At 33.2% G+C, this 71,481-nt stretch overlaps 6 protein-coding genes and 1 pseudogene across 8 annotated transcripts; 1 reads left to right on the top strand and 6 right to left on the bottom strand.

The window, feature by feature from the left end:
• Positions 1-13,497: 13,497 nt before the first annotated feature.
• LOC108472114 (disease resistance protein RFL1-like) lies at positions 13,498-29,129 on the bottom strand (annotated as a pseudogene).
• A 7,279-nt stretch (positions 29,130-36,408) lies between these two features.
• On the bottom strand, positions 36,409-37,142 carry LOC108472115 (disease resistance protein SUMM2-like). Its single transcript, XM_017773631.1, has 2 exons — positions 36,729-37,142; positions 36,409-36,636 (listed from the first exon to the last, which is right to left on the bottom strand). The coding sequence occupies exons 1-2, from the start codon at positions 37,140-37,142 to the stop codon at positions 36,409-36,411; spliced, it is 642 nt and encodes a 213-aa protein (XP_017629120.1).
• Positions 37,143-37,372: 230 nt separating this feature from the next.
• LOC108472543 (uncharacterized) lies at positions 37,373-40,508 on the bottom strand. The gene is made up of 5 exons (XM_017774082.2): positions 40,325-40,508; positions 39,735-39,895; positions 38,910-38,960; positions 38,153-38,204; positions 37,373-37,793 (listed from the first exon to the last, which is right to left on the bottom strand). Exons 2-5 carry the CDS (start codon positions 39,852-39,854, stop codon positions 37,594-37,596), a joined length of 423 nt encoding a protein of 140 aa, XP_017629571.1. The 5' UTR covers positions 39,855-39,895; positions 40,325-40,508; the 3' UTR covers positions 37,373-37,593.
• A 1,555-nt stretch (positions 40,509-42,063) lies between these two features.
• LOC108470777 (ribosome biogenesis protein BRX1 homolog 1-like) lies at positions 42,064-45,326 on the bottom strand. The gene is made up of 8 exons (XM_017772227.2): positions 44,992-45,326; positions 44,735-44,876; positions 44,407-44,485; positions 44,141-44,265; positions 43,642-43,743; positions 42,801-42,869; positions 42,594-42,692; positions 42,064-42,474 (listed from the first exon to the last, which is right to left on the bottom strand). Exons 1-8 carry the CDS (start codon positions 45,198-45,200, stop codon positions 42,343-42,345), a joined length of 957 nt encoding a protein of 318 aa, XP_017627716.1. The 5' UTR covers positions 45,201-45,326; the 3' UTR covers positions 42,064-42,342.
• A 1,191-nt stretch (positions 45,327-46,517) lies between these two features.
• Positions 46,518-49,128, bottom strand: LOC108473506 (F-box/kelch-repeat protein At3g23880-like). Of its 3 annotated transcripts, XR_008274608.1 has the most exons (3): positions 47,726-49,128; positions 47,499-47,555; positions 46,518-46,950 (listed from the first exon to the last, which is right to left on the bottom strand). XR_008274608.1 is itself a non-coding variant. In XM_017775105.2 (2 exons), exon 1 carries the CDS (start codon positions 48,928-48,930, stop codon positions 47,731-47,733), a length of 1,200 nt encoding a protein of 399 aa, XP_017630594.1. In that variant the 5' UTR covers positions 48,931-49,127; the 3' UTR covers positions 46,518-46,950; positions 47,726-47,730. The 3 variants fall into 3 exon arrangements, 2 of the variants coding, with proteins under 2 accessions (XP_017630594.1, XP_017630595.1); XM_017775105.2 differs by lacking the exon at positions 47,499-47,555 and having other exon boundaries at positions 47,726-49,127; XM_017775106.2 differs by lacking the exon at positions 46,518-46,950 and having other exon boundaries at positions 47,080-47,555.
• A 1,519-nt stretch (positions 49,129-50,647) lies between these two features.
• Positions 50,648-55,221, bottom strand: LOC108473507 (peptidyl-prolyl cis-trans isomerase CYP37, chloroplastic). The gene is made up of 12 exons (XM_017775107.2): positions 54,970-55,221; positions 54,375-54,635; positions 54,204-54,293; positions 53,918-54,013; positions 53,349-53,456; positions 53,082-53,131; positions 52,594-52,696; positions 52,239-52,292; positions 51,654-51,809; positions 51,432-51,554; positions 51,084-51,133; positions 50,648-50,992 (listed from the first exon to the last, which is right to left on the bottom strand). Exons 1-12 carry the CDS (start codon positions 55,141-55,143, stop codon positions 50,851-50,853), a joined length of 1,407 nt encoding a protein of 468 aa, XP_017630596.1. The 5' UTR covers positions 55,144-55,221; the 3' UTR covers positions 50,648-50,850.
• Positions 55,222-55,311: 90 nt separating this feature from the next.
• On the top strand, positions 55,312-65,257 carry LOC108473508 (trafficking protein particle complex II-specific subunit 130 homolog). The gene is made up of 21 exons (XM_017775110.2): positions 55,312-55,740; positions 56,214-56,443; positions 56,629-56,810; positions 57,043-57,226; positions 57,524-57,614; positions 58,194-58,354; positions 58,664-58,753; positions 58,840-59,001; positions 59,093-59,154; positions 59,322-59,412; positions 59,926-60,089; positions 60,277-60,490; positions 60,896-61,441; positions 61,529-61,738; positions 61,961-62,375; positions 62,481-62,571; positions 62,777-62,861; positions 63,545-63,734; positions 63,894-64,192; positions 64,530-64,620; positions 64,733-65,257. Exons 1-21 carry the CDS (start codon positions 55,677-55,679, stop codon positions 64,906-64,908), a joined length of 3,798 nt encoding a protein of 1,265 aa, XP_017630599.1. The 5' UTR covers positions 55,312-55,676; the 3' UTR covers positions 64,909-65,257.
• The last annotated feature ends 6,224 nt before the right edge of the window (positions 65,258-71,481 follow it).

Raw genomic sequence — 71,481 nt, 5'->3', positions numbered from 1 at the left:
TCTCACCCATTGAATGAAAGTACTCAAGTCCGTTGTTCCATTTAATTTGTACTTTTATTCAAATATCATTTTACAATTATCACGGTTTAATGACATTTTATATGCAATAATATATTATATCATTCATGAAATTTTCATTTCAAAACATTAAATTACACATTGCATTATTAAAATCATATGAACTTACCTCGATATAAAATATTAGCAATCGAGCCTATTCCTCGTAAATTTTATTTTTTTCCTCGATCACGACTTGAATCTCGTTTCTCTTGATCTATAATATAAATTATTTCTACTCATTAGCATTTATTTGATTTCTATTTCACTTCACAATTTATGCTGTTCAAATTTCGAAATTACACTTTTACCCTAAAATTTACAGCTTTTACAATTTAGTCCTCGCTCAATTCACCCATCAATTGAACTAATTTTTTTCTCAATTAACACTTTATTTTATCATTATAAATTATTTCACAACCTTTTATATTCTCAATTTCAACACCAACATCTAATTCACAATTTTTTTCACAATTAGGTCCTAAATACCATTTTCTATCAAAATGACTTAAGAAAACAACCTTAATATGAAATTAGACCTTCAATTTCATAATAATTCATCATATACTGCCCTTACTCAGCTAGGTTAACTTCCAATTTCACCCACCAAATCAAAAACTAATGAATTAGATGATTGGACCTAATTGTAAAAGTCACAAAAACATAAAAATTACTAAGAAATAGTAAAAATTGAACTTACATGGTGCAAAAATATGAAAAAACAGCATAGGAGACCTGCTACGACGTTTTTTGGCTGAGAAAGATGAAGAAATGTCTAGATTTTCAATTACATCATTTTTTTAATTATTAACTTTTATGCTAATTCCAATTTTGTTCCTTGTTCACATTGTTTTCTTGCTTATTTCATACCCAAACCGTCCAGCCATTAACCTTTGGGTCTAATTGCTCTTTAAATCCATCTTTTTAAATACTTAAGCTATTTAATCACATCTCACAATTTTGAACTTAGTTCAATTTAGTCCTTTTCACCTAATTAACTACCGAAATCTTAAAATTTCTTGACGAAACTTTAATACTAACTTATTTACACTCCATAAATATTTCTAAAAATATTTATGGCTCGGTTTATGAATTTGAGGTCTCGATACCTCGTTTTTATTCCGTTTTATCTGCAACTTCCTATACTACATAATTTCATTTAATATCCAAATGACCAAAATGCCCTTACTACTAAACTTTCCAAAAATTTCATCCATGTTCAATTTTTTTCCATAGACTTAGAAATTGGTCAAATTGCTATTTAAGACCTCCTCATTAATATTCTAAAGCAATTTCATACTAAAAACTTCTAAAATGCAAGTTTTGCAAATTATTCGATTTAGTCCCTAATCTCAACTTAAGCACTTTATGCATAGAATTTCATCACGAAATTTTCACACAATTATTCAATCATATCATAAACCTCAAAATAATTATAAAATAATTATTTCTATCTCGAATTTATAGTCACGAAATCACTATTCCGATTAGGCCCTAATTCGGGATATTACAGTATTAATCATGATAATATTAGCGTTAAACACGAAATAAAATCATGAATATATATAAACATATAGTAATAATAAATGAAGTGACGTAAACCTAATATTAAAAATACTAATAGTGCTATATATACATATATATATATTAAAGTATATGTAATGATAAGAGTGAAAAGTGTATACATAGTAATACTAAAATACATACATAATGTATACCTACATAATATATAAAATGAACATATACAAGATACATTATAAATGCTAATAACATAAAAATTATATACATTAATAATACTACATAAATATATACATATATTTTAAAATAAATACATAATAATATTAGAATAAAATAATAAGTATAATAATAAATATAAGGATATATGAAAATAATACTATATATAAAAAGTATATATATATACACGTATAATAAAATATACTAATATTAATAATAAATATAATAGGTAAAATAGATATAATAACAACACGTAGATAATACAATAAAAATATATATACATGATATCTATTAAAAGAATGTACACATAATATATATAAGAATGTACACATAATATATATGCATGGATTAAGTATAATAACGATATTTAAAAAAATAATTATTAACAATGTTACATAAATGTATATATATATGAATGTTTAAGATATTAATTGAAACTAAAACTAATGCTAATAGTAGTAAAACCAATAATATAATATAATATAAAAACAAAACACAATAGTAATAATACGAGGATTAGTAACAGGAATAATTATAATGAAAATAAAAGTAATACTAAATATAACAATAGTGATAATAATAATAGTAATAATAATAATCAGTAAATTAAGTTAATTATTAATAGAATAATAGATAAATTAACATGAAAAGGAAAATGTATAATATAATAATATTAAAATGAGGTAATTAAAAATGCTACTATATGAATACGTATACATATGCATATATAAAATACATACCAATAATAATAATAATAATAATGATACTAGAAATAATAACGAAACACACATAAGTAAATAAAAATAATAATAATACTAAAATAAAGTAATAATGAAAAATACTATATACATATATATACATAATAATATAAAAATGTGATATTAGAAACATATATACATAATAATATGAAAAAATATGTATGTAATATAACATTAGAATATTTACATAATATATACATATTACAAATAATAATAATATTAAAAGAACTATTAATAATAATTCATAAATATATATATATATATACTAAAATATACATAATAATAATATATATAATAGTAAGACGTGATATGTATAAAGCTAAACATAATATAAAACTACATAAAATAATAGTGATAGTAATAAAACATGGAAGTTAATAATATATATATATTTTAAAATATTAAAATAATAATTTAATACTATATCAAAACGTATATATATGTATATATATATATATATATAGTATTAATTAAAATAAATACTAAGACCAATAATAGTAATAATATGAATAATAGATACGGTAAAAATAATAATACTAAAATAATTAATTTAAATAGTAAAATAACTAAAAAAGGATTAAATTGAGCTAAAAAATAAAATATTTGGGGTGAAATTGAAATAAAAATAAAAGGAAAGGACTATCTTGAACACGCGCGGAAACAGTGGGGGGCCAAAAGGGCAATTTGCCCAAGCCTCTAAAATGCACAACATTGAACGGGATTAAATTGTAAAGCGGGTCAAATTTCAGGGCCAAATTATTAAATAAATATAAACTTGATTTAAAAACGCCGAAAATGCGGAAGGACCGCGCGCGCAAATAACCCATTCAAACAAAAACACGCGGATCCTCTAGCGGGTCGGGTCGGATGGACCGGGTATGGCCAAAACGACGTCGTTTTCGGGTTAAAGGGCAGCCCCCAAAACGACGTCGTTTTGGGAGGCTATATAAAGGCCAAAATCTTCAAAAAAATTCATTTGCAATCAGCAGAGGAAAAAAAAAGAGAGGAGAGGGGGGAGGGGGATTTCCGGCCATAGGCCGGTCACCGGTCCGACCGTCGGACCGCAGATTTGTTCATGGCCACCACCGCAGACAAAGTAGGAAAAGGTAAAATTTTATTTTATTTTATTTTTTTATAATTTTTTTTATATGTTTTATATATATATATGTGAGAAAATAGGCCCAAAAACGAAACTAAAATGGGAAAAAAAATCACCTTAGGTTTTATGCTTTCTGTTCTTCGATCTCTGATATTGGGTTGGATTTTGTGCTATTCTTTTACTTGGATATCGATTGGATAGCTGCTTTTGCTCAAAAATAGAATTTTTTTTTATTGTTGTTTGAACTGCTGACATTTTTACAACATTTTGTTTGACTTTTTATAGCCATCTTTTACATGATTTTTTATTATTTTCTGTCTTGTCTCTTTAATTCCTTGCAGGTGCAGAAGGATGGCGGAGCAGGTGGCTGACAGAGGAGTGGCGGTGGGTGGTGGCAGGTGGTTGACAAGGCTAGGGTTTTCTGATTTGTTTTGTGTATTAAGATTTTGGGCTGGCTTAGTGGGCTTAGGGTTTTTAATTATTTGGGTTTTTTAATTTGGGTTAGCGTAGGTTAGTTGTAATGTATTTGGGCTGGGCAAATTTTGGGCTTCTACAGCCATTCTTCAGCCAATTCACACGAGCACGTTGCTCCCAAAAAAATTCTTCCTTATCAGCCTCCAAATTAAGATCTAGTTTAACATCCGTGATTTCAGCCAATGTTTCATCAGACGGCTCATGACTATAGAGACAATTCAATCGTTCTTCTAGAGCTATGCGAACTTCTTTATCTTTTTGAATTTTAGATCTGCTTCATTGCTGCAATTGATGACTTAACACCTCAAGTTTCCACAGCACACTTCCGGAAGAGTCGACCCACCATCTTCTAATCGCCTTCTCGAATGAACTTTCCAAACACCACTTGGCTACAAAACGAAATGGTTTTTCAGCTTTACCATAATTATTCCATCTCAATCGCATAGTGTCCAAAAGAATGGGACAATGATCAGAAAAGGAATGACTTAAATGTTCTATCTGATAACTTGGGAATAGATTCACCCAATTCAACGTCGCTACTCCACGATCTAGTCGCTCCCTTATATTAGTGGCTAAAACCCTTCCTCTTTCCCATGTGAACCACCGCTCGACAAAACCCAAATCGTTAAGTCTGCAATCCTCTAACGTCATTCGAAAATCATTCATTTGATGCGCTGATCTAAGTCGGCCACCTTTTTTTTGAAAGAAATTTGTGATTTCATTGAAATCACCCAGCACCACCCAAAAGATGCTACAGTCTTGACTTAGTTGTCGAAGCAAGGTCCAAGATTCATTTCTACTCCTACTGTCCGGATTCCCATAGAAACCCGTCAACCACCAAACTTCACCACATTCATTATCATTGACCTCGACATCTATATAAAAGGATGAGAAGCTCTTAAGCCGCACCAACGAATTACCTTTCCACCCCAACGATAACCCTCCTTTAGTTCCTATAGCCCCAACATCAATTCCATTCTCAAAACCACACTGCAACCTTACCATCTCCATTTTTTTTTCACTTAATTTTGTTTCCATGAGAAACAAAATTCGGGGACTAATGGCTCTCAACTTATTCTTGAGCCTTTTAACAGTTCGTGGCCTTTCCAAACCATGAATGTTCCAACTTAAAATTTTCATATTGCTTGCCTGCTCTGTTCACCAGAGCTAGCCGTTAAATCAAAAGAACCTCCTTCAATATTACCTCCCTTCACGATTTGCTGCCGTTTTTTTCCTTCCAACGTAGCTATTGGATTATTTTCCTCCACCAAGACCAGATCCATAGGCCCATTGACCAGCCTATCCATATCCGAATCATTTTTGCCCCAATTACGCCAGTTACTCTGCCCATTAAAGGAAAGTTTTTGATTTGATCCCAAATGAGTTAAATTGGGATTTGATACTTGATTCCTAAAATCTCCCCCAAAATTTCGCCCAGAATCATTCGCATTATTCAAATTACTGTCTTGATTGAAACTTTCCATATTGTCATCACAACACTGTGACCCATCAGCTTTACGCAACCACATACTTACCACTAGGCTCCGACATCTCGGCACTACACGTAGTGACAAATTCCAGCCAAAAACAATTTTTGATGGTTCAATTTTAAGACGAAAAGGACAATAACTCTCACTATGCCCCAGTTTTCCACAAATGAAACAAAACAGACTTAACTTTTCGTACTTAAATTGAGCATAAACAATCACAACTTTTCCAACCTGAATCTTCTTCTTCCGTTTCAAAGGTGCAGTGACATTCAATCGAACACGAATGCGCATATATTTTTGAATCTCCAAAGAAGTGTCATAATCAAGGAATTTTCCCAAAAAATCCCCAAACTGTTTAGCCATAGATTCTGACAACAAACCTGAAGGCAAATCATGAACTTGAACCCAAAATTCAGTAAAATGTAATGCCAACGTTGATGGATTTTCACCATTTTGGATTTTTTGCAGGATAAGCAAATGTTTATTAAATAACCATTGTGTACCAGTAACTACCATTTGTCTCTTAAATTCGTGATACAAATCCCTCCAATTGGATGCCAAAGATCTGCAATAGTATTATGTAAAGAGGGAAAATGAACAACACTATCTGTTAGACAGCACCCCACCAGACAAAACTGATAATTTCGATCCACCACCACTAGATCTTCTTGAAATGCATCCTCTTCTTCGTCCAATAAAGACAAATTGGCTAACTCCTCCTCCATGATAAAACTTCAAGTCAATCCTTACAACCGATGAAAGAAAAAAAACAAACTGGGGTAAAAAATAAATGACAAATCAGAAGCAGGGAAGACAAGAAAGCAAAAAGAAAAGGTTCGTGCCAATATGCAGACAAAGAGAAAATGTGTCAAAAGGCAGACGAGAAAATGTATTACGTATTATAAATATATATTTTTTAATACACAAGAATGTCACTTTAAGTTTTCCAATTAGAATAAGTGCCATATAGCACATTTTAAGACTAAATTGATTACCAAGAATATAACTTTAAGTACCAATTTAGGTTAAAGAAAAGTATAAGTACTATAATGAAAAAAATTAATTAAGTTTTTTTAAGGGTTTCATCCAGATCTCTCCTATTATCGAAGTGTTCGTCATTTTCATTCTAAAAAAAAAACCATGAGTATAAGTTTGGAGTGCATTTAAAGGTTTATATCATGATATTATTATCTTCTAATTATACCATTTGGGACAAAATATAGTGTATAAATTGATGAATCAAATTTTGGATAATGGATTCCATCCTCTGTTATTCTTTTTAATGTTTATTTTATTCATAATATCACCTGAGGTTCCTTTTCTTATCCTTCTCAAAGTCGATTATAGTATGTATGGGTATGTTGATATTCACTATTCTCAACCAAAAACTAGAGAATAGAAAAGCAAAACTTTATGAATACATAACAAATTTTAAGTTTGTTTGGTTGGATTACAAATACAAATATTCATAAAAATCTAAGTTCCCGAATCAATTTAAACTTGAAATCAGGATCAGCCTATTCTATTGATTCGAACAACTCCATTGGCTCTAGACGAAGAACTGGTTTTAGTGGTGAAGATGGTTCAACTTGGAGAAGTTTAAAAGGCATCCTTTTTAGTCTCAGACAATACATTACCGAAAGCCGTTCAAGAGATTCACAAATCATTACTGCATCAACACTGCAAATGCTCTTCAATTCAGGTAAAGAACATAATGTCATTTTCTTTAATCATGGAAGACAAAATTCCATGGTAACCCTTCCTCTTTCCTCTGATGCTATTATTTCCTCCAGTTGGTTACATTTCGAAACCTCAAGCTGTTCTAAATTTGGCGGCACACAGTTTGGAGAGAACAACCTTTTCATATTTTTTAAATTCCTTATTTCAAGATATTTAAGAGAGGAAAAGGTGCCAAGTGAAGTTAGGAAAAACCTAGAGAAAATCAATTATTCTTCTTTATAAGACTCGAAAGTGTAAAAAAAGACACCCAATCCCTCAATGTGACGTGAAAGCGTAATCTGATTGGGGTGGACACTGCTAACCCGTAATCGAATCGTTTCTGATATAGATTCTTGCACTTTTCATACTCTTCCACCTACAACGATGAGGTATTGATGAAGCTCCTCGAACATGAAAAGTTGGGACATACATACTCAAGCTGTCAAAGTCGTAAAACTGCCCTTCAAAGGTTTCCAATTTCTTCAACTCACTAAACTCTTTTTCACTTATGAGCGAGTTACCAATATTCAATTCTTGAAGGCAAGAAGGTTTGGGGAATATTCCATTTGGGATCTCATCTACGTTTGTACAATTTAGATTTAGGCACTTGAGGCTCGACAAGTTTTTCATTCCATGAGGGACTTCCTTGATGTCTGTTCCTTCAAGATCTAACTCCTTTAAAGCTCGAAAATTTGACAATGATGGCACATACTTTAAACAAGAACAATCAGCAAGCAACAAATCAGTGAGATTATTCAAATTTGTTATGGAATTTGGGAGACTCTCAATAAAATTTTCAGAAAGATCAAGAACCTTAATTCCATCCATATGGCTGAAGGAACCTTCTGGAATTATCTGTATATTACAACCAGACAGCAACAATATTGTGAGTATCAGACACCTTGGTGGTGACATTTCCAAGGGATACAAAAATTTTAACTCTTCATTCCACATCAATGAAACTTCCTTCAAATCCTCAATCTATTCTTGCACATTTGGTGACTCCCTTAATCCCATGTCTGCTTTTACAAAAAATTGAGGTGTTGCACTTGTGATATGTAATGCCATCTCCCTTACAGGATCGTGCATCTTTACAATCTTTCTGTTGAAGAACTGGTCAGTATGCAGCACCAAAAAGCTGGTCATGCACACCAAACCATCGAGGAGCAGTAAGACTAAGTGTAGCCACTACTATCTAGTTCTATTTTGATTCTTTTTGTCACTTTAGTTGATGTAATGTTCTTTTGGTTCATTTAAAACTATGTTAGATTCATGATTGACGTATTTTGTTGACATTTTGAGCTGATAAATCAGCTTTACCAAGAGTGCAAGTTAAATTAACAAGTTTCTATGTAATTTAGTGGTGTTAGGTAGTTGATTAGGTGAAAACCTTGTTTGTATTAACAAGTTTGTCTGGTATATTTAATGGCTATATGCCAATGTTATCTTTTAATGAAAATTATTGAATTTTATTCACTTTTTATGTTTCATTTTCTGTTCTTTCATTTTCTGTTCTTGTTTTTCTTAGTGAATTTGCTTTTTTTTCTTCACCAAGTCACGAGGCTTACTGCACAAGCTTTCGACTCTACTTGTTCTGCTTTGTTTCAAACACCAACAATTGGTATCAAAGCTTTTATCTTAGAGGACCTGTTGTAGTTGAATCTTAAACTGAATGGCTTCTTCAGGATTTTCTCCAGCAGCACCACCAGTCTTTAATGGTGAAGGGTTTCATATATGGCGAGTTAAGATGAGGACTTACCTGCAGGCCTTTGATCTGTGGGAAGTTATCAACACAGATATTGAGCCTGCTCCACTTCGAGCTAATCCCACAGTGGCTCAAATTAGGCAACACACAGATGAGAGGACCAAAAGGCACAAGGCCATGTCATGCATTCAGAACTGTGTTTCTGATGTTATCTTCACCAGAATTATGGCTTGTGAGACTCCCAAGCAAGCCTAGGACAAGCTCAGGGAGACGTTTCAAGGCACTGAAAGAACAAGGTAGCAGCAGTTGTTGAATTTGATAAGAGATTTTGAAAATTTGAAGATGAAGGAAGAAAAGACAGTGAAGCAATACTCAAACAGGATAATGGCTATGGTCAACAGCATAAGGTTGCTAGGAGAACAGTTCAGTGAGGCAAGGATTGTGGAGAACGTGCTCTCAACATTGCCTGAAAGATATGAGGCAAAAATCTCATCCTTAGAGGATTCGAGAAACCTGGCAAGCATCTCCTTAACTGAGCTTATCAATGCTTTTTATGCTCAGGAGCAAATGAGAGCCACCAGAATGGAGGAGCACCAGGAGGGTACTTTTCAGGCCAAGGCCAAAGTAGCCTTGAGCACCTCAGCCTATAAAGGTAAGAAAAACTGGAAAAGTAGGCCTAAGCTTGATGCTGCAAGAGGAGAAGATCAACTTTGTAGATTTTGTAAAAGACCTAATCATCCAGAGGCCAGATGCTGGTTCAGACTAGATGCCTTATGTCAACATTGCAAGAAGAAAGGCCATGTTGAAAGGGTCTACAAAGAAAAAGGCATACCTAGGCAGAATCAAGCATAAAACAAGAATGAAGAAGCTAGAGTGGTTGAAGACAGTAGTGACCATTAATAGCAAGTCTTTGCTGTGTCATGTCTAGCTGGTCAAAGCAAAGGCTCAAAAGGGTGGTTGCTTGACAGTGGTTGCACCAACCACATGTCACCAGATGCAGCCATTTTCAAAACCTTGGACAGATCCTGCAAAACCAAGGTGAAAATTGGAAATGGTCAGTTCATCAAGGCTGAAGGAAAGGGAAATGTGCTAATATGCACTTCCACAGGAGACAAGATCATCTCAAATGTGTTACTGGTGCCTGAGATTGACATGAACCTTCTCAGCATTGCTCAGCTACCTGAAAAAGGCTACTCAGTTGTGTTCAAGGGCCAGGAGTGCCAAATCACTGATCCAAGTGGATCAAGTCTCATGAAAGTCACTATGACTGATAAGCGTTTTAAAGTCAACTGGCCAAGTGACTCACACTCAGCATGTGTTGCCTCAACAGAAGAAACCAAGCTGTGGCATCAAAGGCTAGGCCATGCCAACTTCAGGGCAATGAGTCAAATGGTTAATGAAGAACTAGTTGAAAACTTCACCAACTCGGTTGAACATAATGAGGTTTATAAGGTTTGTCAACTTGAAAAATAAGCTAGACTTCCATTTCCAACCAATAAAGCTTGGAGAGCCACAAAGAGACTGCAGCTGGTACACTCAGATGTGTGAGGCCCCATGAGGACTGAATCAGTTAGTGGCAATAGGTACTTCATTCTCTTCATTGATGATTGTACCAGATATTGCTGGATTTATCTTTTGAAGCACAAGTCTGAGGTAGCTCAAGTGTTTATAAAGTTCAAAGCTGCAGTTGAAATAGAAATAGGCTGCAAATTGAAGACCATCAGATCATACAGTGGAGCTGAGTACATCTCAGCTCAGTTCCAAGCTCTATGCAATGATGCTGGTGTCAAACATCAGCTAACTAATGTCTATACACCTCAGTAGACTGGGGTCAGTGAAAGGAAAAATAGAAGTCTTCTAGATATGGCCAGGTGCCTTCTATTTCAGAAGAATTTGCCCAAGACCGTGTGGGCTGAAGCAGTTACCACTGCTGTGTACCTTCAGAATAGGCTACCAACTAAAGCATTGGCTCATAAAACTCCATTTGAGGCATGGTTTGGGCTTAAGCCATCACTGGCTCATTTGAAGGTCTTTGGTTGCCTATATTACAGCCATGTACCAGCTGTGAAGAGGGACAAGTTGTCAAAAAGAGCCAAACCTGGTATTCTGATAGGCTACAGCTCAGTCAAAAAGGGCTATAGGATCTTGGATCCTTCAACAAACAAAGTCCAAGTGAGTAGGGATGTGGTGTTTGATGAGAAGGCATGCTGGAATTGGGAAAGAAATGAACCTGAAGCTATTTCTAAAGAGCTCATAACATATTAGCTTGAATCTGCTCAATATGGTCCTGATATGGATATTGATGATGAACCTGTCATGGGTACAAGAACTCTGGCTGAGATTTATGAGAAGGCTCATGTTGCACAATAAGAACCTAGCTGTTTTGAGAAAGTTGAAGCATATCAAGATTGGAAGCAAGCCGTGATTGATGAAATCAAGATGATTCAAAAGAATCAAACATGGGAGCTAGTAGAGAAGCCTGCCAACAGAAAGACCATTGGTGTCAAATGGGTCTATCAAGCCAAACAAAATACTGATGGCAGTTTGAATAAGCTGAAAACCAGGCTTGTTGTTAAGGGGTTCAGTCAGAGATATGGCCTGGACTACATGGAGACTTTTTCACTAGTAGCCAGGCTAGACACGAGAAGGTTACTAGTTGCTTTGGCTGCACAAAGGCAGTGGATCATTCATCAAATGGATGTTAAGTCTGTATTTCTCAATGGCTTCCTTGAAGAAGAAATCTATGTTGATCAGCCTCAGGGTTTCATTGTCGCTGGTAAAGAACATATGGTGTACAGGCTCAAAAAGGCCTTATATGGCCTGAAACAAGCCCCTAGAGCCTGGTATGCAAGAATTGAAAACTACCTTGTCAGTTTGGGATTTGAGAGAAGCATTAGTGAGCCAACTCTGTATGTCAAAAAGAAACAAGTTAAAACACAACTTATTGTTTCCCTTTATGTTGATGACCTTTTGGTGACAGGAGGAAACCAAATCATATTGGTTGATTTCAAGGCCAAAATGAAGTACATGTGTGAAATGTCTGACCTGGGGCAAATGACCTACTTTTTTGGAATGAAAGTACAACAAACTCAAAATGGAATCTTCTTGGGGCAGAAGACATTTGCAGCAAAAATTCTAAGCAAGTTCTCCATGGAGAATTGTAAGCCAACAAGCACACATATGTTTGTTGGAATGAAGCTATCGAGTCAAGAAGACTATGAGTAGGTCAGTGAATCTGATTATAAAAGTCTTGTTGGTTACTTATTGTATTTGACAGCAACTAGACCAGATATCATGTTTGCTATGAGTATGCTATCAAGGTTTATGCATTGCTACAACAAGCAACACCTTCAAGCAGCAAAGAGGGTGCTCAGGTATATCAAAGGCAACTTCAGCTATGGATTGAAATTTAGTAGGAGTAAAGATCTAAAGCTGATAGGCTACACTGACAGTGATTGGGCTGGTTCAAAAGATGATATGAAAAGTAGTTCTGGTTATGCATTCACCCTTAGCTCAGCAATATTTTGTTAGAGTTCAAAGAAGCAATCGACAATGGCTCAATCCACAGCAGAAGCTGAGTATGTGGCTGTTGCTGGAGCAGTCAATCAAGCCATCTGGCTTAGAAAAATTGTTACTGATCTAAACCTACATCAAGAGGAAGTAACAGAGATTTACTGTGATAACCTGTCTGCTGTTGCAATTGCAAAGAATCCTGTCTTTCATGGTAGAACCAAACATTTCAGCATTAAGTTGCATGTGGTAAGGGAGATGAAACAAGCTCATGAATTAGAGCTGATTCATTGCAATTCAGAAGATCAAATTGCTGATATTTTTACAAAGGCCCTTAACGAGTCTAGGTTCATCAAGCTTAGAAAAGAACTTGGAGTCAGCAGCATGCCAACCAAGGAGGAGTGTTGAAGAACTGGTCAGCATGTAGCACCAAGAAGTTGGCCATGCACACCAAACCATCGAGGAGGAGTAAGATTAAGTGCAGCCACTGCTATCTAGTTCCATTTTGATTCATTTTGTCACTTTAGTTGATGTAATGTTCTTTTGGTTCATTTAGAACTATGTTAGATTCATGATTAATGTATTTTGTTGACATTTTGAGCTGATAAATCAGCTTTACCAAGAGTGCAAGTTAAATTAGCTAGTTTCTATGTAATTTAGTGGTGTTAGGTAGTTGATTAGGTAAAAATCTTGTTTGTATTGACAAGTTTGTCTTGTATATGTAATGGCTATATGCCAATGCTATCTTTTAATGAAAATTATTGAATTTCATTCACTTTTTATGCTCCATTTTCTTTGCTTTCGTTTTCTGTTCTTGTTTTTCTTAGTGAATTTGCTCTTGTTTCTTCACCAAGTCACGAGGCTTGATGCACAAGCTTTCGACTCTGCTTGTTCTGCTTTGGTTCAAACACCAACACTTTCATCTTCAATTTCAAGAAAAACTTCTAACAATCAATTGTTTAAGAATCTATTCATTATTGCACGACCCTTGTCAAACTCTGCCAGCCTGCTATCCATTTCTTCCACAAGCCCTTCTGCAATCCAAAGTCGAACAAGCTTTCTCTCCTTAATTTCCCAATCTTCAGAATATAATGCACAACTGAGGAAACAATGTTGAAGTTTTAGATTCTTCAAACCATCATAACTAAATTGCAGCTACTGGAACACCTCATCTTCTAGTCCATTAATACTTTCTTTGTGTTCAATTAATTCCTTTAGTGCGTTCCTCCATTCAGAAATGTCATCAATGCCCTTCATGCAAGAAGCTATAGTAATTACTCCCAAGGGTAAACCCACACAACTTTCAGCAATTTCTTTTGCAATTGGTTCCACCCCTGGAACATTTAGAATATCCCGACCCACCTTCTCCGAGAACAACTTCCATGACTCTTATTCCACCAAAGGCATCACTTTAATTGCTCTACAACTCATTTTTCGACATACATCAAAAGATCTCATTGTCAAGACTAATTTACTCCTAGTAGATGGCTCAGGAATTCCAATCTTCTCAAAGAAAACCTCTTCCCATATATCGTCCAAGATCACCACAAATTTACTCTTCCGAGACAATGTTTCAAACAGCATCCCTGCCCTTCTTGTTTCACATTCGTCACCACGAAAAGTTACTTTAATTTGACTTGCAATATCCTTCTGTAGCTTAGAAATACTCATCTCCTTGGATGCAGTGATCCAAATCACAATATCGAACTTCTCCCTCTCTTTTAAGAGTTGATTCACTACAGCAAAACAGACTTTTAGCGGCGCTTTTTTTAATCTTTAGCGGCGCTTCTAAGCGCTACTAAAACTTTTTGTGGCGCTTTTGAAAACGCCGCAAAAAAAGCCGCTATAGGCGGCGCCGCAAAAATTGGTGGCGTTTATTAAAAAAAAGCGCAGCTAAAGGCCATGGCCTTTAGCGGCATTTGGAAAAAAAAGCGCCGCTAAAAGTCACGGTCTTTAGCGGCGTTTTTCCCACAAATGCCGCTAATTTTGGCAGATTTGCAATACATTTTTTCCACCAATATTCAGCCTTTCCTGCATTAAAATCCAACCAAATACAACAAATATAGCATAAAATGCAGCCAAAATAGCAAATTTAGCATAAAAAAATACAACTAAAAATATTAATTCTAAATAATACTTTAAATTTAACGAAAGATATATGATGTAATTAATAAAGTATGATTTAAAATATTCTTAGAATAATGTTAAATGTGACAAAGTTAAAAATATTCTTACAACGAGAAAACTAATGTCTAAGATGGCGGCTTTTATGCATTGTTGAAACATCTGCATCATCTCTTTGAAGTCAGTAGTTTGGAGGTCATCGTACTTTTTCCTATGCTCTGCCTCCCTCGCTGCTGCCGCTGCCTCCCTCTCTGCTGCCTCCGCTCTAATTGTTGCTGGAGTTCTTCATATTTTCGTTGAACCTTGGCAATTTGCTCAACTGTGTTCGCTTGCATCTGAGCTATCTGATCTCTTAACCTCTGAACTTGACTTTAGCTTGACTTTTGGAATGCATGTATTCTTTGGGAGCGGATCCAAAATATTGGGTCGGGGTAACACGGATCCTTGAAATCGAACCCGACCGTACCTTTCGGGACCCAAAACTTCAGTGATAATTACATTATCAATGTTCTCAAGATTAACAGAACTATCAGTCGAAGTAGCCGCTTCATATTCCACCTTCTTATCCTTTAGTTTCTCCTAAAAAATCAATTAAAAAGTTAGAAACGAAATATATAATAAAAAGGAATGCAACATAACATTATTTAAAACTACTAATGATGAATTGAATTAAACAATTATAATTAAACATTATAAATATTTAGAATAAATTAAATATTATTAAGTAAATATACCATAATTTCTCCAGCTTCGGATGTCATAGGAGATCCATCTTTTTTCCTATGCGTAATCTCAAAAAGCTGAAGGCGCCTAACTTTTTGTCCAGATTTGACTTCCTACAATATAGTAGTAAAAATATTATTTAATATTAGAAAGTTATTAATATTTGAAAGAATTAATAAAATTTTAATACCTCGGCCTCAGCTTCTGAAGCAAAACTTCTACCTGCCGGGTAATGCGTGAATTTTTGTTTTTGCCTGCTGCTTATTCCAACTCGCTCACGGTCCTACATAATGAAATTATTATTACGTATATAGTAAACACTATATATAAGAGTTTGGAAATACATAATACCTCTCCTTTCTTTGAATTCCAGAATCTAACCGCATCTTCCCATTGGTACCTCAGCATTCCCGGCGGGACATTTCTCAATTTTTCCTCGAGGCTTATGTCTTTCTTAAAATATTGTTTTTTTAAAATGCTTTTATTGTCTCTCCATTTTTTACCCAATGTCTTCTTGATATAATCATCGGAGACCTCTAAAGAAAATCTATCCTAAAAAAACACAAGTTTAGAATGTAAATATGAATGAAACTTAAACCAAAATATTATAAATTACATTCACATTTTGTTACCTTAATATTAGCGAGAGCCTGATTTTTGTTGCTATCAGGCATGTGATGCCATGATTCGTAGTTGATGGGCAACATATTGGCATTTCGTGCTAAAATGCCAATATAGCCTGCTAAAGTCGAGCTTCAGATCCAACAGGCTGGCCATAAGTATTTCTACTTACTTTGACACGGTCGGTAGGATCTAAGTCGTATAAATCACTAAGCAGTGTATGTCCTCGAGCTCTGCGCGTCCCACCATTTTCAGCTGAAAAATGATATACTATTATTATATTAAAATTTACAAATAAATTAATAATAAAAGTCAACACATGTAAAATAAACGTAACATTACTTTGAAATTCTTCAGGCTCGTCAAGTGTCTCTGGCACATTCGAAGATCCAACAACTGTCTGCTGTTCACTATTTCCTTCTTCCGAATTTGGAGTATTCTGGATAATACTTAAACCACGTAATCTTCTTCTACGCATTTTTCCTGCAATACACATAAAATAGTTAAAGTTTTAGTAACAAATTACAACAATAATAGTACATATAAAATAGTCAAATTATATAACATGACCAAGATTAAAATTATAATATTACATATAATTAAAAAAACGTAAAATCTTACTACATCATTATTCGTAAATATCTTCATTCACATCATCTCGAACCCATTGATATTGTGTACTAGTACTAGGGATATTTTCATCTAAGTTTTGTTCTGGAAAAGGTAATGTTTCTGATCTTTCGACAATGTCATCTCTACTTCCATTACCCATGTCAAACAAGTCTCTAGGGGTGTTCCGGAGTACAACATACCAACCCTCATCAGTTGGATCTTTCAAATAAAAACTTGTTTCACTTGAGAGGAAAATACATATGGCTCGTCCATCAATTGTTGTCCAGGTGTGAATCAAGCTAGAAAATTCACCATTGTAAAACCAAATTGATCTTTTTAATTCCTCGAAAGATTAACATCAGCCCAATCACACGAAATAAGATAACTTTCCATCCGCCATAGTAATCCAACTCAATAATGTCGGTAAGAAGTCTGTAATACTCCATATTACCCTCAACCGGATTACTATCCCTAGCTCTAGCATAACTTGTAATTGAAGAATGAACAACAACTCCAGAATTTTGAGTTCTCCTCATTCTCTCGCGATACTTTGTATGAAATCTGTATCCATTGATGAGAAAGGCACTATATCTTTTTATTACTCTGTTCGGACCTTGGGAAAGCCATTTAATTTCGTCATTGACGTCCTTCCCACTCCAAACCTACTGAATCGAAAGTAAATTAAATAATTATAAATGTATTATGTAAAAACATTCTTATTTGATTAACTAAATTTCGCGATTATATGTAACTTATTAACTTTAGTTACATACCGTTTGACTTAACCATTCATGAAAAGATTCTGTGAATAACTTATTAATCTCTCGATGTTGTAATCTTCGAGAGCGTGCACGAGATCCCAAAATTTGTTTGTACTCACTATATTAAAAATAAGTCTAATTGGTTAGAAGATAAACAAATCAAAACGACGAATATGTAAGACAATTTTATAACTTACTTGCGCAACGGTTCAATTGAATCGTGGTGAAAAAGTACATATCAATGTGCTTGTATCCACGATATATCATCTAATTCTACAATTTCAACTTTGCCGATTGGTTCTCCATAACTTTGAAATAAATAAGTTTCGGCCAAGTCATGATCATTAAGCCCAGCATTTCTACTTGGTCTATTCAATCGTGTTTCAGCATCTTCTAAATATCTAGAACAGAAGGTCATGCACTCTTCTGCCAAGTAGCCTTCAGCAACTGATCCTTCTGGATAACGCTTATTGCGACAATATGACTTCAATTTGCTTAGGAACCTAAACACGATATACAATATTTATCAAAAGCTGTAACTAAATGTATAGAGGTGAATGAATGAATACTTGAGAAATAAATTAGCACCTTTCTATAGGATACATCCATCGATAAAAAACCGGTCCACCAAGGATTGCTTCGTGAGGGAGATGGATTACCAAGTGCACCATAATAGTGAAGAAGGAAGGTGGAAAGATCTTCTCTAAATTGCATAAAGTCAAAGCCGCTCGATCCTGTACTTTCTCAAGTTCTTCGACATTCAAAACTTTGCCACAAATAGCTTTCATTATATTGGATAGTTCAATTATACAGGATGTTACATTTTTTGACATACAGCACCGTAAAGCAATTGGGAGTAAATCTTGTATCAAGATGTGGTAATCATGTGATTTAATGAATATAATCTTCGGTCTTTGAAACTCACACATCGAGATATATTTGACGCATACGCATCTGGGACCTTTATATCCTTCAACACCATGCAGAAAACTTCTTTCTCTTTCTTTGACATTGAAAAAATAGAAAGCGACAACCGATATTTCCCATTCGACAATGATTGAGGATGAAGATCACGCGGATTCTCATGTCAACTAAATCAAGTCGGCTCTGAAGATTGTCTTTTGATTTCCCATCGACATTTAAAATTGTCCCAATTATGTTCTCACAGACATTCTTCACAATATGCATGACATCAAGATTGTGGCGTAAATTGTTGTGCTCCTAATAAGGCAACTCAAAAAAAAAACTCATTTTCTTCCACAACTCCGCCTCATTAGGATCATTCTCTTCATCAGATTCATCATCAAATTCATCCCTCGATCTTCTCTTTGTTTGCGTGATAGGTGGTTGATTCATCTTCCCGTAACTAAAGTTGATATCTTTTAACATAAACAAGATTTCAGATCCAGCAGTCTGCTCAGAGCTCCTCTCGTACTCTTCAAGATGCAATCAAATAGAGTCCTCTGAAATCTAAATTTATGATTTTCATCTAACCACCGACGATGGCCCATGTAAGAGAACTTCTTCCTATTATACAACCACTTCGAACAAGTTTGCGCAGCACAACAAGGACAGGCATAACTTCCTTTAGTACTCCAACCCGATAAATTAGCATAAGCCGGGAAATCATTAATTGTCCACAATAAAGCTGCACGTAAATTAAAGTTCTCCTTTCTCAATACATCATGTCTCAACACCCGACCATAATTGTTTTAACTCTTCAATAAGTGGCTGCAAATAGATGTCAATATCATTTCCGGGACCTTTCTCTCCAGGGATAATCATTGATAAAATAAATGAAGATTGCTTCATGCAAATCCATGGAGACAAATTGTAAGGAACAAGCACTACAGGCCAAAATCGTGTCTAAGTACTCATGATTTTAAATGGATTAAAGCCATCAGCTGCTAGCCCAAGCCTTACATTCTGAGGATCGCTTGCAAAGCTTGGAAATTTACTGTCAAATGATTTCCAAGCTAAAGAATCCGCAGGATGTCTTAATAATCCATCATCGGTCCGTTGATCATTATGCCATCTCATAGATTCGGATGTCTTTGAGGACATGAAAAGCCTTTGAAGTCTTGGTATCAGGGGAAAATATCGCAAGACCTTGACTGGCTTCTTTTTTAACTGTGCCCCACCTTCATCCGTATTCACATATTCTGTATTACTATTCATCCAACGAGACTTATCGCAAACATGACAAGATTGTTGGTTTTTCTGATCACCCCAGTACAACATGCAGTCATTTGGGCAACTATGAATTTTATCGTACCCAAGGCCCAAATCTTTTATTAGTCTCTTCATATCTTGACAAGACTGGGGAATTTTTGCAAACGGAAACATCTCTCTTAGAAACTCTAGCAGCATTGTAAAAGAGTTTCCGGTCCACCCTCCCAAACATTTTAAGTGAAATAGACGAATGCAGAAGGACAATTTCGAATATTTTGATCCCTCGTAAAGTTCTTCATTCATTTCATTAAGTAAATTGTAGAACTTAGCCGCTTCTTCATTTGGCTCCTCATTAGGTGCACTTGTTCCCGTTTCGCAAAAAAAATTTCCAGTAAAATTAAAGTCAGGTGGAAACGATTGCTTACCATGACTACGCATATTAAATGCATCCCGCAACATATCTTCCATGTCATCTTGTCTAACATACTGATGGTAATCAGTATCAGAATAAGTCGGATTAATCGTTGAAGAAGTTCCACTAAATGTACACTCTCCATGGAAAATCCATTTGTTATACCCCCGAATAAAGCCATCAACAATTAGATGTTCGTAGACAACTTCACAAAAATGCCAGTAGATGTTGCCACACTTCTTACACGGGAAAAGAATCATATTCTCTTGGCTTGCATTTTGAAATGCAAAATTTAGAAAAGTTTGTACTCCATTTTGATAGGCATTGCTTACCCTTGACAATTTCATCCAACTCCTATCCATTTTGTAGTTCTTGAAATCTAAAGTTCACAACATATTACAGTTACTTAAATGTTCTCAATTGATTTAAATCATATCATTATACTAAATATGAAGTCTCTAATGGGTATAAACTAATTCAGGGCAAGTTAAGAGATTTTCAACTATAGATTTATGTATGATGTAAGTTAAGTAAATTTCGTAAACTTGTTATGTATGATATGATATATATTTAAGTATTATGTAAGTTATGTAAGTTATGATATGATATATATTTATGTAAATTATATATTTATCTAAGTTATATAAGTTATGTAAGTTATGTAAATTATGATATAAAATATATTTAAGTATTATGTAAGTTATGTAAGTTATATATTTATCTAAGTCATATAAGTTATGTACGTTTTGTAAGTTATATAAATTATGATATCAAATATATTTATGTATTATGTAAGTTTTTATTTCACGATGTGGAAAATCACATGGATAATACATATCAAGTATCAAGTATCTACAGGTAAGTAGCGAGATTAAATAATATTTAATTAAATAATATTTATAAAATTATTTTAATTAAGTAATATACATGTCGTTCATTTTTATTTGACAAATCACATGTGCAGTTAAAATAGTCCACACTTAATTTAATTTATGTTTTACAAGTCATCTTTTCTTAAGTACATATTAAAGCACTGTGTGGATATCCGTATTTAGCTTAAAAGCTATGATTTAGTTTGAATAAAAAGTTTAACTTAAATGGTAAAACGGACGATAATATTTGTGATAAAACGGAGAATTTTTTAAGATTCATCATACGCGGCGTTGTTACACCTAGGGAGGATCCAATATATCTTGCAGCTCGATATAAGGCAACCCATCAGGTTTCCAGCCTATATACTTTGAATCTTTAAAATATTTAAATATTAAAATAAAACATTATTAATATAAAAAAATAGTAATTTGAATATAATAATATAAAAAAAGAATCGTAGTTTAATTTTTATAAGTACATTGGAAATAAATATTCAATAGTAAATGAGCTCGATAGAACTTCTTTCAAGTCTGTTTGAATTTTTTAAGATTCATCATACGTGGCGTTGTTACACCTAAGGAGGATCCATTATATCTTGCAGCTCGATATAAGGCAACCCGTCAGGTTTCCAGCCTATATACTTTGAATCTTTAAAATATTTAAATATTAAAATCAAACATTATTAATATAAAAAAATAGTAATTTGAATATAATAATATAAAAAAGAATCGTAGTTTAATTTTATAAGTACATTGGAAATAAATATTCAATAGTAAATGAGCTCGATAGAACTTTTTCAAGTCTTTTGAATTTTTAAGATTCATCATACGTGGCGTTGTTACACCTAGGAGGATCCATTATATCTTGCATTTCGATATAAGGCAACCCGTCGGGTTTCCACCTATATACTTTGAATCTTTAAAATATTTAAATATTAAAATCAAACATTATTAATATAAAAAAATAGTAATTTGAATATAATAATATAAAAAAAGAATCGTAGTTTAATTTTTATAAGTACATTGGAAATAAATATTCAATAGTAAATGAGCTCGATAGAACTTTTTTCATGTCTTTTTGAATTTTTTAAGATTCATCATACGTGGCGTTGTTACACCTAGGGAGGATCCATTATATCTTGCAGCTCGATATAAGGCAACCCGTCAGGTTTCCAGCCTATATACTTTGAATCTTTAAAATATTTAAATATTAAAATCAAACATTATTAACATAAAAAAATAGTAATTTGAATATAATAATATAAAAAAAGAATCGTAGTTTAATTTTTATAAGTAAATTGGAAATACATATTCAATAGTAAATGAGCTCGATAGAACTTTTTTCATGTCTTTTTGAATTTTTTAAGATTCATCATACGTGGCATTGTTACACCTAGGGAGGATCCATTATATCTTCATTTCGATATAAGGCAACCCGTCAGGTTTCCAGCCTATATACTTTGAATCTTTAAAATATTTAAAATAAGGTTGGAGAGAAGGTCATCCATTGTTGTAATTTTAATGGACAAGCAAGCTACACGGTAATAAAATTAATTCATACTTATTCATACTTAAGCTGAATCAAATAATAATTAAGTTGAACCAAATATTTAAAATTAATTTGGTAACAAAATAGTTCTGCTCCAAACAGAACCAGCAATTAAATCTTTACAAAATCGCAACCCCAAAATATTAATTTTTCTAAAATCATCATGATAAAACTATTATTGATTAGAATTTTGAAATAAAACGTACCTTAATAAAACGTACCTGGTCTACTCCACTCTCACCAGCAAACAGAGGCTGGAGTCAAAAAAGTAATATTTGTTAAGTAATTTAAAGTGAAAATGCATAGAAATAAGGAAAAAAACTTAGCAACGAAACCTATACGTACCTAGAACAAATGTCAATGGCTGTGGTGTATTTAGTTGCACCAAATATTAATTCAGGTGCTCGATAGTACCTAGAACAGATGTAAGATTATAAGAGTAGCACCAAATATATTTCAGTTTAAGCAAATATAAAACTTTATCTATATCAGTACCAAATATTAATTGAAGATTAAATGGCAGCTTTAGTTGAACCAATAGTGCAGGAGGAGCGAAGAAGAATCGAAATACATACAACATTAATTCACTAATACGAGACACATGTAAGATTATAAGAGTAGCACCAAATATATTTCAGTTTAAGCAAATATGAAAACTTTATCTATATCAGTACCAAATATTAATTCGAAGATTAAATGGCAGCTTCAGTTGAACCAATAGTTGCAGGGAGCAGCGAGAAGCGATGGCGAAACATATACAACATTAATTCACTAATATAGACACATGGAACTATATCCTAAAAGTCAAAACACAAGGAATTAAAGTATATGTACCATATTTAGTATACAATATAATTTTACTTCATATATGTTACTTCATATAATTATTATAGTAATAATTAAATTTATTAACAATCGTCATTGTACAAAAATAGGGAAGAAAAAATTAGGTGTTGGTTTAAAGCAGTCAAAAAAATATTTTGTACAAAATTAATTCAAATACTAAGTAAATCTTGACAGAATAACCCAAACAAGAAGGAATTATATAACCAACTGCGATGTACAAGAAGTATGAGATAGGCATTTGATACTTGATAAGGATGCTAACAAACTGATACAAAAATTATCAATCTGAATGGCTGATCATTTTTTCATTTGCTCCCTGGAATGCATTAATTTATCAAATTAGATTCAATACACAGAACATAAATGTAAAATTAATTAATAATAAAACTTACTTGCGTCTCAGAAACAGATACAGAAGAATGACCCTGAAAAAGTTTAAAAATTAAATGTCAACAAAATCCAACTGATTTGTATCAAAATAGATCATCTTTAAACTACAACCATCTAAATTGGAAATTGATATAAGGCATAATGTGAGTAATCCTTAGTAAAACTTCATGTCAGTTTTGCGATATAATTCAGTCAAAATAAACTTCTCAACCCAAAAATATGCAGCAGTTGTTGCAAATGTTTTTACATTACATATATTTATAATCCAGTCAAAATAAACTTCATGTCAGTTTTCCTAGATATAGGAAAAGGGATAGAAATGACATCCATATTTAAACATAAGTAAAAGTTTACAAGCTGCAGTGTTTGCAAAAGCTAATCATGAAAATATTGGTCAACAGATTGTTGCAGCACATCAAAATCTTATTGTAAAAGATTGTTGATATTAGCAAGAAGTAAACTTTGGCCTCTAGCCTTAACAAGTAATGTGATAAGAGAAGTTTCCAACATAAGTTAAGTGTTAAAAAAAATCATATGAAAGGAAAAAGAAAATGGGGGAAGCAAATGTTTTAGTCGTTCACATCTGAGCTAAGAATCAAAAGAAGTTTATAAGAAGAAACCCATTGACAGACATTACAGACAATAGGCTAAAAACAAACAGATCTGATAATATGGGTCAAACCATCTAGCCAATGGAACTGATTGGCCAAGAAATTTTCATTAGACGTTTCTAACTTTATGAACTTTGAACAATGGATGAGGACCAGCATTTGCAACCCCATGACACCATGATATTTTACCTAGAAATAAAGATTTAGCAAATTAAATATACATACCTCTTAGAAAGTATAAATTGGATGGAAGAGTCAATTCTAGCAAATTAAATTACACCTGCAAACAATGAACAGCCATGAAATAAAAAAATAATCTAAGGATAAACAAGAATTAAATAAGAATTAAAAACATGATCCATTAACGAATTTCCAAAGCAAAAAGCTATAAATTATTTAAATTAACGATAAAAACCAAATTTATATTATTTTTTATGTATTATGAAATACATAAATAAATTAATAAATCCTTTGGATAATTTCCAAACCCCAAGAAGACCAAACATTTTTTATATTATCTATCGGCATCAATCCTAAGCTTCAAAAAATTTGTGGAGAAATTGACTACCCCATCGAATGTTTAACATCAATTATTCCATTCCTAAATGAAAATGTTGCCATGATCTCTATGTCTATTCTCAAAGTTGAGATTGATGCAATTCATAACAAGACCAAGAAAGCGTTAGACAAGACTTACGAGCTTTCAATGAATCCCCCTACCTCAAGACTCCTCCCTTTATGTCTTAAAAGTTGTATTAATAACTACAATGCCATTCTAGAAAGCAAACAAAGAATCCTTAATGCAATCTCTATGGGTGATGCTAACGAGCTGAGCATGGAGCTAAGCCACAACATGGAGGATGTATTTGCATGCGAGGAGGAGTTCAACAAAGCCAAAATTGAGTTGCCAATAACAGAATTAAATTCATTACTTGTTAAGATAATTACCAACAGTTTGACAATTGATGTTAACATGACCAACGTTTAGAGGAACAACTCATGATAAACAAATTACATTAAACCTAAAAAGTTATAGCATTTTTTATTTGTAACACGCAGGGCTGGAGATAAGAGTTTCAGTTCATAACAAAATAACTGAATACCCCTGCAATGTTGCACCCTTCTTACCTCAACAGTTTCAGTTCATAACAGAGTTGCTTAAACCTAATACATAGATAAGAGTACCTTTAGAACCACAGCTCCACCAGTTAAGGGCCAAAAAGGCAAGTAATTACTATCCATTATGCATTATCAGAGAGGAGCGATTTTTGTTGGGATCTAAAGTCGTGGTGTTCATTATGCATTTCTAATTCTACAAATGAGCCTTTGGGTATAGCTGAATAATTACTATCCATTCTAGATCAAAGAAATGCTTAACAAGCTTGAAACTTTGTGAAGATCTCTCAGAAAAAAATCGAATGTAACTATTAAAAAACTTACAAAGAATTGGGAGGAATTGAATTGAATGGAATGGATTTTGAAAGGGTCAAGAAAAAGCAGCAGATCCGTGGTGGGTCAACGTTTTTGGATGCTTTATTGGAAGGGGAGAGATAAAGAGCAATTTGTTTGGAAATAAAGGAAAAGTTTTCCAGGGCTGCCATTGGAGGATATAATTTTATAGAAATGTAGATTTAATCTTTCGATGTTGCTACGTTAGATGAATGACATAGATCTGAACCACCATATTTAGAGGGTCATACCTCCATGTCCATGTCTTATTAATATGTTTCATACATGGTACTTCAAGGAAAATTAAAAGCCAAAGCAACATGGCCTCAGCATAATCACTCCCAGACTACTATAGCAACTGGACAAATCAGAGCAAAGCTAATGTGCTAAAAACGAGTTGCAAGTTCTCCATGAATAACATTTAATTACACGAATGACAGAGAAGTCAAGAGAAGAAGACGTAAGAAAATTCCAGCACAGACTACATATCAAGAAAAGAAGTGGTTGTTCAAAATAGCAAGTTCAGTCAATTAAGCTTTATTCCCAAACAAAAAAAAAGGCAAGTAATACAGTAACTACACATTAATTTGAAGGGGACTCAAAAACTAACCTTTTCAAACCCACGAAGCATATCACCGTCGACGAGAGGAAAGGGAAAATAGTTAGGGATTTTGGGGATGGGGGAACAGATTAAGGGAAAAAAAGGGGACTTGGGGAAATTGTTAGGGATTTCGGGTTTGGGGATTTAGGGGATGATTTGGGGGAAAAGAAATAGGTGTTTTCTGTTTTAGGGATTTAGGGAATTAAAAAGAGACGAAATGGGGGAAAATGGGGGAAAATGACTTAGCAAAAAACGAAAATGATTTCGGGTAAAGGGCATAAACCTGAGGAGAGAAAAAACGACGCCGTTTCAAATAAGGAAAATTTGTGGCGTTTTCAGCAAAGCGCCGGTAATGAAACCTTTTGCGGCGTTTTTCCGCAAAGCGCCACTAACGCCTCTTTTATCTACACTATAAAACGACGCCGTTCTAATACGATTTGTGGCGTTTATTATAGAAACGCCGCTAAAGCCACTACTATTCAGAGGAGACGAAGCCGTTTTACTCTTAATAATGATATTTTATGGCGTTTTCTGAAAAAACGCCGCTATTTCCTATCTTTTGCGGCATTTTATGTATAAACGCCGCTAATACCTAAATATTTTATAAAAATTGATCAAAATTTAAAACTATATATTTAGAATTTCTTTTAAATTATATCTAAAACTTTAACTTTCATTTAATACACATTTTAAAATACATATTATGTATGCATATAAATTAATTAAATAAAAACATGATGCTATTTATATCAATATAATGTGTAAATATTTTACAAGATCTAGATCAAATTACAGTTCATGTACACAATTGCACACTAAACCACTTTTCATCTTAGCTATTTGGGATTTAACATTTATCTTCTAAATTAAAATTCAAAATTATACTCTAAATTTGAAACCCTAAACCTGAGACTCTAAACCCTAAACCTTAGACCACAAACACAAAATCCTTAACCCTAAACTTTAAACCCCAAAACCATTAACCCCTAACCAACCATAAGTACTCCTAGATCATAAAGCCCAAACTATAAACTCTAAAAATTGTTAACCCTAAACCATAATCGTAGACATATTTTTGGGAATTCGTGTGGCCAATGTTAGTGTAGTACAAATTAAAACACATATATGTTTATATTATTATATTAAATAATATGAGTATGTACAAAATAGCATGAATCTTAGTAAAATCCGAATGTTCTTCAGTTAATTTCTAGCTAATAGTATCATTTCCTTAAACCCTTAACCTAAACTTACACCCTAAAAATATAGAATCTTAATATATATTACAAGTTTTAATATATATATATATATATAACAAGGGACAAAAGTAATTAAAATAGAATCTTAATGCTTACCAAAACCCTAAAATAAATTAATTTTTTATCATTAATCATAACCTAATAGCATAACCCCTAAAACCATGAATATTAATATTAATTCGACCTTAAACCCTAAAACACAGTAAACCCCAAACTCAAAGTACTCTAATTAAAACATAAATCCATAACCCAAAATAATAAACATTATATCATAAACCCTAAAACTCTAAATTAACCTTAAAATTCATAACCTTAATTCACATTTTGCGGCGTTTTAAAAACAAAAGCCGCTAATTCCCCTATAGCTAACTAATGGACGGCGCCGTTTTGCTCAACACTTCTGCGGCGTTTTTAGAAAAATGCCGCTAGTACTTCACCCATTGCGGTGCTTTTACAAAAACGCCGCTAATGCTTGAACTTTTTGCGGCGTTTTACGAGAAACGCCGCTAATGCCTCAATAGCTCACCTACACACGGCGCCGTTTTGCTCAATACTTTTGCGACGTTTGTAGAAACCGCGGCTAATGCGTCACCTATTGCGGTGCTAATGCTTGAAGTTATAGCGGCGTTTTTGGTAAAACGCCGCTAATGCCTCAAAAGAGCTCACAAACATACGGCACCGTTTTGCTCAACACTTTTGCGGCGTTTTTTGACAACCACCGCTAATGTGTCAGCCATTGCGGCGTTTTTTTATAAACGCCTCTAATGCTTTATTTTTTGCGGCGTTTTCTACATAAGCGCCACTAATAGTGATCTTTTGCGGCGTTTTTTTGACAAACGCCACTATAGCTCTGATCTATAGCGGCGTTTTTGTTCAAACGCCACTGATGTACATATTTTGCGGTGTTTTTTGTCCAAACGCCGCTAAAAGCCTATTTTGCTGTAGTGATTGTTTATAAGTTTCATGATATGCTTGTTTTCCCCACACCACCCCTCCCCCAAACTCCAATCTTTCCAACCTCATCATCCATCAAGCACTTCCAAATCTCTTGCATACAGGCCTTTGTACCTTCACCTGATAATTTTCTTGTCGACAAAACCTGTCCAATCCATTGAGGACTGTCAACCACCAAACCTTCCTCAAATTTGCCTTGTTGAATAAGTTCCTCAACTTCTCTTGTCCTCTTTAACACATCGTCTGCATGAAATCCATGTGTAACAGTACTGCTTTCACCGATTCGTTCATTAAGGTTTTGAACTTCGCCATTGATTCTTTCGACATTTTCCAACCATATCTGGAATTCCATCTTGAGTTTCTTTCTTGGCTGCAGCTCTGCGTTCATTCTAAAATCCGTATCTTCCTTCACACCATTCAATTCTTTCAATTTTCTATTCAGGTCTTTCACATGCGGTTCAAGGCTTCTGTGATTGTCCAAGCGTTTATCAATCTTATTCAGAAGAAAGTCCATGGCTTTCAGTTAAGAGTACTGCAAAACATGTAATATGTTAGAAACCAAATAATAATACTGCATAGTCAGTTGTACAACATGGCTAAAACAAAAAACATAATCTTTTTAACAGATTCCGCAAGAAATTTCACAAGGTATTTTTACTTAATTGATACTTAAAATTTTCTTCTTATTGGTAATCACTGTAGGTTGGACAATCAATAGAACGGTGGGGCATGTCATAAAAATTGATTATAATCATTTTAATTTTTTGTTAATGAAATAATGAATTTAGAATAAATTTCATATTTTAAAATGATTATAAATAATAAAATTATTTGTTTTTAGAAAAGTTATTTTACTGTTTTCGAAATTAATATACATAATTAGTAAAATATATATATTTTAGAATGAATCTGAACCATGTTCAGATTCATTGTATACTTGAAATAAAAATCATAAAATTAAAAAATATAAAATATAAAAAATTAGAAAATGGAAATTTTATAAAATACATGAGTTTATTTTTTTAAAAATAGTTATTTTGAAATTATAAAAGTAGTAAAAAACATTCAGAATCAACCTCCACAACTCATCATTTTAGTTACATACACTCACCATGAACATGGCAACATAAGTAATTGCAAGCATGAAAATGAAATTATAGTATGTTGCAGTTTAAGAGGTTTGAAAGAAGAATCAATATATCAACTTGTTGGATGGGTGATGATGAGCAGAAATGAATTTCTTAATAATATGATGCTAAACTGTTAGAAAAGAGCCACTCCAAAAGAAACAGGTGCGAAAGCCATTGATACGACAAAGGAAATACTTTTTCTAGGAAAGCAGTACGAAAAGCAAGTTTCAGTCTTAGAAAAAGCTTCACTGCAATGACTTTAAGAAGAGTAAATTAAAGCTTAGGCAGCTTGCATATTACAATTTAAAGGGAATCCTAGACAATATGCTATATATATTGCTATTTTCTATATGATAATTAAAGTTGTTTATTGGTTGGGAAATATTTAATTTAATGGTTAAAATAGGTTCAAATTCCTTATATTTTTTGTATATTTAAAATTTAGTTAATTTATTTATATTTTAATCATTTAATAATTTTATTTTTTCAAATTTAAAAATTTTAATTTAATTGTTAATATAGTTAAAATTCTTCTATTAAATTTAAAGTTCATTACAATATCAATTTTTTATTATATAATTATCAAATTAGTTTTTTTATTTCAATTCAATTTTTTAAAAAAACCTTAACAATATTAATAATTGTTAATATAATTTTAAAAATTATTAAATTTAAATTTATTATAATAACAATCTTTATGTTATATAACTAATAAATTAGTTTTTTTATTTCAAATATCACATTATTGAATTTTAAAAAACCTTATCAATATTAATAATTACATTTTAAATTTACAGAAAAGAATAAATTCTAAATACATAAAAATATTTAAATAAAACATTTCCACCGCTTCCATATACAAATATAATTTAAATGTTTGGAAAATAAATTCACTTTATATGATTTGAGTTTTGCATTTTAGTTGGTCAAAGAAGGCTGCTATTTATGGAAAAAGACGAGGAAAGGACCCACCTTTTTGTTTCTTAATTATTTATAAATAGGATTTAAAGTTTGTGATAAATATTTTTAGGGATATTTTAAAAGATTTCTTTATTCAACAACATAGGTTTTAGCAATTTAATTTTACGGTATTTATCAAATCATTTAGGGCCTAAAAGAAATAGATTGTGATTTAGAGCTTGAAAAGTCTCTGTTTAAAATTAAAAACAAAATACTTGACTTTCAATCCTTATTAATATGATATAGAACCTGGATTCCTCAAGTTAAAATTTTCCCTTTAACTACCTTATTTAAATAATTAATTGATCATCACTTAGTATTAAACTCGATTCAAAAACCAAATTTGAAACACCAAAAACGCATACCAATCACCTCCAAACTTAATCATGATACACTTAGTACAAGAATAACCAATTTCAAGCAATTACCAATATTTAATACATTCAACTCCTAATATACTCATTATGTAAGCACATAATTTTACAAAACATTACCAATGCTTATACCTTCAGTACATGCCATTTGAGTACTCAACACACATCATATGAAACTTTCCTACTCACCTAGGCATAGGTACATGTCCAGTCACCTTAACTGCTGCTTGTGGTATCCCTCTTACTATTGATTTAAGAATGTTTTCGAGATACCAATTATTCATAGTTGGGTAACAAAAGAGGCATATGAACGTAGTGTTGATAAAGTTATTAAGAAATTGAACAATTGGAAAAGTCAAATACTTTCACCGATTAGGGGATGTACTTTGATTAAATTAATGACATCCACAATTTTACTTCACACCACAGTTAATTCTATTATCTTTTTTGAATAATAATCAGTTGGACTAAATAAATAGGAATTTTCTTTAGGGTGGCAGTGCAGAATGCTCTCACAAGCATTTAGTTAGTTGGGATAAAATTTCGCTTTTTTATTTGGTTTGTCTTTCTTGATAAGATTAATACTAATCTGATCCTTATATATAAGAGAATGTCAACTAATGAAATCTATAGTCACTCAATCATTTAGTTCATTCTATTTTTGTATAAGCCCGGTTTTAGCTAAATCAGAACAGTGGTTTCGAAATCACAAATACGAGGTTGGAAAATTATTTTAATATTTTTGGTGTTTATAGCATGTGATTATATATGTGTGAAAATTTCGTGTGTTATCGTTTAAGTGGTTAATTTGAGAAAAGAACTAAATCGCATAAAATACAAAAGTAGCATGCTATAACTTAAAAGTGCCTAATTGCTATGACTTATTAAATGAAAGGTCCTTATGATGTTATTAGACCATTGATAGTGGGAATGGACATAAATGGGCATTAAATGGATGATATTAAATGTTTTATAATAAGGTTAATTTGGTAATTTATTAAATAAGTTGTAATATAATAAAACAAATTGAATTATCATCATCATTTTATTCCTTTCATGACCGAACATAACAAAGAAGAAGAAGCTAAAATAGGGCTTTGAATTTTGGCACTTCTCTAGCTTGATTGAGGTATGATTCTAGCTCGGTTTTTGATAATTTCTATATTTTTGTGATCGTTGCTTTGAGCACTAGCTAGCTCATGCCCTAAATTATGAATTGGTTGATGATTTTGAAAGTTTACATTAATGAATATATGAGCTTTGTGATAGATAATGATGAAAAATGAATAACTGTTGATAGTTTTACATGTTTTGTAAAATAATTTTAAGTAAAAATGTCAATTAGGGATTAAATTGAGAAAATGTGAAATGTTGCAGTTAAAAGTGTGAAATAAATGAAAATATAGCTGTTATGAAGCTATAGAGAATTCGGCTAAGCATAGGCCATATTGAATTTTGTGAATTTTGTGTATTTATGAAATAGGGACTAAATTGTAAGAAATGTGAAAGTTTAGGGATAAAGTGTAAAAATGCCCAAATATGTGTTTGTGGGCTAAATTGAATGATTTGTTGAATAAATGATTTTGAATTCATATAGATCCTGAAAGAAAGAAATCGGACTTAGATCTAGGGAAATCGAAGGTTATTGAATAGTCGACCCGATACGTCAATCCCTAATACTAGGTAAGTTCTTTTGTGGTAATTTCATTATAAATGCATGTTAAATGCTTTAATATTGCATAAAATCTGATTATGAGATTACGGATAATGTTGAATAATGAAAATGATTCTACGAATGTATTCGATGATAGAAACGAAAGGTGTGAAAGCTCGGTTGAACTTTAGGAATAGAATTAGATGATTGTGAAATGTTATAAGTTGATATACTGATTTGGCTTCGGGCCATGCATATCGGATGAGTTGGCTTTAGGCCACGATATTGGCACTTCGGGTGCGAGAGATACCTTGATTTGGCTACGGGCCATGGTATAGTTATTTAGAGAAGAGTTACCTTGATTTGGCTACGGGCCATGATATAGGTATTCAGAGAGGAGTTAACTTGATTTGGCTACGGGCCATGGTATATGTACTCCGAGATAAGTTATATTGATTTGGCTTCAGGCCATGTATAGGTACTTATCAGTTGAGATCCTTGAGTATTCGACTTCTATTTCGAATGGTTCAACGGGTAAAAAAGGATTTAGTTAAGAAAGAGGTTAGTACGAGGTGGTACAGGTATGTACGGAACGTATTCGAGTATTACAGTGAGAAAGTTCAATGAAATGGTATTTGATCATGTTTTGAGACATGATAAATGTTTGTGGTTAATGTGAATTTTGATTTGGTATTGTGAAAATAGTTAAATTACATTTATTTGATGAATTGGGTTATTCACTTACGAACTTACTAAGCTATGAAGCTTACTGTGTATTATTTGTCTATTTTTTATAAATAATCAAAGCTAGCTCAGGCTCGTGGATCATTAGGAACCATCATCACACTATCGATCATTTTATTAGTACTTTTGAGGCTTTGTATAGATGGTATATGGCATGTATAGGCTAGTGTCATCTTGGTATGTTTTGAGATATAGTAAAGCCATGAGATTTGACTTTTTTTTTTTTTTTTGTAAATGTTAGTATGTATTGGCCATTTAAGTTGGCTTAAGTATGTGTTTGATAAGTGATATATGTGATATATATAATGCCTTATATGTTGGCTTGTTTTGGTATGTTTGTCATAGTTGTTGATATAGCCAAATGATTGTTCATTTGGTTAGTTATTAGTTGATGTATTAATGCTTGGAAATTGGCATATTGTGGATTGAATTTGAAATGATCATATGGTGTGCTTTGTGACGTGAAATAGATGGTAATGTGATGAGTAAATGTATTTTGAAGTATGTAAGATTTGATGATTTTGGCATATTGATTTGGTATGTTTTGAATATGGAATTGAATATTTGAAATGGTTGAGGATAGATGGCATGATATGTGTATGAATTGGTATGTTTTGGTTGCCTATAAATGTATTGAAATGGTATCATTTTGGTTGTTAGGTGAGCATGTAAAAAGGGTGGTAAATTGGCTTTGCAAATAGTCTATTTTTGTCCACACGAACAGAGACACGGGCTTCTGTCTCAGCCTTATGCGACACACGGTCATGCTAAACAGTCGTGTGTCCCCTGGGGAATAATTAGAAATTCAAGTCAGTCTTGTACATGGCCTAGACACACGGGTGTGTTTGGTGGCCGTGTGAGGTACACAGCCTTAGCACATGGGCGTGTGTGGCCATTTCGAAGGGTACACGGGCTAGACACACGGGTGTGTGGTCGGCCATGTGACCCAAGTCATTAACCCTTCTAGATTTCACACGGCCTGGCACACGGGCGTGTCTAGTAACCGTGTGAGGCACATGACCTACTCACACGGGCGTGTGATCTATGAATGCATGGAATTTTTCTAAGTTTTCAAAATTTTTTATATATGATCGATTTAGTCCCGAACCTCTTTTAAGCATGTTTAAGACCTCGTAGACCTATTTTAGGGACATTGTGTATGTGAATGAATGATATGTGATAATGAATGTTTAACAAGTTGTGAAATGTTAGATAAATGTTGTGTTTGATCAGTAATACCTCTTAACCCTAATCTGGCGACGAATAAGAGATAGGGGTGTTACAATTTGGGTCACTTAACTATTAACTTTTTTTATTTAGTCACTCAACGTTTTGAAATTAAAATATTTTAGTCACTTTTATCAAAAACTTAGTAACAAATAGTCTAACGTGGGCTTTTTTTATTAGCCTAATAACAAATTTAGCCCTCCTATGTGTACACATTCTATCAATTTGATCCAAAATATAAAAAATTCAACAAATTTACGACTTCAATGTTTACAGAAGTTGGCATTTTAGTTCTAATTCTAAAAATTATATAATAGAATTTAAAAATCTTTAAAATCTTTTTATTTATTTTTTAAAGTTTTTAAATTTATATTTACTTTTCATCAATCATGTTCTCATCAACCAAACATATGAAAAACTTAGGCACCAATGGAGAAATGCCTCAACACATTCTCTTATCTTATTTTTCAATTTTTCACTGTACCTCAAGTATTCTCTAACTAGCCTACTCTTTGGACAAATAATTTGACCATTGAACAAGTTTACTCGTTAAGGGTGGTAACAATTCAATTCAAAAAGATTTTAAAATATTTATATTACTACGTATTATTATAATTTTTTAAAACACAATGAACCGAAATCGAATCTAGCCACAAACATAACCAAACCAATCCAAATTACAACAATTTAACTTTTTACTACTAAGTTATTTTCACCCATCTAAATATAAAATATTTACTTTTATATATAAAATGAAAACTTCATTATAAATAAAATGATAAAAGTATAATTCTATCGTAGTCAAATAAATACAATTGTTTTAACTTACAAACTAAAAACTAAAACTATCCAAATGCATTCAAATAAAAACCAAATAGAAATTATTTTGTTTTTAAAATTAAAACCAAATACTTTCTGAAGAAAGCATATTTTGAGAAATAATCCCAAACCAAAAGGTTTGAGTTGTTAATTAAGTTAATTTATATTTTAAAATATTAAGTTAATTTTAAGGTTTTTAATTTAATTTGGATTATTTTGGATTTAGTGTATATTTTGGTTCATCTAAAATAAAAGTGTTAGAGTTAACAATAGATTTGTTAAAATTACAATGTTAATTCATGATTCATACAATTCTTGAGTGATAAGTTTAGCCATATCTGTTACAAAATCATGCATTTTCACTCTTTCATTTTCTATATTTTCTGACAAGCAATTCTCTACTAGTGTTCTTAGTATAGCTTGTTCGTTGTCCATGTTTGCTTCCAAGCTACCCGTTTCCTTTATTAATCCCTTTCTAACCCAATTCCTTATCAATTGTTCCTTCAGAATTCCCAAATCTTTACGATACAATGCACAAGTAAGGAAACAATTTTGGATTCTTCGATCTTTTAATCGATCATAGCTAAACCTCAATTGTTGATACACTTTGTCTTTAACATCGATGATACTCGATATGTTTCGGTTCAATTCTGCGAGTGCATTCCTCTATATTGGAAGACTTTCACCTCTCATGCTATTGGCAACTATAACTATCATCAACGGTAAACCGGCACAACGTTCAACGATAGATTTTGCAATCGATAGTAAATTTGCAGAACTCATTAGATTTTGACCAACCTTGTCCAAGAACAATGTCCATGCATCTTCATTTGGAAGCGGCTCCATTTTTACAACTTGACAATCCATTTGTCAACATATATCCAATGATCGATATGTCAAAACTAATTTACCCCAAAAGACTCGTGGACTTCCAACATTTTCAAGGGAAAATCTCTCTCTTACATCATCCAATATTAAAACAAATCTAACATTTTCACTCAAAATTTCAGACAAATCCGTGCTCTTAAAGTCTCGTCTTCATCATCTTCAGAAGTATTGACATTCATTGCCTTTGCAATCTTATTCTGCAGTTCAATAACACTAGATTTCCTCGCTACAGTGACCCATACTACGATCTTGAATTTGATTTCACCTTTTAAGAGTTCATTGTTGACCAGCGTGACAACACTTATTTTCCCAACTCCTGGCATTTCATAAACTCCAATCTTTTGAACCTCATCATTCCTCAAGTGTTACATAATCTCATTTTTACATTTTATTGTTTCAACGATTAAGCTCGGTGTTGGCAAAACCTGACCAATCCACGATAGATCGTTGACAACCAAATCATCAGAAAATCTACCCTTTTCAAGCAGCTCTTCAACTTCTTCTTACGAACATTCTTAACAAGAAATCCACGAGAGAAAAAACTGTTACCTCTAACTTTGGATTCGAAATTAGGAATTTCCCGATTTATCCTTTTGACATTTTCAATCCACAGATCAAATTCTTTCTTGACTTTCTTTCTCGGACGCAGCTCTGATTTGATTCGTGATTCAATGTCTTCTTTCTGACCATTTAGTTGATCTCTTTTTCTTTTCAGATTATTTACATTCTGATCAATGCCTTTAGGGAATTTCCAATGGTTTTCAATTAAACCCCATATAGTATTTCCAACTTCAAAAACAGTCCCGGCTTGTTCAACTAACTCCTTGCACAACACCAATACCATACAAGCATAAGATTGACATCTAAGCGTATATTTTAATTTATACGACCGAAGGTCAACCATTTTTGTTCTCTTCCATTTCCAAGTTGAAATCAAGTCAATCAAATAAATTCGAGTAATTCAACTTCCATTCATTCAGATTATAAAATTAAAACTCAATCAAAATGTTGAAATTTAAGTTTTTCAACTAAATTAACTCGGCCTCGGTTCAACTCAGATCAATCACACCTTCATTGCTAAAAAGTTACATTTGCTGCATATTAATCCCCAATCTGCTGAAATAGTTTATTACAATCCCAACTTTGTTCTATCAGAACAAAAAATTATATACAAGATCCACCACTTAAAAACATGGACTATTCCTCAGAGCATAACTAAGCTTGAATTACATGAAATTGCTTTCAAAGTTAAGGATCAACATTGGCCAATAACTACAAATTTCGAGTTTGCTAGTTTACAAAATTGAATTATTTTGGGAATTTGTTTCGACTTGAACATCCTCGTCAAGTAACAATCTGAACTTGAGAATCTTTTGAAGTCGAGCGACCGGTTTTACTTGCTTTCTTGGAGCTTGATTTGGATCTATTATATATTTGCCTGAGAAGAGATTTGCCTCTGATGGACCTGTCTCTTCATGCACTACAGGCGAAGCTTCTGCAAATCATAATTTCACACACAAGTTCTTAATTCATGCAATGCAAAATGTTTGAGAAACAGAATAGACCAAGAGGCAGCCTATGTTACGGACCAAAGTTCAAGTACTGGAACACAACATGCATGCACAAAGATGTCAAAATCTATCATGAATTTATCGTGTCACAAACTATATAACACCTTGAATGGGATATGACATAGAAAAAATAATAAAAACACGACAAGAATGCCTGGATTGAATGAGGAACTTGCTATTCCCCTATGCAAGAGGCAAGAAGATGATAACAAAGAGAGAATAGGATGAAGTTAACCAAGTCCCGGTTTAGCTCAAAGTAAGTATAACAGGAAATGTTGCTCACCATCTTCAGAGAAAACAAAGCAAGTCCCAATTGTTTCTTCATATTCTCCGATCTGTAATTTGGAAAAGAAATTAACTTAAAACATGAAAATTTCATAAATTAAAAACCCCTCATCTCAGCAATCAGTTGGTGTTTATTAGAGCTCAAATCAAAGAGCAAATATAAAAGCGATAGCCTAGGCCTATTGCGGACCACCAAATCCCTAGTTCAAATAAAAGCAAACTTCTATATTACCGGAATTGGAAACAAATGTCAGTTATGAATACCTATTCAGTTATACAGACTTAAATGATAATGATTTGGAAAATGATCTATAGATAATATTTTCAATTTATAATATCATATTTGGTCTATGGCTTCCTGAATTCTTTACGTCATTCTCATGCATAACAGAGACATTCATATACCATTTAGAATTTCTAGCAATAAAAATTAATAAATAAATAAATAAATAATGGTAGTCCTAAGATGTTTAGTAAATATGGTCATCAAGGGAAATAAACTTTTCAAAACATAAATAACCTGGAAGTTGGAACCTTTGTTGTTCAAGGTAAATACTAGATAAAACCTTATTGTTCGGACATTTCAGTTTCTTTATGTATACATAGCATATTCAGACACTAATGTGGAGGAATGGTCCTCCAAATATAGAGAAAAACATATAAAATTTTGGTAAATCCATGTCACGTACAGATCCACATCCAACACTGACCTTGATTTAAATAATATAGCAAGATTTGCGAAGTTAACAACTCACCAGCTTCACTTTTTTGTCTATGATTAATATTGGATTCATCGTATCCAGACCCTGACATTCATAACAATCTGATCATCACAATATGATAAAATCAAAGAAAAAAGGGTTAAAAGCAACAATCAAACCTTGTTCAAAACTGACAGCAAAATACCAGTAAATCAAGTAAGCAATACTTCCAGTCAAGAAAATCACTAAACAAATAAGTAGAAGCTTACAATTACACACCAAAATCAAATCCATATTCATCTATGCAGAGCTCCAATCAAAAAACAAAAACATATATAGGTTGATTTTTATTAAGATCAATCATATTGCAAACTAAATGAATACGCAAATATAAGAAATTTTATATATAGTACAAATTATAAACTTGCCAAATTTTATATAAATAAATAACACCATAAATGCTGAAATGCAGATTGCCGAATCTAATATTTATTAAATCCAACAAGTACAAAGCAAGTATATACATAATCTAAACAAGGTTTATCTAGATTAAGTTCTTCATAATTAAAGCAATCACACGGATAGCTAGTATTATATAACTAGATGAAGATCTCTATCAACACATGAAAATTCCCTAATCCTCATAAGCTGACCAGTAAAAATATAAGAGCTTTCGTTTCATGAATTAACAAATATAAAATGAACATCGAGCAACAAAAACCAAAGGCAAAGCTTTCTTCTCGGATTCTTAATATTTATATCTGTCATATGTATTCAAGACTAAACTTCCTAAATACTCATTCAGTTATAAATTCTAATTTTCACATAACTGCAAAAAAACCTTAACAAATTTGTAACATATAAAAATTTAGAACTTACAGAAAGAGTATAAGGTGCATTTGGAGGGATGTCTATCTGCCCACGAACAGCTTCAAGATCAAGTAATACATACTCTGAATCTTCTTCCTCTCCATAATCATCATCCTTATTTTTCTCCATTTAATCAAATCCAGAAAAAAAAATATTACACTTTAAAGATACTGCAAAACAAACAATAAATTTTCAGAATGGTTGAAAAAATATGAATTTTTATTTAGTTGTATTCGAGGTAGATTAAGAGCAGTTCCATTGCATACGACACCCAAACAGATTAAGAGAAGTCAAAGAAGAAGAAAGATTCATCAAGCAGCTAGGATTAACTGATAACAATGTCCATTCCATATGGAAAAATAAACCAATCTATAAGAATTAGATATCTTTCTCCCAAGTTCAAAATTTTTCGCAAAAATATATATAAATATATATTGAGGGACTTGCAGAGATGGAGACATTTAACTTTGTAGTGATTTTAAGCTAACCCCAAATAATTCCGATCAACATAAATAGAGAATTGTTAAGACCTAAACATACTCTACCTCAAAAGCATAGTAAACAAAAGAAAAACAAAATATTTTACCCATTATCTTTACCTTGCGAATTTAGTCGAGAGTTAAGGGTTTCCGAGGGAGAGGAACCCCTGCCGTCGGTAAGATGTTTCTATAAAAGAGGGTTTTGATGGAGAACGGAAAAGGATGGAAAAAAATAGGTAATTTAGCAAGAAAATCGAAAATCAACTGGATAAAAAATTGCAGTTTTCTAAAATCGAACAAATTTTTATTATAATGTATTTACAATTAATTTTAATTTTATTATGATATTAAAATAAGTATTTTATAATTAAAATAATAAAAATAATTTAAAAGTTTTGTATAAAAATAATTTTCAAGTAAAAATTAATACTATGAAAAACCTTCGAAATTTTATTAAAAAATTCATAAAACAAAGTTTATTTACTAAAATAAGTATAAAATCTAAAATAAAATTAATAAAAAATCTAAAATCCAAAAAAAAATCAAACTAAACCAATTTACCCTAATGGTTGCAGCTTGTTTGGTTATTTATTTAGTTTTTTTTTTAAGGTTTTAGCTAATCTTTAATGTTAATATTTACTAGTAATGTATTTTTTTATAAATTGTTTTAATAAATTGTCACATGTTTTTCTAAAATATATATATATATATATTTTAATATCTTATTATCCTTGTCAATTTTGATCTTATCTTATTTGTGAAGTTTAAAAAATTTACTGACACTATATCAAATAATTTGGACTTTGGTTTGTATTTTATAAATTAGACAACATAATTTGTTGATACACTAATAATGAGATAAGGAAGAAAGTATAGTGGTTATCAAGGAAGCCGGTTCACTTAATCGAGACAAAGAGCCGGAGGGTATAAGAAAGGAGAAAAAAAAAGTGGAGCAGGAAAGTTGGGTGCTGGAGGTAAGATAGTTGAGTGTAGATTTGGCATCTTTGGTGGATCAATCATTTCTTCCTTATTCTTGAAGGTATTTATAGATGAGGTTCCTATCTAAGATGTTAATGTGTTAAACCTACTATCTAACCATTTTTACGGAATACGTGGGGTGGATGATTTTGATGATAATCATTCATTATTACTTGATCGTATACAATAGTTGAACTCACGTGGTATTTGATAATTATTCTCTTGGAAGCCTAAAGAAGCATGCAAAGGCCGGCTTTTGGCTAACCTTCTCTCCTACATCGCAGCATATTGAGCTCTTTGAGGCATCTTGGTATGGCATGATCATTAGAAGCCGGCTAGCAGTTGAGGATTTTTGGCAAACCAGCTTCTTTGAAGTGATGCCTAGGCTCTTTTCACCTGAGGAATAAACGGGAAATAATTGAATTTCAATCATTGGTGGCAGTATAAACGGCACTCTTTCAATCTTTCTTGGTGGCATTGAATGATACCACTCAATGTCTCATATTGGAAAATGTTTGCTTTAGAACTCTTACTGATTGCAGCTTCTTTTGTTTTTGTTTTTGTTTTTGTTTTTGTTTTTTTTTTTTGAGGAACTCATATTTCTTCAAATATCCAGATAGCATATTAACCTTAACTCATATGGCGTTTATGCAAGGCTTTCGGGTGTTCTTGGTACTGAAAATTACATGAATAAACAATAGCCTATTCTCCTTGCTGTAAATTTGTTCTGGAACTTTTAGTCCCTTATAGTGCTCAAATGTATCTCGCTAAAGTTGTGATACTTAAGCTATTAACTTAATACACCATTCTAATCTATTTCTTATCATTTTATTATTGAGCATCAATGGAAATCCGCTACTGAAATTGTATCAGCAATGATCTTTTTAACTTGACCAAAAACATTTCTGCATTTCACAAATGATGAACATAAAAATAACTGTAGACAATACCATGTTCTGCTCATAAGTTGTAGATAGATGATACTACAAATACATTCTGATAAATTTTGTATAACCAATCCATTGATAAAACCGAATGCTGATGCTAACAAAATTTTGAAGAGAAAATAGCTGACCAAAATCCATTGTTTGGCAGCCAACGCGAAACTATTTTAGTGAATAATGATTGATTTAACTTGTAGAAACAAGAATCTTGTGATATCATTCCCTCCACATATCTGCAAATTCATCAGGCTCCAATGGATTAGATAGCTCGTGCATTTTCCGCCTTGTCTTAGCTTTGACTTTCTTAGCATACTTCCCGGCTTTCTGCCTTTTCTCCAATGCTCGGATCTGAAAGAGAACATGTGGCAAATTATTAAAATTTGTAGAGGAATGAGAGTCTATATACCAACACTGTTTCCGACACATATTAGGACTAGGATAAAGGTAAAGGAGTATAATCCCCGGACCTGGTTTGGTGAGACATAGAAAGGATTCTCATATAGCGTTGGACCTCCAAAGCTGCCGGCGAATATCTTAATAGGATTCAAACAAAATCTTGGACCAACCTATACAGAGCCAGTATCTAGCATTAAATTACAATCACAAGTACTACAAAATCATAACTTATTCTTATATATATTATAATAAAGCACATATCACTGCATAGTGCATACCTCAACAAGGGTCATTTTATCAAGTCCCCCTCGAACCATTTTGTCTGATTCATTGTGAGGAACAGATATCTGCATTAGGAAACAGTGGTTTTAAGAGAAATTGAATATTAATTCATCCATAAACAAATAATAAAGGCGCAAATACATGAAGTCTGCAATACAAAACTGTGTTTTGGCAAATTGAAATGTTAATCCATTCATCAAAAAATAATGATGATGAAAACATATGAAATCACAGAAGCTTATGCTGCTCATTTCATCAACCATTTTCTTCCGTAGGCTTTAAGACAAGCGGAATCATCTATCATTCACAACATAAGCCATACAGTAGGAGCAACAGATTCCCAAGTCTCAAAGAACAGATACTAAAATAGACTCAATTATAATAAAGTAGTACTATAATTAAAATTTATGAGATCTCAATTCAAGAATCCGTATGATGTCAAGGGGAGAAGGTAGATAAGAGAACCACATAGGCATTTTACTAGAAAACTCCAATAGTCCAGCCAAGTCGAGGTCCTCCACTTTAACCTAGACGATCTCAGCCAAGTTTTAAGGATGGAAATAACTAAACTCTACAGCTCTTCCTGTTGATAACCCTTGTACTAGAGCAGCAATTTACATCCATTAGAGCAACCACCACTTAACATGTTTATGCTTCAATTGGCAGCTATAAGGAGTTTATTACCAAACCAGTATCTGTAATGCCCATATAATGCGGACAGAAAGATGCGTAAATGAAATTTCTGATTCCAGTTTAAATCTTAAAACCTTATAACTACTACTAAGAATTTAATCTATATTCCATACTTGTGCCATTTATGTTGTATAGTTCACTAACCTGATAATTGCGGAACCATATGTGGTCATCAGCAATGGAGAAAACAAAGACGTGATCATGATAAGGTTTAGATTTCCTGTGCTCCTTTGGTGTCCCAAATATCTGAAAGAAAATAATAGAAAAGAAAGTGTTATGGAGCACTTACAAGTTGCACATTCACCCACAGCATGTTTGAAGTAAAAAAACCTACTAAATCAGTAAACAGAATTGCAATACTCAGTGCACAGGTAGTTGTTAGAGCATTATCTCAATGGCTTGAAAGAAAAAAAAGAGAATCATCCTAAAAAGCTGTTATACCAAACAACGTTCATATTGTTTCACAAGTAAAAATGCAAAAGCATTCATAGAGGACATGTCTGGTTAGAGGAACAGTCCATGTAAATTGTATAAAGACATCTACCGTTCAAATTGAATATCATTTGCAAGAAACAGCATTTAAATGCAACAGGTTGAAAGAAACAGCATTTATTTAAAAGGAGGAAAAGCCACGTCAAGGTACCTGTATGATCATCTCTTTCAGAAGCTTCCAATGAGCATCTTTCTCAAAATTGCTCGAGAAGGTCAACAAAGGACGTGAACCTTTCAAATGATTTCCAGTGAGCTTCAGTTCTTCCATTGTGTGAACTGAAATGCACAAAACGAACTTCATTAAGCCACAAGAAACGAGAAAAATCATCATACTCTAATACTAACTAAACAACATCTTCATTTCATAGGGACCAAATCATAATAATGCATTTTAAGAAATTAAATGAGAAATATTACCAGCGTTAACCAAAAATTTTACGGATGGACCATTGGGACACCTTGCCATCCACAGGTAAAGATCTTGATGTTTGCGACACTGGAAAAAACAATAGAAGTGTTTATAATCTTTGAACATTTTGAGCATAATATTCTAAATTGAAACAAAATAAAACCACTTTAATATTAGATTTAAGAAGTTCTTAAGTGACTACCATGTCCAAAAGTTATAATGACCCAAAGTTTATATAATTCTACGCATTTCAGTGAACCAAACTGAGCAAACTAATCAAATTTCATATTTTATCATTGAAACTGCATTAGAAAACAACAAAGCTTAAATATTTACCTCAAAAAACAGAGCAGAAGAACAGCCCCTCAACTCAATAAGCTCATTCAAGGTAGCCCCTTTACTACTCCTTGATTCAACCTTATTATCCTTCTTACAATGAGGCAAAAGTGAAACCATGTTCAACATCAAATGCCTATACCTACAAAACCCAAAACCATAAACCAAAAGAACAACTTTAAAACCCATATAAAAAAAACAAAGTCAACCACACATCTAAGCAAAGAAAATAACATTCTTCATCCCACCAACCAAACCTGTAATTAATGCGTCGTGAACAAGTCACCATAACTTTTTCTTTGTTTCTAAAAACTTGGGGAGGATCCGTATTAGACTCAGTTTGTTGCTGAACTTCTTCCTTGTCTTTCCAACCGAAAAGTGACCTTTTGGGTCTCTCTGGAGCTGCATCATCTTTCTTTTTCGGTTCAGCTGTCTGGGTTTCACTGTGCTTCCGTTTCTTCCCCATTGTTTTAACAAAAGATGGAATTCAAAGGGTAGGATTTTTTTAGGGTTTTTTGCTGCTGAAACTGAAACTAAAGATTTTGTCTTTGATAAACCCTAGTTAAAACGTCATTCCTGGGCTTGTCCAGGAGTTTATAGAGATGGGTTCCCTTGGGTTCTCATTGAATCTAGAATGGGCTGGAAAATGGACTTTACTATCTTAATTTTTCTTATCATATTTTTTATATTGCAAAAATTAAATAAAAAAAAGGGTGAAATAATATTTTGGTCCAATAATTAAAAATATGGTTTATTTAATCATAATTCTAAAGTTAAGTACCATTTAAAATTAAATTATTGTTTTTAATAACTATTGAGGCTCATAATTTATTTTTAAGTAAAAACAAATTGAAAATAAAAGTTACGAATTTAAGGTTTTCTTTGTAATTAGGAATTTAGATTTTTTATACCCACTTAGGCAATTTTTAAATAAAAAATAATTTATCTCAATTCTTAAACAGAAAAATAAATGTGCTTCTTGCTCAAATCTACAATGTGGATGCTAATACTTAATTGCAAAATATTTAAATTCTAAACCCATTGGATTAAGTAGTTATATGTGATTCATTTATTTCTCCCGCATCTATTAGCCAATGATTGGACTATAACTAATAATATATCATCACGAGCGCCATACACAACTTCAACCAATATCAAGATTTTTAGGCCAAGTCAATGGTTAGATCAGTCTAAGTTGCCGGTTTACTATTTCAATCGGTTTATTAAGTTCAATTAAATAAATTATTAAAAATCATAAAAAATATATATATTAAAATTTTAGTTCAACCAATTTTTTGTTTGGTACAATCAATCCATATTAATTCCCCAGCCCAGTGGCGAAGTAAGAAAATATTTTAGAAGGAGCCAAAATTAAATTGTAATTTTTACGATAATAGAAATATAATTTCATCATTTTAATAATTTATATCTTTATAATTTTAAAAGATCAAATCAAATTTTTATCATTGTTAAGGGAACCAAAGTATAATTTTACTTTTACTTTTATTAACTTAAAATTTTAAAAATTTTAAAGGACGAAAATTTTTCCATTTTAAGCTAATCAGAGCTCCTGCCACCGCCCCCCTTGTCCCAGTCAACCAATTCAATGCTCTTCTCCAAATCAATACCTCAACCAGTTCCCTTTCTGACCAGCCAGTCTGGTTTCGGTTCAAGCAGCCTTGACCAAGGCCAAAAGTATAAGATTAGCGTAAACATTCAAGCAAATAAATAAAGGTTACATCCAGTTTCCCTGAAAATCCCAAATCAGTTCAAAAACAGAATATTAACACATCATAAACATGGTAATCTTTCATCATGACTAGTTATCGGTCCCTGCTTGCTATATTAGGCAATATCTTTGGATACAACATGTTTCCCTTTAAAAGGTATCAACATTTATAATCTCTCCAAAATACTGTCTCTTTTTTACCCAAAAAAGAAAACCAACCAAATACTGAATTCCCTCTTTAATTTATATGCTAAAATTGATTTAAAGAGGCTGTTCAAGATTAGCAACACCATTTGTGCCATTTCAAATGGATGTCACAAAAACTGCCTAAGGATGACTAAGTACAACCACGAGTCTATTCTTACTAAAACAAAACATGCAGTGCAGTGCAGACATATAATAAAAGACCATATTGAATGCCTGATCCTTGATGAAAAGGCAAATTTATGCTTCAACGGTTTGAATATCCGCTGGGTTCCTTATACCCCTGTAAGAATTCAGAATAAAAGTGTCATTGAAGTAATGAAGAGAAGATATCGTTCCAGGAATTGGCATTCAGAAACAAACACACTGTCTTAGTTTACTACTAACATGAAAGCATAAGTACAACATCCCATTCCTACATCAAACAAACAAGGGGTTTATATTTGTAATCTTCAAAGAACAGACATGCCCGAGTTTGTATATACGAGCATGCTTACATGTGTGCGCATGTGTGAGCATGCCTGATAAAAATGTACTTTTGATCTTCAAGATTGCACCATAGATAGATTGACAGGCTTAAATATATGTAATACATGGTACATATTAAGCAGATATGCTACAAGGAACATACAAATGTCTTGCCTGCACAATAGGATGCGCATGAAAATAGAACAAAGTTTTCTCCATAACCTCTGAATAAGAAGTTAGAACAAGCGGATCCAAAGGTTAAAGTTTTCCCTTATTTCTATAGCTTTTCATTTAGGCTTTATCCAAGGCCAATAGCATTAATCTCAATGGAGATCCACACCCACAAATTTGTTGCACAAATACCTCACAAGGGCGGGTTTCATGTTTTACACGTATACCAAAGCAGACTCTTACAATTTCCTGATATGAGATAGAGGGGTTAGTTTGAAGTTGCCAAAGTATTTAGTCAATACGAATCTCTTTTGCAAGCATGAATTTGAGATACATAGAGAGGCAAAACTTAGTAAATATCAAGTTCATATAAACTCTAACTTAAGACAGCTATGAAAATAAGAGGTGAATGCACTTACCAGTCCTATGTGATTTTGCACTCTCCCTCACTTGATTCATCAGAATCACTTGAATCATCAGAATCACTAGAATCTATAGCATGGTTTGCATCACTTACACTGCGGACATCAACCGCTTTGTCGAGTAACACTAGGCTCTCCACGTAACTACCAACGTATAACAATTCCGCCCCAACCTCAACTCGATGAGGCTCCATCTGTTGGCAGTTCAAATCACGTGAAGCCATCTCTCCATCATCCACTTGCAATAAGACTTCCCCATTCTTCCTAAATCCCAATACCCTTGGGAACCATCCACTTTGGTCAATCAAATGTAATTCTAACACCTTAGTCCATGACTCAACCACACCATACTCCTTCATGACCCACAATTCAAGCAACTCACCATCTTCCCAATCTCTTTTAAGCACTGCAATGGAAGATTCCCCATATCTCATAGTTGATAAATCCATAGGACACAACCAAACTAAACTTTCTGGCAAACTTATCTCAAAAAACTCCTCACGACTTAAATCAAACCCCAAAATTGCATTACTGAATCCACCAATTTTCCCTCTCCGATACCCTAACCAATGGAGTGCCCCGTTAACAAAAGTGGATGAAATCCCTGCTTCAACAGCATACTTAGGTGAAGTGGGAGTAACCCTTTTCCAACAATTTTCATTAAGTGAAAACAAATAAGGTTCAATCAAAGTCTCACTTTGTTCAACCCCAACTATAAGTAGCTTATAATCATTGGTTCTCGAATCAAATCCAAACCCAAAATTTAAACGTACATCATCAGTATAGCAGCAAATATTCGGTTGAGGCAATGTCATGTATTTTTGAATGGAAGGGTTCCAAAAAATGAAATTCAAAACATCTTGTGGTAGAAAAGTAAGACAAACTAACCCATTGCAAGAACCAACCACTGCAGAATAAGACAAACACCCAAAAACAGGGAATTGAAGCTGCTTGAACTCATCAAAGTCATCATTATCATAATGTAAAAAGTAGTTTTCTTTGCCCTTTTTAAAGCACCTAAGGAGGATGAAAGGAGTGTTGTTGGGTTCTGAAAGTGAAGCTTGTAAATGGGTTGAAATGAAAGATGGGTTGCAAATGAGACTATTCCAGGTCTTACAAACCGACCTGCATTTCACCAATGACTCTATTGGGAGTCTTTTAAGGATTTCAAGGATCACTTCTACAGGCAAATAATCAGACATCTTTTTCTTTTTTGCTCAGTTTTTGAAGAAATGAAATCGAAATGTATATAAGGGGAAGAAGAAGAAGAAGAAGAAGAAGAAGAAGAAGAGACTAATAATTGCTTTATCAATGACAACCATAATATTTTAAGAATTTTTTTTATTTTTCTTCTGTAATCTAAAAGCTTTCACTTTACTTTATGAGATAAGATAAGGGTGGGTTACTTTGAAACAAAATTAATGTAAAAAATATGGTTACAAAACTAAATTAAATATTAATTGACCTTTTAAGAGTAATATTCTCTCAATAAAATAGTTTAATTCATTGATGTTGAAGTCATCATTTTTAGTTATAAATGTATATTAAATAAAAATGTTATTTTTTTAAAGTTATTCTTTGAGAAAAATTAATTGATATGCTTTTTAAAAAATAAAATAATTTTAATTAGTACATGATAATGATGCCGTTACTATATACAAAATCATTTTGAATTTGGTCAAAATTTTACTATTAATCATTATATTTTGTATAAATTATTTATTTAATATTTATATTTTAAAGATTACTTTTATTTTTTGTATTTTTGAGTTGTTTAATTTTAATTTTAGTTTTAAATTTTTTTATATTTTAAAATTTTAGTCCGAACAGACAATAATAATTAAATTTATTTGGTTAAATTATGTTATTATTTTTATATTATGCGTAAAGATGTAAATTTAGTTTATATTGTTCAATTAGACTATTCTTAGTTGCTAAGGTTTTTATATTTTAAAATTTTAATCTTAATGCAAACTATAATTGCTAAATATATTAACTACTTGTTTTAGGAATAATGTCTGGAAATAGCAAGTTGGCTTAACATTGTACATGTAATAATATGTTTGGCGTATCAAATTTTAAAAATAATAAAAATTAACTCAATTAATTTAATCAATATTAAAATTTTAAAAACATAAAAATTAAAAATCACCAAATTAAATATAAAACTAAATCCACAACTTATATATATAATACAAAGACTAATAGTATATTTTAACCATAAGATCTTATTCGGAAAATGATATCGAATTTGTGATAAATATTAAATAACAAATATTATTTATTTTATTTCATTTTGAGAGTAGCATCTATTTGGGTCTAATTATATCTTTAAAAAAATAAAAAATTTATGACCAAAATCCAGTACAAAGTAGCTTCTAGGAAAAGGGAGGTGTGGACGGTGCGGTAGCACCACGTCATGCACATATGTTCATGGAATTCACACTTTGGTCTTTATTGACCCAAACATCTTTAATTATAAAGTTGTTACTTTTGAGAAATCAAACGTTTCATCAAAGAATTTAAGCCCATGAAATTGCCAGGGAGATTCGGGAATCTGCCTTTTTCTTCAAGATATTTTATGTAAAGGCTTTTCTTCTAATCTGATAATTTTAGATATTATATCTATATAATGAAAGTAATATGAGACTTCTGTGAGAAAATTTATTAACCTTTGTTGACTTTTCTTTACTACTATTTTTTACGAAGTTTCTGTGCATCTTTGCTAACATTATCTTGAATTTTAGACTAATAATCAATTAATTCATGCATAAAAATATTGCCTAAATATGTGGCTTGAAGAAAGTAAAATCTTAGCTTCAAATTTGTTCTCCATCCAGTCCATTCTTCTTGTATTTCTGAAGGGATAAAGTGGATGAATGTAAAGAATTCTTAAGAAGAAACAATGGATGCAAGTAATTTAGAACTAATGCTTGTTAATAAAGCTTCAATGAATTGATTTAAAAAGTAAAAGTAGTTTTAATAATTTACAACAAAAATTCATATTAAAAAGAGTAAATACCTTCAATTAAAACTGCAGCAAGAACTCCAAAAATGACTTTTACAGCTTATAGAATAGCCTTACCACTTAAATTTTGAGAATGATACATGGACTTCAAAAATTATGGAGATGACCCTTTTTGAAGAAGTTCTTTAGCTTCACTTGGCAATACAAGGCGATCTCGACCTTCAACTAGCTTTGCAGATTTGATGATATCTCCAGTTTTTATTTGTGGTAGAATCTCTCTTCCAGCAGTTATATATCTGTATGTTGAAGTTAAATTCATATGAAAAGTCTAGCCAACAATTAGCTCATACATAGATGTATGTAATCCAAAGGATAAGATGACATTACCCGAAAACGGAAAATTGACCTTCTTCAAACGATATGCCTCCCAAACCAGACTATAAACAAGTAAAATCATCATTATACAGCTTTAACCAGATAACTGGAAGATATATTGGACAGGCAAGGGTGAGGGGATGGTAGAAGTAGACTATTTTACCAGTATATCTGTGTTTGGCCCATATTCAGTTATGGCTACCGCAATTTCGTCATTTATATATATGGAAAAACCTTTTTTAAAAACTTCATAATACTTGTGATGGACGCATAGCCATATTAGACACTCACACCAAGTTTGGGTAACATAGGAAGCAGATAGTAAGCATTGAATTAGATGGAGCTTTGAAGTATACTTACATTTCTTTTATCGTATAGATAGAAGAAAAATTGATATGGTGACGAGTATTCCTCAGAGACTTCACTGTGTGCCATAGCAACAGCTCCATAAACAGATAGGGGAAGAACTGGCAATTCGCCATCCTACCAGGAGAAATAAAAGAATGAGACTGAACACAAAATTGGAAAATGGCATAGCTGCAATTTCTGGATATATGTAAAAAATCAGCTATGGAGTCATACCTGAACACTTAAGGTTGTTTTGTACAAAGGCTCAAACTGTCCTGATGGCATTATTTCTAGGGGAACACTGTAACCGTTCTTTCCAGTATCGTTTTCAGAGATGATAGCTTGATTAATACAGCTCAGCTTTGTTCCATCATATGCTCCATCTGTCACCTGAAGAATTATAACTAATTCTTAGGAATGTATATGTGGTTCAATCACCTTAAATTGCTATTGTTCACAAATATTGCAGCATTTTTAACCAATTCGCATACAGGAAACTAGCATGGTTTTAATCAGAAAGATCAAAGCACAAACCGATTCATCAACTAAGTAAGATTTCAGCCTTGCTATGTTTATCGTTAACAGATAGATATAGCTCAACCAATTAAGGCTCTGCTCCAACTATTAAGGTTGATTAGGAAAAGCATTTGCTTTTATGAGGGTATAGTCATGCTATCATCCGTCAATGGACAGCAATAGTGAAGACATTAACAACATGTCATTAAACTTATAGCATAGACCTAATTGAATTTATTTTAAAATGTAAAATGATATTGCAATAAAAACCAATGTCAAAAATAAGAAGTTTAACTACCTTACCAGTTTTGCAAAATTTCCGGTGGTTAGTGGTGCTGAATATCCATCCAAAACAACCTGAATTGGTAGAAGATAATCAGTTAACCGTAAATTTGTAAAGCGTCATTCAACTTAGCTCTGTTATTGTTTTCAACACCCCCAACCCCTCACGAAAGATGGTATAGTAAGCAGATTTAGAGCAATTGTCATGATTTGGTTTGTCTCAGCAGTATTCAATTTCGTTCTGGGGCCTGAGCTCCAAATAACGTGTTAGGTGACAATCAGAGATGTAGCAAGACAGTTGCTATCGACATGTGATAGAGTCTTAAGGTGATAGACGCAAAAGGACAAATTTATAGAACTGTCAGGTTCAACATACCTGAATTGTGGCAGTCTTTCTGAGTTCACCACCAGCTTCTGGGGAAAATGACGAACCATCTCCTTTCTCAATAGTAAGTTCAACAATTGCTCTCCCTGTTAGCCTAGAGACCATAACTAACACCATTTAAAATAAAAAAGTAGAGACAAAACCGGTTTAAACTTAAAGCCTACTAATCACAAATGCAATCATGCAAGCCAAACGGGCACTGAATGAAAAATTGTTACCATAGAGCAAATGAATTGTAAAAATATATAAACAGCAGTCAAATAGTAGAGAAAACAGCTAGATATTAAAAAGATAATAGAATTGCATGTAAGTATGTTTGTAGTAAAGAAAATGGGGAAAACTATGTTGCATGCTTCAAAATAGGTAAACTAAAAGTAGATTAAAAATATAAATTGCATTAACCAATCAATTTAAAACATATAAATATAACAACCCTCAGTAAAACATTGAAATTCTGACTTTGGCTGTAGAAGACTGACCTTGGATATTTCAAGTATTGCTCAGGTAACAAAAAGGACAACCCCGGGGCCTATTCCACAATAATAAGTTGAGATGTCACTATACTTGTACTATTTTAACAACTAAACCTAACACATACAATCAACAAAATTTCTGCATATAAAATCAGCAGCTATAACACAAGTAAAGGAAGTCAATCAATATTTTGATCCTTCAAATATCTTACCGAAAATCATGAATCAGAATACGCACAAAGTATAACTAGGGAATACTAGTATAGTACTTACCTGCAACAACTCCAATTCAGCAACGGTATCTAGTGAAGATGCAAGGCCAACAGATACTCTATCTGGATCCTGATCCTTTATAGATTTTAGGAGTGCTTCCAATCCACCCTAGTAAACCAAGGAATACCACAATCAGTCCATGAGGTCTCTCTGCAAATGAATGAATCCATTCATCAGGGAAAAGTCCTCCCTACCAAAGCATAATATACATAACTGAGCCCCGGAACCATAGGTTAACCCATATAAACTTTTTGCTTGAGCATTTTGATGTGATAAAAAGCAATCTAAGGAAAAAAGGCATTCCATTTTCAGATATTAGGATACTTTTTTCTGGCTACAAACCAGATATTAAGTTACTTCAAGAAACAAATTATATTCAAATGGGTGAGGGTCAAATTAAATATCTGATGCTGTATTTAAAATTCTCATCAGGTTCTTTTTCTTCCTTTGGTGAACCAAAAAGTAGTTTGTAGTTATTCTTGCTGGAATGTGGTCTCAAGGAAACAAAAGTAGATAAAAACTATCGAGTGTCTCATTTAAGTTAAGATGATTTTTTTCTTTCACGGTACCTTCCCATCAACAAGAGATGAGTAAAGAGTTGAACCCTTCTCCCTTAGATCTGCTGGTATACTTGCCAAAATAGAATCCTTTCCATCTACTGCTATCTGAAGTTAATCAAAGAGTTATAAAATCAAAAGAGAATAAGGAAAACCATATGCATATACTTAAAGGAACATGATATTGACATGGGAAAACAACATAGAATGAACAAAGATGAATTCAAATATGAGTAAGCTCCAATGGTATGAGTTCCTTAACTTATTTAAATTTTATACAAAAGGAACTACTAGGTACCTTTAGAGCTTTCTTGACATTACCCTCCATAGTTCCATAAGGCTTTCTTTGTGGAATCCTTAGCAGGTAGGAAATATCTTCCAAAGAATCCTATAAGCAAAAGAAAGATGGTAAAAAAAGGCTGATTAGCATCTAACCATACCTATGTGAATTCAATTATCAGTTTAAAACCTGTATAGCCTTCATGTTTGTATTTGCTGGGATAGCCCTTCTTAAAGCAAGCTCCCCTGTCCTTGGAAGCTTTGTTTCAGGAGAGTAAAGCACAGCATTGGCAGGTGAAATAGACCAGAAGTCCCAACCAGCTAAAGGTAATGGAGAGGTAATTTCGGCTAAAATAAGTATCACAGCAATCACATTCTCAAGTTTCATCGTTCCATTAATCAAAGTTGACAAGTTGAAACTTGTAGGAATATTTCGGCATTGTGACTTATCCTGCATCACTAAATGCACTTTTAGAATGTAGGGAAAAGCTTGAAAACAGGATTGGGTTTGAAAAAGAATCATAAAGAAAAGATTAATGACTAAGAACTAGTAAACTGCTTGGATAATTTTAGTTCATTTATACGGAATCATCAATGATACATCCTAACTCCAAAAAAGATCATGTAGCATATGGCTAGTCATAGGCATAGATCATGGTCTATCTAAATTGTTCTAAATTGAGATGAAATTAAGAAGTACCATGTCACAGAACACAGACTCAAAGCATTAAACCCACAAATTATATAAAGGTAAATTCAACAAGAATTCAACGTAAAACCCCAACCTTGACAAAGGCTTCTTTAGAAGCCTTGCATTGAACTTTAAGCTGAAAGGGTCTTGCATTCTCTTGACTACGAGCTTGACTGAATCGAAAAGCGAAATGGGTCGATAAAAAATGGCGCTTTGGAGTTGAAGGACTGAAAGAAAGAGTAATGGAAGAGGATAAAGGAAACACCATTGCAAAGAAAAAGGGAAAAAAAAAAGGTAGAAGGCTGGTCGTTACAGAAAGGAAAGATGGAAGAGGTTTTGGCGCGCCTCATCTAGAAATGTGATTACGTGGAACCTGTTGATTGGATGGTTTTGGGCTTTGGCAGATGAAGTTAAGGACGTGTTTGGATTTTACACCTCTAAGAAATAAATGCAATTTTTTTCATTTATAAAATGTTTTTGATTAATTTTCAATAAAAAAGCTTGAAATTTTTGCTCAAAGAAGGGATTTAATTTTCTTAAATTATAATTTAATAAAAAATTTAGATAATTAATTTTTACTTTGACTTAATCCAACTTGTCTCAACCGAAAAGCTAAACGAGGAATTTGGGAGATTGATTTGAATCCATGGAGAGAGAGAGAGAGAGAGTTGGGAGTATAAGCGAAACCAACACTTAAAATCTCACTGGAATAAACCCATTTTTTTTCCCTTTTTCTTCTTCACATTTCTGCATTTGCTCTATGGATTTTTTTAGTTTATTGTAGATCGCAAAAAGAAAACAATGGCAAACTATTTAGCTCAATTTCAAACAATAAAGAGCGCTTGTGCTCATCTCATCATTGCTGGTAAATCCCTTTTTAATTGAATTGAAACTCTTTAACTTTGGGTTTGGGTTTTTCGCTTTTTGGGGGAATTTGTAAGTTGTTTGGATTTTTGTTGTGGAAATTTATGAAGGGTTGGTGTTAATTATTGATGATTTGAGCTTTAAACTTTTTAGTTGATTTTACGAAGTGGGTTCTTCAAAGACTGAGGGATTGATTGGTCACTCTCATGTATTTTGTGTGTAAATATAAATTCAATACAAACTGCAAAATATATCAATTCATATTAAATGTATTGTTTATTAAATGTGTCAATATGGAGTCTAGTTTCTTACTTTCTAATTGGATGAATTCCAAGTTTGCTGCTCTGCAAGATGTTTGTATGTTAATAATAACAGGTGAGCCATGTCTTAGCATGAAGTCATGAACTAGCAAGGAATCTATTATGATATTCTCCTTACTTATATTTCTAACTGTTGCAAATGAACCGTTTACAGTTGAAGATGTCAGTGACTTATGGCCTGCCGTCAGGAACAATTTCGAAGAGAGGCTGCCATTCAAAAGAGCTTGCTTGAATAACAAGACCCGTAACCCTGTGTTTTTGGAGAATTTGCCTGCTGAATTTGTGTTAACCACTGATGCAAGATTACGTAGCAGATTTCCTCAAGAGCAGTACTTATTTTGGTTTCGAGAGCCATATGCGACTCTGGTTCTTGTTACATGTGAGGTACTTTCGATCTTGTTAACCAGTTTACAGATTCATAGACCTATGACCACACAATGAGAAAAATAAAACGGTTCTTTAATTTTTTTTTTTCTAAATTTTATTTATTGGTGTCTGGTTCAATCTTACATGTTGATGTTCATTTTTGTATGTGTGCTTACTGTTTTATTCACGTCCATTGTCCCCAGGACCTTGATGAGTTCAAGAATATTGTTAAACCACGCCTGAAAGTGTTTGCTCAAAATGATGAGCGCGAATGGTTTATTATATTTTTATCTAAAGCTCATCCAAACAATGATCAGGCCACTAAAATGGCTAAGAAAGTATATGCCAAATTTGAAGCTGATTTCAGCTCCAAGAAGAGGGAAAGGTGAGCTTGTGGCTCTCAGCAGCTTGCATATATGTTCTTATTGATTTCACAAGTACTATTTGTATTGTTGCCAATGATTTTAGTGTTGAAGTAATGCTTTGATCTTCTGCATGCATGTTCCAAATCTTTGCAAAAGAAAAATTAGGCGAAACTTTGAAAGTAGCACCCTCAGGAAATTGGTGTTTGACTTCCTATGTCGCTTTCTGATATTCTAAAACTGTGCTTCACTTAGGTGCTGCAAATTTGACATATATGGTCCTGAACCAAATTTTTGGGAAGAGTTAGAGTTCAGGATTATGGATTCTATCAAAAATACATTGGATAGACGAATACAATTCTATGAGGATGAGATACGCAAGCTTAGTGAACAACGATTCATGCCGATTTGGAACTTCTGTAATTTTTTCATTCTGAAGGTTTGGTCCTCTTCTGAAAGTAATGCAGTCATGACTGATATTGATCTGGGGATAAACTTTATGATTTTCCACTCTTTTGTGTTACCTCAGCTCCATTTTTATCTTAAACATATATCATAATCCTTTTCTGGTTTCTATCTCTGGAGATTGTAAAAGAAAAGGCAAACTTGGCCAAACCTATTTTGCTGTTTAATTAATATAAATCCTTATTAACTATCACATTAGTTTACATATCCCAAATAAAAAACAGATTATTTTAAGCTTGGATGTTTAGTGCTTCATTTTTCTTTTTCTTAGGAAAGCTTGGCTTTTATGTTTGAGATTGCTCATCTTCACGAGGATGCCTTACGTGAATATGATGAACTAGAATTATGCTACTTGGAAACAGGTATGAATAATATATATATGTTCCTATGTGTTGAGTACGCATTTTGTTTTGTTTTAACTTTGATACTCCATACTCTCTTTTCTGTTTATGATTCCAATCTGCACTGTGATTTTGGCACATGCCTATTTTTAAGGTTCTCTTGTAACACTTGAAAACAATAAAGTTACGCTGATTAACTATTTGGCTTCTACTAAATAAGGGTGGGTAGTTAGGTAACCATTCAATGCATACAAACTTATAAATAACTATTCCCTGTTGTAATGTGAATATAAGTTTCCTTATAATCAAATTCCATTCTTTATATAGTGTTTAACTTTTTCCTGTAGTTCTTGTACTTGAAATTTGGCAGCCCCAAGATATTGATTATGACACAATGTTAATGTGATATGGCTGCATATCTCAGTTTCTTTTTTTGGAGTTGACTTGGTAGATATGTGAGCACATTTGTCATAAGGCCAAATCTATGACTGGTAATTGTGAAGGTGTTTTCTTGAAATGCTCCCCTTTTCTTGTGAATTTTGTTAATTTCTTTTTATCCCATAGCACTTCTTGATCTTATTTATTAATATATAAGTGCAGTTAATATGGGTGGGAAACATAGGGAGTTTGGAGGACTAGACTGTGGTGATGATCGGGCAGCACTGCTCAACCCTGGAAACAAATCATTAACACAGATTGTTCAAGGTGACTCATTCAGGGAATTTGAATTCAGACAGTATCTCTTTGCTTGTCAATCAAAGGTGACTTTAAGTACTTATGCATCACACTATCTGATTTCGTGAGTAATTACCACTAAAATGAGTTTGTGTTTGTTATTGTCAATTTTTAGAAATTTATCAAAATGCCCTTCTTAATGGGTTATTGGAATCTTATGGTTAATTTTTCAACAGCTGTTGGCTATGCAATTCCACATGATTTAACTTTAATCTTCCTTCAAATGTTCGATGTGTGTTTCTTTCTTCGTAATTGGTTTATTAATTTCAAGCCCATAGTTGGAATGTCTGTGTGTGTGCCTATACTGTGTCTCACTGATTAGTGTTAACTTGCAGCTCTTATTCAAACTGAATCGTCCTTTTGAGGTTGCTTCGAGGGGTTATTCATTTATAATTAGTTTCTCAAAAGCCTTGGAATCAAATGAGGTATTTGATAATGTTTATTTTCTTCCAGCAACAGTTTGGTCACTGTTTTCATTTTTCATGTTTCTTTCCTCATGGATTTGTTGTAGAGTATTTTGCCCTTCTGTATGCGTGAAGTTTGGGTAATCACTGCATGCTTGGCTTTAGTTGATGCAACCAGTATTCAATATAATGATGAAGATGTAGCCCCTGAGACAGAAAAGGAGTTCTATCGCATTCAAGGTGATCTTTACTCACTATGTAGGATTAAGGTAAATTTTTTATTTCTTGTTTTAAATAAATAAGGGATGTCATTTGTCATTTTGTAGAACAACCACTGAAACATATTGATAATTGTGGCAGTTATTGAGGCTTGCATATCTAATTGGATATGGAACAGAGATAGAAAGGAGTCCTGTTAACAGGTACGCATTCAATTTTTGGAGATCAAATCTACCTTTGACTTTCCATGAATTTGGCTACTTGTGCAGTTGAGGCCAGTTTTCTCACAATCTAATTCTATTGTTTCTTTCTTTTGAGTTGAGGCCAGTTTTCTCACAATCTAATTCTATTGTTTCTTTCTTTTGAGAAGTGCTTCTCTAAGCATGCTGCCTTGGCCCAAGCCGGCAGTTTGGCCTTCAGTTCCAGATGATGCTACCTCTGAGGTGGTTGTGAAAGAAAAGGCATGTTATTATTCCACATCTAAAAACTCATAAAACCAGAAAAAAAAGAAAAGGATAGGTTCGCTGCATGATGACCTATTCTTATTCAGTAGCCTTTTTCGAAGTAGAAACTTTTCTGAGAGAAGAAACTAGATCAAGTTAGTAGCTTGTGTCTTTCATTGTCTGCATGCTTCAGATCAACATAGAATTATTGTTTAACGGTGGTCTTTCCTTACCTTACCTTGCTAAAACTTCGAAGAAAGTGGCCCTGTTTTGGAAGTACATAATAACACTTTAAATCTTCAAAATATAGGTTATTTAATGGCAATCATTATTCAGCTGTCAAGTTCATAGCTTCTAAATTTAAGGTGCTATATGATCATACCACTTGAATATTATTATTGTTCTAGATTTTAATAAAGCATCATTGCAATTGCATGTTATCATAGTCATAAGCTTTATGCATACACAATTATCTAGTCCCTTAATGTCTTTTTCTATTTTGATCAGCTTTACTTTCTTTATTTGGTTCAGATGATCCTGCAAGAAACTCCTAGAGTCAAGCACTTTGGCATTCAGAGGAAACCCTTGCCACTGGAACCTACTATCCTTGTACGTGAGGCAAACCGGCGAAGGTCTTCACGTTCTGTTGGAAACTCATCAGAGATTTTTTATGGCAGTCTAGGGTTCAATGATGGGTAAGGAAATCTCAAGAATCAAGGCAAATGTTTCTTGGCTGTTTTATGAAGATGAGTTACTATTCAATTGAAAGATTTTCATTTAAAGAAATTAATTGACCTTTTTTTTTTTTTTTCATTTTCATTTTGCCATTTTGTTTTTCAGAATTAAAAGTTATGTCAAGTAAATATATATTCATTCTGACAGATTAGCTGCAGATGTACCAGCAAAGATGCCCCAAGCAGATAAAGCACATGGATTTATGATGTCACGTACATACTCATCTCCTGGAAATTTCGATTGCTCAATTGGTCGTCCTATGAGACTTGCTGAAATTTTTGTTGCTGCTGAACATGCTCTGAAGAAAACAATTTCAAATCCTGATCTCCAGAAAATTTTGTCATCTGTAGAGAACTTCGAGGTATCAAACTAAGGCTACACACATGTACTGTTCATGTTTCCACTGTTGAGAACCATTACACACATGTACTGTTCATGTTTCCACTGTTGAGAACCATTCTTTTTGGGAGGGAGGGAGAGGACAATCTCTTCTTCAGCCCTTGCTAGTTGAATTGAATATACTTGACAATCTCTTATCTCCTCCCCGTTCATATTTGATTCCTTAAAAAAAATTAACAAACATTTACACCAAAATTACATTCTCCTTGGGGTTATCACTTTGAGTCCCTAAGAGTTTAGATGTTACTTGTTAGACCTTTATTCATTCTATAGTCCAATAGTTATTTTTTGATGTGGGAGCACTGATATTCAATATTTTATGTATCTTCTGTTTTTGTCTCATCAATTCCTATTTGGGTCATGGCAGCAAAAATATATGGAGCTCACTAAAGGTGCTGCTGACAATTACCACCATTCTTGGTGGAAAAGATACGGAGTTGTCCTTGATGGTGAAATTGCGGCTGTCTGCTTTAAGCGTGGGAACTTTGACCTAGCTGCAAAGTCATATGAGAAGGTTTGTGCCCTTTATGCTGGTGAAGGATGGGAAGATTTATTAGCTGAAGTCTTGCCCAATTTAGCTGAATGTCAAAAGTCACTCAATGATGAAGCTGGCTACCTGTCCTCCTGTGTGCGATTGCTTTCGCTAGATAAAGGTTTATTCTCATCAAAGGAACGCCAAGCTTTTCAATCAGAAGTTGTTAATCTAGCACATAATGAAATGACGCACCATGTTCCTCTTGACGTATCATCATTAATTACATTTTCTGGAAATCCTGGGCCTCCTATGGCACTATGTGATGGGGATACTGGTACCTTATCTGTGACCGTTTGGAGTGGATTTCCTGATGATATAACTCTCGATTCTCTTAGTCTCACTTTGATGGCTACATATAATGCTGATGAAGGTGGTAAGGTATGGTTTCTAAGACAAGATGACGTTAGAATGTTTATTAGCTATGGTGTAGCATGATATGACTCATTAATTTGATTCATATTTCAGTTACGGAACTCTAATGCCACTGTACTAAAGCCTGGTAGGAATACAATCACCTTTCCTTTACCACCACAGAAGCCTGGTTCCTATGTCTTGGGAGTTCTTACTGGTCACATTGGACAGTTGACATTCAGATCTCATAGTTTTTCCAAGGGAGGTCCAGCAGATAGTGATGATTTCATGAGCTATGAGAAGCCAACCCGGCCTATCTTGAAGGTACTCTCTCTGTCCATCTCTCTTTTGGATTTGAAGTAGTCTTCTCATGTAATATGGATTAAGAAATGTTAGGACAATAATTTTCATCATCATCTTAAAATGCAAACTGTTTTCATTATTAAAAGTATAACTTGGTAACATTCACAGCTATAATATCAGGAAGCCGTCCATTCTTTTGCTCTATTTCTTCAATCTTCTGATCAAAATTTATCTTTCACTTAGGTTTTCAAACCAAGACCTCTAGCTGATCTATCTGCAAGTATATCATCTGCCTTACTGATTAATGAAACTCAGTGGATTGGAATTATAGCACAGCCTATAAACTACTCCTTAAAAGGTGCTGTCTTGCATATTGATACTGGTCCTGGTTTAATGATTGAAGATTCACATTCCATTGAGATGGAGAGCTACAAAAAGGCTGGACAGGGCTCGGTTGGTACGGAAAACTCTGGTGATGCTACAAAAGATAGTTCTGCGGCTGCAAAAGATTGTTCTCCAGCTGCTGATAAACACTTTGAGCAGTTACGTCTTGTAAGCGGCAAAATAGAGTTTCCAGATTGGGCCAGTGATGTATCCTCAATTTTATGGATTCCTATTCGTGCTATTGATGATAAGCTTGCAAGAGGGTCATCTTCAGGTCAGGAAAAAGAAAAAAGCACAAGAAAGTTATGATGGTTTTAGTTTTTAGAGTTTTCTGCATCTGATAGATAGATCATTTATGTTATGTTGCATGCTGTGGCAGGGGCCCCTGAGAAACAAATTATTGTGGACAGAATGAGGACAATAGCTTTGAAGCTTGAGTTTGGGATATCAAAGAACCAGATCTATGACACGTAGTGCCTTTCCTCATATATATATTTTAGTTTTTCTATACATTTGAGTATGAATTCTCTTTTTCTCACTCACTCACATTCACAACACACCCACCAGCATCTGTATAAGCCCTCAACACAGTCTCTCATATTTTGTTTATCTGGCTTTTTACTGGTTTTGCATTTGAATTCTGAACTTTATTACGTGTTCTACTCTATTGTGCAGAACCATAGCTCTGCATTTCAGTGATCCTTTCCATGTGAGCACAAGAGTCACCAATCAGTGCAATGATAGGACTTTGCTTTTGCAGGTTGTATGTCCTTAGTTTCAACCACAGTCGTGTATGCATGTTTCTTTTGGAACATGTTAATGAAGTGACTATAATTTATAAATATAAGAGCTCAGACTCCTCATGTCTTGATTTTCTTATATATTGGAGATTGCAATGAACATTTTAATTGACTAGAAATTATAAATAATTTTATCGAAATTAGTATTACTTTTGTCTGATCTACTTTTGATGCTCATCTTCAGTTGTCATATGACATGCTTGACCTTGATGTATAGCATCCACAAATGTGATAAGCTTATACCTTTTTAATGGAATTACTCAACCAGTGACTATACGACTTCATATGAAATAAACTGGCAGTGCATGTTGAATTAGAAATTTATTGTATGTGGTAAAGTAGATGTATGTGTTGCATGTGAATAGGAGAGGTTGTTTCAATCGTACCATTCATGTTTTATGCTGAAAACTACATTCTCATTCTTTTCTTTTATGCTCTGCAAAAGTTTTTTCATTAATAAAATAGAAAACCCCAGCAATGTCTGGAGAATACAATGCTAATGTAAGAAACAAAACAATAGGATCATCACATCAAACACACCAATTTATCTTCCGCCAAACAATCACAATTCTAACATATTTTAGCTCATCAACCGGCAGATCATATTTTGCATGAAGCTCATGTTGGTTCATGTCATTTCCAGGTAACTCTTCACTCCCAAGTGAATGCCACATTGTCTGTTTATGATGCTTGGCTTGACCTTCACGATGGATTTACACATGCTGGACAAGGTAATGGAAGACCTATTTCTGCATTCTTTCCTCTCGTCATATCTCCAAGTTCAAGAGCTGGACTCCTATTCTGTTTATGCTTGGAGAAGAAAACTGCTGAAGGTACCGACTTTTCCTTTTTTTATCGTATGAGGGTATATGGATGTAGGCTTCTATTTCTTTGACTCTTGTTTATTCAAATTAAATTCATTGACCTCTATATGTTATACCCTCTCACATTGCCTCATACTTATGAAAATCAATCAATCTCTTGCTTTACAGATGAAAATAAGGTACCAGCAGAAAACAAATTAAACATAAGATATGAAATTTCTGGTGATAGGACCATTGGGGCACACCCACCTGTGGCTATGAAATCGAATGAAAATGATGAGGATACTAGTAAGAATTTAGTCTTCAGGAGTGCTCTTTTTCTGCAGCAGCCTGTCCTTAGCCCATGCCTGGCTGTAGGATTTCTACCTCTTCCTTCCGATAGTATTCGAGTTGGGCAACTTGTTACCATGAAATGGAGGGTTGAAAGGTTGAAAGACATTGAGGAGAAAAGAGTTCCTCAAAACAATGTAAGTTAAAACAATCTTATCATTCACCAAATTCAGTCGGGTATAAGCATGAACCTATGCACTAGAAGTCGAGTTAAATTTTGGCATATTTCTCGTTAAAAAAAGACCCACATCACCCAAGGCTTAACATAATTGATTCATTTAGTCACACCTAAGAGGTTGCATTTAACAGATTTGGGGTTCGGATCCTAACAACTGCAATCCTTCCCTCTTTCCCCAGACTATGGCCTGCTTTGTAGAAGGAAAATCCTTAGAGAAGCTATTAGTGAATACTGTGCAACGCTTCTACTTTTTGTTTACATTCAGCTACTACAAATTATGTTTATTGTAATGACAGGACAAGATGTTATATGAAATCAATGCAAATTCTGATAAATGGATGATTGCTGGGAGGAAAAGAGGGCATGTTTCTCTTGACATGAAGCAAGGTTTACGAACAACTTCCCTATTTACCTTTTAATACCGATTCCTGTGCTTTGCAGCTAAGCAGAAAGCATTAATATTTCATTTCTGTTGCTTGAAATTGTCATTTCTTTCCAGGTTCAAGGATAGTTATTTCCATATTATGCATGCCCCTTGTTGCTGGATACATCCACCCTCCTCATCTTGGGCTTCCGGGTATCGATGAAGTGAGTATAAGCTGCAGTCCTGCCGGATGTCACCTGGTTTGCGTCTTGCCTCCTGCTCCAAGTTCATCCTTCTGTGTTCCAGCATGATTTTCCTGGCTGGTTTGCGTCTTGCCTCCTGCTCCAAGTTCATCCTTCTGTGTTCCAGCATGATTTTCCTGGCTTCTTTAATCAGGTCATATTTTTCGGCTTTCAAAGTAGATTCCATTCGGCGAAAATCTAAGTCCGAGATAAAATTCATGTCTCTGTTTTGATTTTGCTCAATTTTTGTAAGTTTTCAACTTTTGGAAGAAAAAGAATCAAGAGAACTTAGTTGATTTAGATCAGAATAGATAGTTCCTTCAGTGCCTTCAATATCAGTACATATACAAAGAACTGTGTAATAGCTGTGCACAACACATTATGCATATCAATGCGATTCAATTCCATTTTGAGTTCATATTCTCATCATGTTTTTTTTTTTTAAAAAGTCATGTACAACTCTTAATTTTTATTAAAGCACTTGTGTCCAATGTTTATGTCGGACACATTTTTTTGGCGTATGCATGGGAATATGATTCCCCAAGAATTTTTCAAATATATAGAAAAGTTTGAAAAAGATTGAATATGCCTGTGTTAGACATATACTTGTATTTGATATCAAATCCATCCATACTTGTATGTGGTACTCAAATTTGAGTCCAAGCAACCAGATGTTCATCATCCCAAACCTATTCTTGTTTAATAAATTGCAAACTAGTTTTTATCATTTCATAGGAGAATGCTATCAAACATTTCCTTAAACTGCGCATTGAAATTTCATTATAATTTTGTTTTGAAAACGAGAGAGATCTTTCATTGAAAGAGCATTTGAATGTCCATGATGTTATCTTTCAAATTTTATTTTCATATATCACCTGAAGTTTCATTAGTTCCAACTATTGAATGAATTTACATACAAAACGATATTATCATTATTTATAAATAATCTTTATTCTTTTTACTACCACTTCTAGTATAATTCCTTGTAAGGTGAGTCCTTGATAACAAAGCTCCTTGGCAAACCACTTTAAAGCATAAACCCATTGTCATGCAATACTCTTTATTACTTAGAAGGTAGAGTTACAAAGATAAACAACTAAGCAGCGGCTGTGGAGCTAAATTTGAAAGTTTGGTGGGATTATTAGGATACTCTACTATTAATATGTTCTAGAGAATGCGACTTGAAAGCTTAGAATACAAATATTGTTAAGGAGTATACTTCTTAATATTTCTTGAAATACCTCCTTGATTAAACAAAAAGTACACTGACATATAAATAAAAATTTAAGTGTAACATCCACATAAATAATTGGGAGTAAGTTTCATATAATCTTTGTAACTCCCCTAGTTAGGTTGAACAATGTCACTTTAGTCCCTCTCAATTGTTAATATTCAATTTAAGCCTTTTCAAACAAAATTTTTACTTTTACCCCCTAAACATCTACAATTTTATTTCATCCCCAATACCAAATTCGTAGCTTCTCCCCTTGCTTATAAATGTGTTCTCTAATCTCTCTCTCCCTCCCATATCCCTTAGTTCAGCATGTTGACCCCCATTTTTTTTTATAACTACTTTTTGATAAGTTCATTCAAAAAGCTATAAGTAACCATATCCCTTAGTTCAGCATGTTGACCCCCATTTTTTTTATAACCACTTTTTGATAAGTTCATTCAAAAAGCTACAAGTAAAGGTTTGAACATTTCATTTATAGCCTTTTGTTCTTCTAACAAATTTAAGAATTTTAAAATTCTTGTTGTAACTTTTACTTTACAATCATTACAACCACTGTATATTTTTTACCATTCCTAACAATTTATTGCTTGTCACAACTACTACCACATTTATGGCAATGTTACTAATCCCCTATGTTAAGAAATACATAGTATAAAAAATTTAAATACATTTGAGTAATCGAGTTAGGAGTTTAACTCACTGGGTAGTTCAGCTTATTTATGGGATCTTTTGTGCAACTATTCACTGTCTTTATAAGAACCAATTCAAAATTTCATTTTTATCATAATGTGTTAAAAATGATCTTTTTGCTTAAAGTTCTAAAATAAATTTAAAAAAAAAGTCTTAAAAATTAAAGCTTAGTCTCATAATCAAATTTGGGTTCAAGAGTACGGTTATGTGCATGGAGGTTAGACCACTCCTACAATGTCTATCCAAAAATAGTCTTATAAAGCTTAAATCTAGATTCGAGAGTATGGTTGTGTAAGGAAGGTTAGAGCACCTTACAAGGTCTATCCAAAGACAGTCCTATAGAAGTTGGTATTTAAAGCTTCTAACTTGAAAATTTTAATCTCTAACTTCAAATAAATCTAATATCAAAAACTAAAGAAAACTAAACCTAAAATTCATCACTAAAAGCTAATATTAAAGCATATAAATCTTCCAAAATTATCATCTAAAAATTAAATTTTAAAATATTCTAAATTTAAAGTTAAATAGAAGATAAAATACTAACAACTTAAGATTTTAAAAGCTCAGGAAAAACTAAAATTTAAGGCTTATAAATGACTAACGAAATTAGCTCTTGAAGCCTAAATTTTAGACTAAACTAAAATTAAATCTAATAAAAACCTAATATATAATTTCTAAGTCTAAAAAATGAAATATATTCAACTGTTTACCTGAAATAGTTGTTAGTAAACTAGAAAAATAGAGAATGAATAAAATTTTATATAAATATTTTTAAAATTATCTTTTCACTTGGAAAAATTAAAATGATCTTAGATATATATATTATATAAGAAAAAATATGATAATTTTATTTGATACAATAAAATATATATATGAAGTATTTAATAAATAAAAATATGTGATAAACATATTCTAACATGTAAAATAAAATTAATACAATATTATTAATGCTTATATAATCAAAGAAAGAGAGATAACACAGGTAACTTTTTAAGAAAACCTTACATGTGTATATGTTTGTATACATCTTGCACATATGATTATATAATTGCCACCAGTGAAATGGAATCATGGGGTATATATTGCTTTTACTTGATTATTTATAACAAAAAACATACTAAAACTACTGTTGAAGCTTAATTCTTTTTTTCATTAGAGAAAAAATATTTGGTTTACCAAAAATAATACATGTTTAAAAACAAATATTTCTCATAATGTGTGTTTTAATATTTTGAAATTTAATTAAAGTGATTGAGAAAGTATTAAAAATTAATCACTAAACACGAATTTGGGTTTAAACAAATATAAATCTAGATTTAAACAAGTATAAAGAAAGAGATTTCAAATATTTTGTGTGTGAAATAGAAGAGAAGAAACCTTAGGCATATATTGAGTTAGAAAGAAATATGGACATAAAGCAAAAGACTGCAAATGAAGTCGAAAATTATCGTTCATATAGGAACCAGAGAAATAGAGGTACAATTATTTTCAATGTGCATTGTCCCACACGCTTTCAGTGAAATCATACCATTATTTTCAACGTGCATGGTTGGACACGCTTTTGCAGTTGATGTAGAGTGTGAACTGTGAAGTAGTAGTATGGGCGTAAGTTTCTAAAATATAACCAAATGGATGCGTAATTGCTTAAAACTCAAATTATTGGGACCCACCATTGTTTGAAAAGTCAAATGGGGTGGGCACCGAAAGTAGAAAGTAATATTAGTTGGCAAGTTGGGTTAAAAGTTGGCATGGGATAATTGCAATTTTGGTTCCTAATTGTATAGGGACATTGCAAGTTGATCCTTGAACCTCAACTATAAATAGGCCTAACCATTTCTTACTTTCTTCATCCCATAATTGCCATTCTCTACTTAAGGCATTATTCTCTCTCTCTATTTGTAAATTTCACTTGTAATTTTTGGAGTGAAATATATTTGGTAGTGCCCGAGGGCGTAGGCAAAATTTCTTTGAACCTCGTTAAAATTCGGTGTTCTTTATTATTTATTTTATGTATTTTGTGAATGTGATTGTAGTGATTTATTGTGCTATTAAATTACGATAGAGGATATTCGCTAGGAAAGACTTGGTATTTAAGTGATCTTCGTGATCTACCTCTCTTTCCTGGGAATTGAACTTAGTGTGATTTTTCAGTACAATAATTTTACTCTTTCACACGCTTCCACGCAACAATTGGTACCAGAGCCAGATTCGTACTTGGGGAATACGACCGTTTACGGTACTATTCACGTATACGGCACTATTTACGTATACGGTACTATTCACGTATATGGCACTATTCACGATATCTGATCTTTGTTCACGATATCTGATGGTTGGGATTGAGGAGAAAATGGCGTGACATCGTCATCGCAAGGACTACTGTGACAAATGCAAAATTTGAAGTAGAGAAATTTGACGGTACCAATAATTTTGGTATGTGGCAATGTGAGATCCTAGATGTCTTATGTCAGCAAGAGCTAGATATAGCCCTTGAAGAAAAACCTGACAAGATGGATGACAAGGAGTGGGCCAAGATCAATAGACAGGCGTGTGGTACAATCCGCCTATGTTTGGCCAAAGAACGTAAGTACTCATCATGAGGGAGACATCGGCGAAGAAGTTATGGGATACACTGGAAGAAAAGTTTCTAACGAAAAGTCTTGAAAATAGGCTTTATATGAAAAAGAAACTTTATCGATTCACGTATGCACCCGGTATGTCGATGAATGACCATGTGAACTCATTCAATAAAATTTTAGCAGACTTGCTAAATTTGGATGAGAAATTTGAAGATGAAGACAAGGCATTATTGTTGTTGAATTCCTTCCGATGAATATGATCATCTTACCACCACATTGCTTCATGGAAAGGACACGATCACATTTGATGCGATCAGTAGTCGTTGTATAGATCTGAGACTCGAAAGAAAGATAAAAGAGATCACAGAGATACAACTGCAGAAGTCTTAACAGTAAGAGGTCGTTCACATAGCAGCAAATCTGGTATAAGGGGAAAGTCCAAAGGGAGACCTGCCAAAGATGAATGTGCCTTTTGCCGTGAAAAAGGGCATTGGAAAAAGAATTGTCCTAAACTACAAAAGGGCAAGGCTACTTCTAATGCATGTGTAGCGGAGCATGATGAGGAGTCAGACTTTAGCTTGGTTGGCATGGCAATGGCATGTCAAACGGATGAGTGGATTTTGGATTCAGGATGTACTTACCATATGTGTCCTAATAAGGACTGGTTTTCTAGTCTTAAAGAGCTAGAAGGTGGAATTGTTCTTATGGGCAATGATAGTGCTTGTAAGACAATGGGAGTGGGTACAGTCCAATTGAAGAATCACGACGGCTCAATCCAAGTCTTGACAGATGTTCGCTACGCACCTAGCCTTGAAGAAAATCTCATCTCATTAGGGGCCCTAGAATCTAAAGGGCTCACAATCACTTTGAGAGATGGATTACTAAAAGTAGTAGTGGGCAACCGACGGTGATGAAAGGCACAAGAAGAAATAACTTGTACTTTTTAAATGGAAGTACAGTTATTGGATCAACATCAACAGCTTTCTACAAAAGATGTAGATTCGAGGCTACCGATTATGGCATATGCGATTGGGACATCTTTGGTGAAAAAGCTTTGCGACATTGGCGAAGCAAGGCTTGTTGAAAGGTGCAAATTCTTGCAAAATGGAATTACGTGAACATTGTGTTCGGGCAAGCGAAGAGGGTAAAATTTGGTCCAGCAATTCACAATACGAAAGGAATTCTGGACTACGTTCACAGTGATGTGTGGGGACCTACCAAAGTAGCTTCTTTGGGAGGTATGCACTATTTTGTTACTTTTGTTGATGATTATTCAAGAAAAGTATGGGTGTATCTAATGAAAAGAAAAAGTGAAGTTTTGGATGCATTTCTGAAATGGAAGAAGATGGTGGAGACTCAGACTAGTCGAAAGGTCAAACGACTTCTATCAGATAATGGTACTGAGTACAAAAACGATCCATTTCTACAAGTATGCCAAGATGAGGGCATTGTGCTACACTTCACTGTTCGGGATACACCACAGCAAAATGGGGTGGCAGAGCATGAATCGAACTATCTTGGAGAAAGTTCGATGTATGTTGTCCAATCTTTGGATTGGGCAAAGAATTTTGGGTGAGGCGATTACATATGCGTGCCATCTAATTAACCGTTTGCCATCAACTGCAATAAATGGAAAAACTCCTATGGAGATGTGGATGGTAAATCACTCGATTATGATTCTTTGCATGTATTTGGTTCCACCGCATATTATCATGTAAAGAATCTAAGTTAGACCCAAGAGCAAAGAAAGCATTATTCTTGGGTATAACGATGGAGTAAAAGGATATCGTCTCGGTGTCCCGATACAAGGAAGATTGTTTTCATAGAGATGTGACTTTTGATGAATCAACCATGTTGAAGTACAAGGATTCACAAAGGATGACAAAACCAAGAGTACTTTGCAGCAGTGGAGCTTGAAAAGGTTAACGATGATCCAGCTAATATTGGAGGGACAAATGATGAAGAGGTTCCTACCCAAGAACCTCTACAGCAACAAGATTCAATTGCATATAGAAGGCCAAGAAGAGAGATTCGTAAGCCTGCTCGCTTTGATGATATAGTGGCCTATGCACTTCCAATTGCAGATGATGATGTTCCTTCTACTTACACAGAAGCAATAAGTAACCCTGATGGTGTAAA

Source organism: Gossypium arboreum, chromosome 11 (assembly GCF_025698485.1).
Source record: "Gossypium arboreum isolate Shixiya-1 chromosome 11, ASM2569848v2, whole genome shotgun sequence".
NCBI classification, from domain to species: domain Eukaryota; kingdom Viridiplantae; phylum Streptophyta; class Magnoliopsida; order Malvales; family Malvaceae; genus Gossypium; species Gossypium arboreum.
Note: the sequence above shows the minus strand (reverse complement) of the source record. Positions and strands in the feature narration are given on the sequence as shown.

Excerpts from the sequence above, each read along its gene's own strand:
- LOC108472115 (XM_017773631.1), bottom strand. The coding sequence starts at position 37,142 with ATGGTATTGGTGTTGTGCAAGGAGTTAGTTGAACAAGCCGGGACTGTT. Across the intron at positions 36,637-36,728 it reads CAACGATCTATCGTGGATTG|ATTGGAGTTTATGAAATGCC; the intron begins GTCAGGTTTTGC and ends GAGGTTCAAAAG.
- LOC108472543 (XM_017774082.2), bottom strand. The coding sequence starts at position 39,854 with ATGGAGAAAAATAAGGATGATGATTATGGAGAGGAAGAAGATTCAGAG. Across the intron at positions 38,205-38,909 it reads TAGACAAAAAAGTGAAGCTG|ATCGGAGAATATGAAGAAAC; the intron begins GTGAGTTGTTAA and ends TCCAAATTACAG. Across the intron at positions 37,794-38,152 it reads CTTTGTTTTCTCTGAAGATG|AAGCTTCGCCTGTAGTGCAT; the intron begins GTGAGCAACATT and ends TATGATTTGCAG.
- LOC108470777 (XM_017772227.2), bottom strand. The coding sequence starts at position 45,200 with ATGGGGAAGAAACGGAAGCACAGTGAAACCCAGACAGCTGAACCGAAA. Across the intron at positions 44,877-44,991 it reads TCACGACGCATTAATTACAG|GTATAGGCATTTGATGTTGA; the intron begins GTTTGGTTGGTG and ends TGGGTTTTGTAG. Across the intron at positions 44,486-44,734 it reads CTTCTGCTCTGTTTTTTGAG|TGTCGCAAACATCAAGATCT; the intron begins GTAAATATTTAA and ends TGTTTTTTCCAG.
- LOC108473506 (XM_017775106.2), bottom strand. The coding sequence starts at position 48,930 with ATGTCTGATTATTTGCCTGTAGAAGTGATCCTTGAAATCCTTAAAAGA.
- LOC108473507 (XM_017775107.2), bottom strand. The coding sequence starts at position 55,143 with ATGGTGTTTCCTTTATCCTCTTCCATTACTCTTTCTTTCAGTCCTTCA. Across the intron at positions 53,132-53,348 it reads CTGAATTGGAGTTGTTGCAG|GCCCCGGGGTTGTCCTTTTT; the intron begins GTAAGTACTATA and ends ATTGTGGAATAG. Across the intron at positions 51,134-51,431 it reads ATCTATACGATAAAAGAAAT|TCTGGTTTGGGAGGCATATC; the intron begins GTAAGTATACTT and ends ACTTGTTTATAG.
- LOC108473508 (XM_017775110.2), top strand. The coding sequence starts at position 55,677 with ATGGCAAACTATTTAGCTCAATTTCAAACAATAAAGAGCGCTTGTGCT. Across the intron at positions 55,741-56,213 it reads TGCTCATCTCATCATTGCTG|TTGAAGATGTCAGTGACTTA; the intron begins GTAAATCCCTTT and ends AACCGTTTACAG. Across the intron at positions 61,739-61,960 it reads CAACCCGGCCTATCTTGAAG|GTTTTCAAACCAAGACCTCT; the intron begins GTACTCTCTCTG and ends TCTTTCACTTAG.